This window comes from Indicator indicator, chromosome 34 (assembly GCF_027791375.1).
Source record: "Indicator indicator isolate 239-I01 chromosome 34, UM_Iind_1.1, whole genome shotgun sequence".
In the NCBI taxonomy this organism is placed as follows: Eukaryota; Metazoa; Chordata; class Aves; order Piciformes; family Indicatoridae; genus Indicator; species Indicator indicator.
In genome coordinates, this window is record NC_072043.1 from 1433293 (window position 1) to 1503722 (window position 70430).

The window sequence follows — 70430 nt, forward strand, 5'->3', positions numbered from 1 at the left end:
TCCCTTACTCTCACCCCCCACCCCTCAGATATTTACAGACATTGACCAGATCCCCTCTCAGCCTTCTGCTCTCCAGCCCCAGCAGGTCTCAGAGCAGGGACGTTCAGGTCCCTTCCCCATCCTTGCAGCTCAAGCAGGGCCAAGCAGCTCAAGAAGGGCAGACTGAGACATTTTTTGTGGATTTTATTGGAACACAGTATTCTGACAGAATGCAAAGTCAAAACCCTCAGTTAGTATCAGTATTTACACCAGTGAGAACGGGGACAGAGGTGGAACTGATGCTTCACTTGGTAAAAAGAAGGTTTTTTTGTTGATTTTTTTTCTGTTGGTTTTTTTTTTAATTTATTTAATTTTATTTTTTTTAACAAGATAGAAGCCCCTTCCCCCTCCCCCCCTCAAAAAAAAAAAAAAAAAAAAAGTAGGGAATGCTGGGGAAAGGATGTCAATGGAGGGTCTGAGAACATCTATCAAAACAGCCTGGTGTGAAAACCTGGGGTTTGAAGGCTTCCATAGGAAAAAAATAAAGTGTGAAAAAGAAAAACTCCACTCAAAGAGCTGAAGGAGAGGATGCACCACTAGCACCTGGCTGTCTGGCACGGATGGGGGAGCATGAAATGGAATCACTCCACGACTAGAAGCTGCTCAGCCTGCACTGCCAGAGGGATAGAGATGTATGGATGGACACACAGACAGCACAGACAGCAGGGTGGGCCCTCTGCAGAGGCTTCCAACAAAGCAAGGAAGCCCAAACTAGCTTGGGAATGAGGTAACCCCTAACTGAAATGGGCCTCAGGGAAGGGAAGAGTACAAAACCACTCTCCAGAGTTAATCTGCAAGTACTGGGAGGTGTCATGAGGACATAAAAAAGGGAGGTGGGGTGGCTTTGGAGTGCTGCTCACCCCACTGACCTCAACACAAAGCCACACACCTCCAGAAATTCACAGAATGGTTTGGAAGGGACCTGAAAGATCATCCAGTTCCAGCCCCTCTGCCATGGACCTTCACAGAATGGTTTGGATTGGAAGGAACCTGAAGGATCATTTAGTTCCAACCCCCCTGCCATGGACTCTCCTAGAATGGTTTGGGTTGGAAGGGAGCATCCAGTCCAACCCCCCCTTGCAGACAACAGGGACACCTCCCACCAGCCCAGGCTGCTCAAGGTCTCATCCAACCTGGCCTTGAACACCTCCAGGGAGGGGGCACCTCCCTGGGCAGCCTTGATTTGGGTTGGTTTGCTTAGGGACCATGAGCCAAACGTCCCCAGAGCTGCACCAGCACTGCTGTGGGGGTCACCCAAGAGCCACATTTCCTCCTCCTGCCCTAGCACAGAATCCCAGAATGGTTGGGTGCTGGAAGGGATCCCCTGGAACCACAAAGCTTATGAAGTGAGGACCCATCCTACCCTGCCATCCTGGCTCAGAATGGGTACTGCATGAGTGCCTCTGCTTCTGCAGCCACTCATCCTCCATTTGCATCCCAAGGAGCTAAAAAAAACCCCAAAAACCCCAAAACAACCAAAAAAGCAAAAAGAACCCCCCCAAACAAAACAAAAACCCAACAACAACAACAACAAAAAAATCCCCAAACCCCAACCCAAACCCCCACACTTAGCAAGTGACCAGACCATTAATTTCTCACACTTTGGAGATGATTTGATGCTGCCTTCAAAGACTCAACACAGACAGAAGTGGCTCAACACACCTGAGCCACACAGCAGCCTCCCTACCACCCCCAACCCTCCCACCCCAATCCCCCAATCCCCCTTCTGTTAGCACAAAGGAATGGATGCCACAATCAGCTGCCACAATCAGCTCCTTTCAAGGCTTCTGTTCCTTCTAAGAGTTGTTGCTTTGTGGTTTGTTTGCTTTTTGTCCTGAATTTTATATATATATATATCTCTCTATATATTCTTTTCCCCCCAGATCTGAACTATCCCTACACCTTCCACATCCAAACTAATGTTGAAGCTTTTATTTTTTTTTCCATTTTATTATTATTATTATTATTATTATTATTTCAATACTATGACAAAAAACACGTTTCACACTAAAATAGTCACTCACCCACAGTGCACAAGCTTGCAGATCTGAAGTAGAAGGAAAAAAAATAATAAACGAAAGGAAAGGAAATAAAAGGAAAAAAATAAAAGAAAAAAGAAATTTAAAAAAAAAAAGGTGGGGGGAAGGAAAAAAAAAAAGGCACCAAAAAAGGGGAAAAAAAAAAAAAGAGGAAAACAAAACCCAAACCCAAAACCCCAAGAGAAGGAACATCTCTCTACATAGGGCTGATCTTCCCCTACACACCTCTGCCTGCCTTCTGCTCAAACCTTTTTCACCCTAAATCTCCATGGGTTATTCCCTCTCCATGATTCCCAGAGCCCTGCCATGCTGCTGGTTCTGCAGAGCACAGCTGGATGCATTCCTGCCCTGCCATGGGGCTGGTTCTGCAGAGCACAGCTGGATGCATTCCTGCCCTGCTCTGCAGTCCACAGCCTTGATCCTGCTCTGGGTTCCCTGAACAAGGTAAGCTGAGCTCAGCCCCAGCAGGAAGTTTCTTTTCTAGTTAAGGGTCCCTGCAGGGGGAGGTTGGACAAGATGAGTTCTGAGGTCCCTTCCAACCTGATGCAATCTGTGGGAATGTCACAAGGAATCATGGAATCAGAGAATCACAGCATCCCTTTGAGCCCAGGGAGCCCACCCACAACCCTAAACCATGACCCTAAACCACAGCCTGAAGCACCTCATCTACAAGAGCCCCCTTGGAAGGGACCTCCAAGGATCCTGTAGCCCAAGTGGTGATGGAGCTGGCCTGGCAGGAGGGATCTTGCATGCTGCCAAGCACTGCTGTGCACAAAGCTCTGTCCCCAGGGAATGGAATTTACTGGCAGGGGGAGGAGGAACTGCTGCAAGTCAGACATCTGAGATGAGACCAAACCAGCCCTAACTGTACCAATCTCCCTTCTGCTTCTCCAAGCTCTGGGAGGGTTCCATGAAGGAAAAAGGGGGGAGGAGGAGGGAGAATGTCCTAAAAAAGCAGAGGTGATTATTTCTCTTATGCAGTCAGGCCCAGGTCCAGCAAGGGACTTAAAGAAAAAAACCTCTTTAGTAAACTGAAGTTACAAAAGGCTCTCACCAGCAGCTCCCTTCCAAGCTGAGCTTTGCTTTCAGGTAGCTTGCTGGCTAATAAAGACCTTGAGTGGTTTGAATACCTCCCACCCAACCACAACAAAAAGAAAACAAACCCCCAAAACCCCAACCCTCACCCCAGCCTTTGCTTTTTTTTTTTTCTTCTTACTCCAGTAAGAAATAATCATCATCATAACAATAATAATTAAAAGGGGGAAACCACTACTGTAAACATCCATGGTTTGAAATGATTTCCCTTGCATGCTGCTAACCTAGAAGGGGGGGGAAAAAAAAAAAATAATCAAACCCAAAAAGCAGCTATTTTACACCTTGAAAAGTGAATAATAATAATTAAAAAACAACATTTGTCGATTGTAAACACTTGGAAAGGACCAAAAATTGGCCAAAAAAATATTAAAATTAATAATAATAATAATGAAAAGTGAAACAGAGAGGCTGAATACTGCAAATTGAAATCCAATCCCCCAAAGCTGCAATTTTGGCATTCTTCCTATCATCAAAAGACTTAAAAAAAAAAAAACAAACAACAAACCCAAAAAACAAAATCCCAAACAATAAAAGGAATAAAAGGCAAAGAAATGCTTCAAGTGGAGAAGAGAAACCATGAGGTGAAGAAGGAAAAAAAAAAACCCATACCAACCCCCCCAACAAAATCAAAATAATCAAACTCATAACTTACTTCTGAGAGGCTTTTACATATTTCCAACTCGACTGAAAAGTACAAAAATAAATTGTGGACTTTGTTCAGGGAGGGCCCAGCTGTACCCAAGCAGCACAGCATTTGCTAGACTAAAAAGGGAAAAAAAACAAAACCAACCAACCCAGGGTCTTTGTCTCTCTTTTTTTTTTTTTTTTTTTTTTTGTCTTTTGTCTTTTTTAATCATTTTTATTGTCTAGGACTAGATTTGGAGCTTCCCCAACTGCTTTATTTGCAGTTCTGGAACTTCCCCCAACCTGCTTTTATCTGCAGGTTTGGAGCTTCCCCAACCACTTCCTTTGCAGTTTTGGAGCTTCCAAACCATTTTTCTATACAGTTTTGGAGCTTCCCCAACCACTTATTTACAGTTTTGGAGCTTCCCAACCCCTTGATCTGCAGGTTTGGAGCTTCCCTAACCACCTCCTTTGCAATTCTGGAGCCTCCCCAACTATTTTTGCTGCAGTCCTGGAGCTTCCCCAACCACTTCAGCTGCAGTCCTGGAGCTTCCCCAACCACTATTTACAGTTTTGGAACTTCTCAACCACTTTATTTGCAATTTTGGAGCTTCCCCAACCACTTCATCTGCAATTTTGGAGCTTTCCAACCACTTTATTTGCAGTTTTGGAGCTTCCCCAACCACTATTTACAGTTTTGGAACTTCCCAACCACTTCAATTTGCAATTTTGGAGCTCCCCAACCACTGCATTTGCAGATTAGGAGCTTCCCAACCACCTTTGTTGCAATTCTGGAGCTTCCCAACCACTATTTACAGTTTTGGAACTTCTCAACCACTTTATTTGCAATCCTGGAGCTCCCCAACCAATTTCTTTGCAGGTTTGGAGCTTCCCAACCAATTTCTTTGCAGGTTTGGAGCTCCCCAACCAATTTCTTTGCAGGTTTGGAGCTTCCCAACCACTTTCTTTGCAGGTTTGGAGCTCCCCAACCAATTTCTTTACAGTTTTGGAGCTTCCAAACCTTTTTTTTTTTCCTACAGAATTGGAGCTTCCAAACCAATTTTTTACAGTTTTGGAGCTTCCCCAATCACTTTACAGGTTTGGAGCTCCACAACCACTTCCTTTGCAGGTTTGGAGCTTCCAAACCACTTCCTTTGCAGGTTTGGAGCTTCCAAACCACTTCCTTTGCAGGTTTGGAGCTTCCAAACCACTTCCTTTGCAGGTTTGGAGCTCCCCAAACTGCTCTGCAAAACGTTTCTTTGCAGTTTTTCCTTATTTCAATACAGCCAGGATCAGCTTAAGCCCTGATTTGGTTCTGGGTTTAAACCCTGGTTTTAATTTAAAAGGTTATTAACTTGTTTGTTTTTGTGTTTTTTTTTTTTTTTTTTTTTCCTTAAAAGCAAGTGCACAACCAACAGAACCTTGGTAGAAATCTTCCAAAACAAGCAACCAACTGAAAAAATAATAATTAAAAAAAAAGAAAATGAAATAAAAAAGGAAAAAAGAAGAAGAAAAAAAAAAGAAAACAATAAAAGAGATTTTTTTTTCTCCCCCTCCCCCTCTCCCCCTCCCCATTTATGCATTCTTCTGTTTTTGTTGGTGTTTTCTTTGTTTAAAAAAAAAAGGCAACAGACACTAGAGGAATGAGATGTGTTGTGGTTCGTGGTTCAGATGCTTGGGTGAAGTTCTTCTGTCGTTGGCTCTTTCAGCTCTGGCTGATCATGCTTTGCTCTCACTCTCATTTGTTTGTGTGGCTTCATTGGGGACCGTCTTCACTTCTGCTGGAGGGCTCTTGGCTTCTGTTGCTTGCACTTCCAATTTGTCTTCTACTGGGGGCTTCCTGGACCAAAAAGAAAATGAAAAGAAAGGCACAGGTTAGAGGCAGAGAAAGAAGATACTGGCTCTGAAGTCATCATAATGGAAGAATCTACCCCAAGCTTCATTTAGCTCCAAGGGAGACCTTAGAGCAGCCTTCCAGTACCTGAAGAGGGCTACAGGAGAGCTGGGGAGGGACTTCTGACATGGGATGAGAGTGATAGGATGAGAGGGAATGGATTGAAGCTGGAGGAGGGCAGATTGAGACTGGAGATGAGGAGGAAATTCTTGGCAGTGAGGGTGGGGAGACACTGGAACAGGTTGCCCAGGGGGTTGTGGATGTCCCCTGCCTGGAGGTGTCCAAGGCCAGGCTGGATGAGGCCCTGAGCAAGCTGGGCTGGTGGGAGGTGTCCCTGCCCATGGCAGGGAGCTGGAACTGGATGAGCTTTGAGGTCCCTTCCAACCCAACCCATTCTGTAAACTACTTTTCCTCCTGCCCTGAGTCACCACACCAGGACCCCAGCATGGTGGGTTTGGAAAGGACCACTGGAGCTCAGCCAGTCCAAGCCCCCTGGCTAAACCAGGGTCACCCACAGCAGCTTGCCCAGGATCACAGTGCCCAGGTCTCAGGCTGCAGCAGGTTGTGGTGCACAGAAAGGAGCAGAAGGCAAAAGTCAGAGGGCTGCAGAGGAATTTGCTGGCACCAGCAGCACTCAGCTGTGTCACCCAAGTGTCCTGTTCAAGCAGGCTGCCACTTCAGCAGAAAATCTTTTTCCCTTCAGGAAGTCAGACCCACAATTTCCCAGCTGTTGTAGGAAGGGAAACAGAAAAGTGACTTCTGTCCAGCACAAGTGGTAAGGGAGGTCAACATCCTCACAGGGTAAGGCTCAGGGTCAGCAGCACAGAAGCCTTTGCCCAATGCTCTCCTCCCAGCCATGCAAAGCACCACACAAAGCACTTCTGGTGGCCTCTCTGAAGTGCCTGCTCCAGCCCATCAGCCACCAAGCCACTCTGGGTGGCTGCAAGCTTGATTCACCCTGACAGGCAGGAGAGAGGACTCTGAGCCTATGGTTACAGTGCCAGTTGTGCCAAGGAGAGTAGCCCAGCTAGGGGGAGGCTGGCCCAGCAGCAAGAAGCCAGCTCTGCATCCCACCACCCCAAGAAGTCCTTTACATGACACAGAGCTGGCTGCATTCAGCCACTGGAAGAGTTTCCTTACTATGGGCAAACCATTTCTGCTGCCTCCTTTCATCTGGGAACCAGATCACAGCTCTCTGTTTGCCTCTCAGCAGCCCAGGGCAGCAGCTTTAGGTGCAGCTTGGATTTCTCTGCTTGGGAGCAGCTCAGCTGCACCTATCAAAGCTGCCTGGTGCCACCCAATGCCTGGTCAGGCACTGGCACAGGCTGCCCAGGGAGGTGGTGGAGTCCCCATCCCTGGAAGTGTTCAAGAAACCTGTGGCCATGGCACTTGGGGCCAAGGTGGTGCTGGGTTGAGGCTTGGGCTGGATAATCTTAGAGGCCTCTTCCAGCCCAATCAACTGATTCTATTGCACTTGCTGTGCCCTCCAGGCTGTCCAGGAAGGACCAGGTGCTCCACAGCTGTGTGGGGCACAAGGCAGTGCCCCACAAGGCAGGATTGCCTCCTGAGGATGCCTGGGAGGGCAGGAGCACAGCAGAGGTAGGGAGAGCAGAGCCCAGGCAGCTGAACTAGCAAGTGGAACAGCAAGGGGCTGCCCTCAGTCCTACCACCAGCCTGGACTGGTGCTCTCTGAGTGCTCTTAGTGTCAGAGCCAACCCCCAGGGCCAGCCCTTTCTTTTGGGTTGAATACAAAGCTGCCACCATGAGCTCACTGTCCTGAGGTGTAAGGATGGAGAAAGCTCTAAGCCAAAGCCATGCCTGGGGGTATGTGGGCAGTGTGGGTGCCACACTACAGCCCAGATGGACCTGAGCTCTACAGCAGCTCCCTGGGCTCCTGGCAGTGCTCTAGTTGAGTGCAAAGCCCTCTGCAGAAGATCCTCTGCAAAAGCTGAAGCTGCACAGTGTGAATCAGCTCAGCCTTTTGGCTTTGGGAGCTGCTCCCACAACCACCACAAGCTGCCTGTGCAGGGCTCCCTCATGCAAAGCACAGAGCTTGCTCCTCCTGTTCCACCCTGCCTCTGCTCTGCCTTGTGTCCAAACAGGAAGCCAGACCCCACAGGGACCCTAGGGACCTGTCCCCTCCAAAGCTGCTCATCCATTTCCAATCAGCATTTTCCAGGCTTCTGTGCTTGTGGCTCTGTCAGCAGCTGCCCTCCAAACTGACACAGCCAGAGTGTTCCTGTCCAACATCTGCACAACAGCTGGGGACCTCGTGCTGCTTTCACTCTCCAGTTAGTGGCTGCTGCCAAACTCAGGTGCAGACTCCTCTCAGCTGAGGAAAAGCTGCTCCTGTCCAGATGGCACAAAGCTCCAAAGGACCCCCATGGGTGTCCCACCTGGGGCATGCTGATGCTCCTTGCTCAGCTGGGGAAAGAGCAGAGCCAGTACAGGGGATGGAGGCTCAGCTCCCAGACACCACCCTGCCAAATAACCCTGACCCAGCTGAGCTGTGTGGCTGCTGCCCCTCTCAGCTGGGATCTCACTGCCTCATCCTTTTGCCAGCTTAGGGACAAATCCAGAGGTCCTATGCACAGTCCTGGCTTCTGCCCCACCTTACACTGGGAGAAGTTCTGAAGGGCTCCACTGATCTGTTGAGAAGATGAAGTAGGGTGGCTGTGCTCACTGGGCTACAGCAGCTCAGTGCCTCTGAGGCCAGCACGTCCTGAGCACCAGACCGGAGCCCCCCTGAGCACCAGACTGGACCCCCCCTGAGCACCAGACTGGAGCCCTCCTGAGCACCAGACTGGAGCCCTCCTGAGCACCAAGCTGGACCCCCCCTGAGCACCAAGCTGGACCCCCCCCTGAGCACCAAGCTGGACCCCCCCCTGAGCACCAAGCTGGACTCCTCCTGAGCACCAGACTGGAGCCTCCCTGAGCACCAGACTGGACCCCCCCTGAGCACCAGACTGGAGCCTCCCTGAGCACCAAGCTGGACTCCTCCTGAGCACCAGACTGGAGCCCCCCTGAGCACCAGACTGGAGCCCTCCTGAGCACCAGATGGGAGCCCCCCTGAGCACCAAGCTGGACCCCCCCTGAGCACCAAGCTGGACTCCTCCTGAGCACCAGACTGGAGCCTCCCTGAGCACCAGACTGGAGCCCTCCTGAGCACCAGATGGGAGCCCCCCTGAGCACCAAGCTGGACCTGCCCTGAGCACCAGACTGGAGCCTTCCTGAGCACCAGACTGGAGCCTCCCTGAGCACCAAGCTGGACCTGCCCTGAGCACCAAGCTGGACCACCCTGAGCACCAAGCTGGACCCCTCCTGAGCACCAGACTGGAGCCTTCCTGAGCACCAGACTGGAGCCTCCCTGAGCACCAAGCTGGACTCCTCCTGAACACCAGACTGGACCCCACTGAGCACCAAGCTGGACCCCCCCCGAGCCCCAAGCTGGTCCCACTGAGCACCAATCATGGACCCCCCTGCCCTGAGCACCAGACTTGACCCTCCTGAGCTCTTCCCTAGCAGAATAAGCCATGCTGAAGCTGCAGAGAAGTCTGAACAACAACAGCTCTGATCAATCCTGGCTTTGCCTTCCCCCTTGCTTCCCCGGCCCAGCCTATTCCTGCTGCCCTCCCTGCCCTTTCCAGCCGAGCCCTATGTGTGTGGCTGGTTCAGAAGTGAGTTAGTTTGCTAGGGGAAGGATGGGGTTAGCTCAGAGGACACCCAACACCAACACACCACGAGCACAGACACAGCACACAGCACCAGAAGATTAAAGGCAGCCATACTCGGTTTTTGCAGGTGCAGCAGGCACAGAGCTGTCTGCAGGGGAAGCAGCAAGCTCAGCAGCTTGCCCACTCGCCACACTGGCAGGAGTAGGGGAGCCAAGAGCTGCAAAAACATCCTTTGCAAGATCAATGTCTGGGGTCTTGAAGGTCCCTTCGTCCATTTTAAAGTCCTCATTCTGTGAGGGGTTTGTGGCACTGCCTGGGGCAGCCTCACTCTTCACATTGCTTGGGTTCTTGGCTGTCTCTGTCGGGCTCTTCGCTGCCCCAGGCTGCACAGCTTCCTTCTCGGGGCTCTTGGTGCTTGAGGCCTCCTGCTTGGGCTCTGATGGAGCTGGAGGGGAGCTAGTGAGGTTTGCAGGGCTTGGGGCAGCTGCCTTGTTCCCAGCTGCTGCTTTGGAGGTCTCAGCCACGTTAGCAACAGCGCTGGGGCTGAGCACTGCCCCTTGGCCGGACAGGACACTCGAAGACAAATTAGTAGTGGCTGGAGCAGAGCTTGGAGTATCACTGAGGTCAACAAGGGGAGCCACTTTGGGGGTGGAGGAGGGTGGTGGTGAAGAGCCTGAGGTGGCTGCCCCTTTGGCTGGAGTAGCCTGGCCAGGAGACATGGAGTTAGAGTCAGGAATGGCCGCGGCTGGAGGGGCAATGCTGGAGGTCAGGGTGGTGGTCTCGCTGGTGGGGCTGTTCTGAGCAGTGGCAAAGGTCTCAGTGACAGTGTCAGAGTTAGTGGTGCCTGTAGTGACAGAAGGCAGCATGTCCTCAACAGTGGCTGCGGTGTCAGCAGGGTGCCTGTGAAGAGGACAGGAGCAGAAGAGAGAGAGAGAGACGATGAAGCCTGGAAAGTGAGAGCAGGGAGAAGGGAGAGCAGAGTGCAAGAGGGAGAAGGTGAGCTGGGGGTGCAGCAGCAGCATGGCACAGGGGTTACTACACACACAACATGCAGAGGTGCTCAGAGGAGCAGGAAGCTTTCAGAGGCTGCAAAGGGCAGCAAGGGATGGCTGAAGAGTTAACTGGGAAGAGGGGAAAAGGCAAAGAGGAGGAGAGGACCTTCAGCAATGGCTTCTTCAGAGATTTGGGTTCCAATCTTAGCCAACAACTTGCAGACACTCTTCTCTTTTAGCCCAGCTTTCCCTCTCAGCCTCTTCCACCTAACCTCACAAGAAGCTTTCCACCAATCCCCTGAGCTTGCAGCCCTGTGCCACCTGTCCCCACCCCACAGGGTCCCAGAACACAACACCTGAACCCAGGCCCTCCTCTTGGACTCCTTTTGCCTGCAACCCAAGGCTCTTACCAATGTGTGCCATCAGTCCCAAACATCACCCAAACATTAACAAGCACTTCACAGCTTCCCACAGTGAAATCCTCCCTATTGCAGAAGCCATGGAGAAGCTCTCAGAGGACACTAAACTGCAAGTCTAGGAAAGAATTTAATGAAGACAGAGGGCAATACTCCAACCTTGCCAATCCCAGCTGAGAGGGCTTCCCAGGCTTGGGCTCCAAGCAGGCTCTCTGCCACAAACAAAGCTCCCAGGTAGCTCCCAACCCTCTCCCTGACCCATCAGACCTGCCATGTCTCCTCCAACATCCAGAACATAGCTGCCCTGCTGCTACCAGCAGAGGACTGCATTCCCCACAGGATGTTCCAGCACTAACCCAGCACTGCCAGGGCAGAGCTGAAGCAGGGGGCAGTGGTAGCTTGGGCACTGCTTTTGCTCTGGCTCCTTTGCAGTCAACTTGGAGAGGTGCCTGGGACAGGACTGGCAGGAACAGCTCTTCCAAGGAACATTGCTGTCCTCCCCTTCCCAGGGCTGGAAAAAGGGAGTGCCTGAAGGCTGAGGAAGAGGAGAGGCAAATTCTCAGCTGGGACGCCGCAGAGGGAACGCTGAGATTTTACCTTTCATTCTCTCTTCCTGCCCTAAGTTATGAGCATGAGGGATGAGGCATGAATGCAGCTGAGGACAATGCACTGCCCCTGAGGCTAGGGCTGGCTAATGGCCACATACTCTGGCTCTGTCAGGGGGGTGGTCTCGTTGGGCTCTGTGTGCTTGCCCCCGGCGTGGTTGGGGGTCCGCTCCTCTTCCGTCCGCACCTCCACGATGGGCTCCTTGGATTCATCTTTCCTGTAACAGAGGGAACTGCATGGAGCATGGCTCACACTGGGCACCCCCTGCAAAGACAAGCTGCAAACATCCACAGAGTGGCAGGAACAGGCTGGCCCAAACAGGGCTTCTTGCCACTACCCCTTACAGTTGTTACCTACCCACCACAGCTGGCTAGGGGCCAGCTACTGATGGCTACTAACAGGAGTAGGACAACAACAGAGAAAGGGCTGAAGAAAGCCCTTCCTGGAAACACAAAGCAGAACCAGTGTGGCTCCAGAGCTCTTTAGTACTCTCCTGTCAGAGATAAGGAACTCAAAACACTGAACTCTGGTGCCCCCAGCATAAAAGGGATATGGAGCTGATGGAAAGGGTCCAGAGAAGGCCACAGAAATGATGAGAGGTTGGAGAACCTCCCCTGTGGGGACAGGCTGGGAGAGCTGGGGCAGTTCAGCCTGGAAAAGGCTCCAGGGAGACCTCAGAGCAGCCTTCCAGTACCTGAAGGGGCTCCAGGAGAGCTGGGGAGGGACTTTTGACAAGGGCTGGGAGTGATAGGATGAGAGGGAGTGGATTCAAGCTTGTGGAGGGGAGATTTGGACTGGAGATTGGAAAGAAATTCTTTGCAGTGAGGGTGAGGAGACACTGGCACAGGCTGCCCAGGTGGGCTGTGGCTGCCCCCTCCCTGGAGGTGTTCAAGGCCAGGCTGGATGAGACCTTGAGCAACCTGGGCTGGTGGGAGGTGTCCCTGCCCATGGCAGGGGGTTGGAACTGAATGTTCTTGAAGGTCCCTTCCAACCCAACCCATTCCATGGAATACTTTTCCTCCTGCCCTTGGTCACCACAGCAGTCCAGAACCCCAGCCCGGTGGGGTTGGAAGGGACCTCTGGACCCCACGGCAGGGGGTTGGAACTGGATGACCTTTGAGATCCCTTCCAACCCAACCCCACCCCACCCCCTGCATGCCTCCCAAGCAGCTCCTGCTCTGGAGCCCCCCAGAGGTGCCATACTCACGAGAAGGCAGCTTTGCCCTCCTCCATGTCCTTGCCCTTGGCTCCGGGGCCGGCCTTGCCGCAGAGGTTGACGGCGATGCACATCAGCAGCCCACACTTGTTGAGGAAGTAGCAGGTGACATCCACAGCCACCAGCAGCAGCACAAAGATGACAATCAGGATGCCTATGATGGCAGCAGTCCCCAGGCCTGACGTAGGGCTGGTGCTGGCTTCAGAGACCGAGAAGAGAAGAGCAGGAGGCAGCGTGGTTAGGAGCAGGGCTGAGGCTGGCTGTGGCTCTCAGCTGCGCTCACACAATGGCTCTGGTTGGAAAAGACCTTCAAAGATCAGAGCCCAACCATTTGGCCATGCTTGGGCTGCAGCATGGGGAAGCCACAGAGGCCACTCTGTCTCTAGAGCCCTTGCATGGTGACCTGTGCAGCACAACCTACCTGAGATGCCAGCTGCACAGGCACCCCGTGGGGCTCTTCCCATCTCTGCTGGGCTGAGGTCTGCTAAGCAGCCTGCAGAAACCTCTTCTGCTGTAGCACAAACCCAGCTGGGACTCTGAGGGGCTCCTGATTCCCCCCACCGCTCCCTCAAGGTGAAGGCTGCACCTAGGGTGCAGAGTGGCACTGCCAGCCCAGGCTCTGAGCCATCACTTGCCCTAGCAGGTGACAGAGCCCTGGGTGGTAGCTGTGGGGCCTCAGCACTGATCAGCCCCTTGGGTGGTGGAAAAGGAAGGAGGAATTGAAGCCCTTCCTGTTGCTCAGCTAGCAGAGCTGCCAAGGCCTTTCAGGTCTTACCCTGAAGGGAGAGCTGAGCTCACCAGGGAATGCTCCTGGAGTGCTTTGGCTGAGCCAGACAACAACCCAAGTGGCCTTCTGAGGAAGAGGATGGTAAAGACAAGCAGGCTGTGGCTGTGGGCATTGTCCTGGTCACAGCAGCTGCTCATTCCACCACACCTCCCTCTCCACCACCTTCCCCCAGCCACAGAGCAGAAAGGAATACCTTCTCTTTGCCAGCAGGTGAGAGGTGGGGATGGAGACCTAGAAAAGGCATGGGGCTGCCCCTACCTGCTGAGCTCTTTCTGGGAAACACATCAGAGGATCCTGCCAAAGCCTCTGAGCATCACTAAACCAACAGGCACAGCCCTGGCTGTGGCCAGCTGCACCTTCCCAGCCTGTCACACCCTCAGCACAAACTACTTTTTCTTCCCTTTTCATCCAGGATAATTCTTCCCAGGTTGCAGCTCTGCAGGCAGGGGCATTTCCCTGGGTGCTTCACACAGTTTAGCACCTGCCTGGCTACCAAACTACTCAAGACCTGCCTGCTGGTCCCAGCTGATTATCTGCACTCAAAGGCCTCTGCCAGAGCTGCTTGCTGAGGCAGCTGGACACCAGCAGGACTGCTTTGGGTGATTTTCTTTCAATTAAGATGCAAACCTGCTTTCCCCTAATGACCTTTTTGGTTACTGCTGGATGTCACAGCCCCCAAACACACCCACAGTCTTTGTACAGAAGCCCAGCAAAGCACCTCCTTCCCCTCAGCCCAACCTGTGGTGACTTGGACAGGTGGAATGATCATTTCCAGGGCTCACAGAGAGCCTTACCCTCTGCCACAGATTTGATTGCTTCAAAAGAGGAGAGACAGAGCATCGTCAGCATGAGACAGGTCAGTGCTGGGCCACTGTGTGCCCCTGGCAGGCACTAAGGCAGGCAGACTCCAACAGGGAGGCTTCTTTCTGCAGCTGGCTGCATCTGAAAGTCACTCTGACATCCCAAGTCCATTACATGCTCAGCAGCACATCTGTGCCCCAGCCCAGACCCCTGCCAGCACCTTGCAATGAATGAATCCCCATCCCTTGCATGCAGGGAGGGAGGTTTGGCCTCTTGTAGGGTGTTCAAGATTCCTGCATGGATGATTCCACAGCTACCAAAGTCCCTGTTCAGGTGGAGAAAGAGCCAAGGAGGTGGCAAACCTTTCCCCTTAGCTGCATCACCTTTCTGGGCATGAGCTGCACTAAGGTAAAGGTGCACTGAGAAAAGCATCCCAGGGAGGGTTACAAGATATTAACTCCTTGCTGTGCCTCCAAAATATTCCTCACCTCACTCACCAGAGCTGGAAGGAGACAACAGATTTTATCCTGGGCCAGATGGGAGCTTTGCTGTGTGCCAAAAGACATCTTCTGGAAAATTCCACTCACACCAGAGTCCTCCCTCTCTGCTTCCTCTCCCCACTAGGCTTTCACAAGACTTCAGCACCACTATCAGCTGTGAGTCCCTGAAAGCCAGGAGTTACCTGTGCCACAAACCACACCAAGAGCCTCAGGCACTGCCTGCACCTTCTCTGTCACCCCACAGGAGCTGCAAGCACAGCTGCAAAGCTGCTGGGACAACCACAGCCTCTGGGGCACAGCCAAAGCCTCTGGGTCCTCAGCAGGCTGTTTCCAAGCACCTTAAGAGTTCAGACATGGAATGGGACTTGGGCAAAGCTTTCAGGTGACCAGGATGGAAGGAACTCATTTCTTCTCTGTGCAGGAGTCAGTTTGCTGTGCCATTGGAGATCAAAAGGTTCAGGCATTCCCATGGGATCCTGGGCCATCCTGGTAGCATTTCCCTTCTGGCAACACCAAGGCACAGGTACCAACAGGGAGACAAGGAGCTGGAAAGGAGAGGAGCCCTCTGCCTTTGGCATGGGGGTGACCAAAGGGGGAAAGCTGCCCAGAAAACATGCTGAGAGAAAAAGACAACTCAGGGAGCCAGGGGGGGCTGAAGGGTGAAGCCCTCCCTGGGACTCCCTTCCAGCAGACTATGGGATTCACTGCAAGTAACTTCAGCCATGGAAATCATCTCTCATTTATTTGCCAGGGCACCACAGAGAGGAGAGCCTCCCCTGAGCATCATGCAGAACTCTGCAGTGCCTGAGGAGACCTCTCCTTGAACAGGAAAAGTGGCCCCTGAGGTGCTGCTCTCTCCACACAGCACTGTGTGAAGATAGAGTTTGGGTGAGATGAATTCAATAACCTCTATGCTGGGTGAGATGGAGCTGAGCCCCAGCTAGGAACCTCCAGCTGTGGGGAAGGAGAAACTCACAATCCAAGCTGCTATCAGATCTTCACAGTAATCAGGGCTCAGATAAGCTGACAGTGAGGGTGGGGAGACACTGGAACAGGCTGCCCAGGGAGAGGGCATCCATGACCTCTCTGGAGGTGTTCAACGCCAGGCTGGATGAGGCCCTGAGCAAGCTGGGCTGGTGGGAGTGTCCCTGCCCATGGCAGGGGGTTGGAACTGGATGATCTTGAGGATCCCTTCCAATCCAACCCACTCTATGACTCTCCAGCTGAGCTTCCATTCAGCCACAGCAGGTGGTCAGACAACTCCTTAGTGCCAAGCTCACTTCAGCAACACAAGGGTGCAGTAACTCCAAAGCTGCAAGCAATTTTCTGACCCCCTGGGGGTGAAGGGGTTTTTAAGAACAAGGAATCCAGATGCTTGTTGTGTGCAACAGCTGCACAAGGCTTTGCCTTTATAATTTAGGTAGAAAAGCAGCTGACAAACCATCATGGACAAAGGTCTGAATAAAGACAGCAGAGACTTCTTTATGTGCAGAGCATAAAACAGATCAGTAGACAAGGCTGGTGATGGCAGGGAGGGCTTTGCTCATCCCCATTAGAACCTGGTTAGAAAGGTTAATCCCATTCCAAACAACTGAGAGCACTGGAGAGAGGCTGGGAGGACAGTTCAACAGCTACAGCAACAGCTTCATCCTGGGCAAGCTCAGGCCCACTGATGGAAAGAGAGACCTGGAGGGAAGACACCAGCCCTGGCTGCAAAGAGGTCAGAGCCAAGTGGATTCCCCATCACAAAGGCAGTTCCTGGAGGGAGAGACACCTCCATTTCCAAAGAGATCAGAGCCAGAGGACTCCAATCACAAAAACATGGAAGGAGAAACCCCCCACACACATAGATACCCCCTCCATTTCCAAAGAGCAGAGCCAAATGGATTCCCATCACAAAAACATGGAAGGAGAGACCCCTCCCTCATTTCCAAAGCACATCAGAGCCAAGTGGATTCCCCATCACAAAGGCAATCCCTGGAGGGACAGACACCTCCATTTCCAAAGAGATCAGAGCCAAATGGATTCCAACCACAAAAACATGGAAGGAGAGACCCTCTCCCCATTTCCAAAGAGCATCAGAGCCAAATGGATTCCTCATCACAAAAACATGGAAGGAGAGACCCCCTTCCCATTTCCACAGAACATCAGAGCCAAATGGATTCCCCATCACAAAAACAGAGGGAGAAACCTCCCCCACCCCCCTTCATTTCCCAGGAGCAGAGCCAAATGGATTCCCCATCACAAGAACAATGCATGGAGGGTACAGGTTGTTGGCCTGGGTTTGGTTTTGGGTTTTTTTTTGTTGCTGTTGGGTTGCTTTTTGTTTTGCTGTTTGGTCTTTCAAAGTGAGAACAAGAGAGGAGGAGGAGGAAGAGGAGGAGGAAACAGCTGACATTCCTTCAGGGAAATGCAATCCAGAGAACTTGCTACTAAAAACCTGCATTCTACTGCCACCAGTTTCCATCCTGGCTGGTAGTGTCGGAGGTGGAGCTCTCCATCACCAGGATGAAGGATCAGTGACTCTCAGTCATTCAGCTGCTCAGTAAAACTTGATCCAAGCTGCTATTTATTTTTTTTTTCTTTCTTTCCTGTTAAAATGGCAAAAAAAAGGAACCTCTCTGTGCAGCTGAGAGCAGAGGAGTGGAAAAACCAGCAAGTGTTAGCCAAGCATCCAGTGCAGAGTTGTATGCTCATGGGCTGGGTTAGGTCCCAGCTCTACTATGGCTGATGAGATACTTGAGTGCACACAAGGGGCCAGTGGAGTCACAAGGATTCAACTACATAAAGAAAGGAAAGAGAGAAAGAAAGACCAAAGGAAAAAAAAAAAAAGCTCTTCAGTGTAACTGCCACAAGATGCTTCTCTCCAGACCACCACAGCAGGAAAACCTTCTCCTGGCCAGCAATTTGTATCCACATCCAAAAGCCCACAGAGAGCTCTGGGGGCAAGCACAGCAGGAACAGCTCTGGACCATCTTCTTTGCTCTTTTTAGAAGCCTGTGGGTTTAGATTTGTGGCTGAGGCTTCAGAAAAAAAAAAAAAAAACAACCAAAAAACAACCTGGTGATCAGCACCAGATGTGCAGAGAAAGCAGGGGTGGGGGGGAGAAAAAAAAAAACCCTTTGGGTGTTGTACCTTCCATGGATGAAAAAACAGCAAGCAAACCACCACCCAATCTTTCTTGACATCCAGTAAAAAAGGGCAAATTCATTACAAGCATCAACAAAAGACAAAAAAAGGCAATGAGGAAAAAAAAACCCACCACCAAAAACTTGGCTTAAACCTTTTTCTTTTTTCCTTGCTACAAAACACTCCTTCAAATTAAACAATTTTTTTATTTTTTAATGTTCTGTGGCGGTTTTTTTCCCCTTTTTGTGTGGGTTTGGGGTTGTGGTTATTTGTATTTTTTGTTTTCCTTTCTCCTTTCTGTTTTGTATTTTTTTTTATGATCCTCTGAAGCAAAACTTAAGCTTCTTTCACACCTTGGTGGTAACCCCCCGCCAGGGGCCTTTTCCAAGCAAACATTGCTTTGTTTCTCTGTGTATGTGTGGGGGGTAGTTTATTTATTTATTTATCTTTGCTTGGTTTATTTTGTTTGTTTCACTTTATTTTGAGTTTCTAACAGAGCAAGAGCAGAGTCACTGCAGAGAGAAGCAATGAAACAAAGGAGGAGGACGACGTTGATGGACTTCCCAAGGTCGCTGCAGGTGCCAGACAATGGTTCCCAGGAGGGGGTGGGGAGGTAGGTGGGGGGGAGATGGTGGTTTAAAAAAAAAAAGAAACATAAAACCCAACAAAATTTGGTGCATGTGGCAAGCGTGGATGTTCCCCCGTGGGATCCAAGGTGACATGGATGAAGACAGACACAGGAGAAAGAGGCAGGGGAAGGAAAGGAGGGAGAGGGGAGGGAAAGAAGGACAAGGAAGGACAGAAAAAAAAAAGGAGAGGAAAAAAAAAGGAGAGGAAAAAAAAAGGAGAGAAAAAAAAAGGAGAGAAAAAAAAAGGAGAGGAAAAAAAAAAGGAGAGGAAAAAAAAAGGAGAGGAAAAAAAAAAGGAGAGGAAAAAAAAAGGAGAGGAAAAAAAAAGGAGAGGAAAAAAAAGGAGAGGAAAAAAAAGGAGAGGAAAAAAAAAGGAGAGGAAAAAAAAAGGAGAGGAAAAAAAAAGGAGAGGAAAAAAAAAGGAGAGGAAAAAAAAGGAGAGGAAAAAAAAAGGAGAGGAAAAAAAAAGGAGAGGAAAAAAAAAAGGAGAGGAAAAAAAAAGGAGAGGAAAAAAAAAGGAGAGGAAAAAAAAAGGAGAGGAAAAAAAAAGGAGAGGAAAAAAAAAGGAGAGGAAAAAAAAGGAGAGAAAAAAAAGGAGAGGAAAAAAAAAGGAGAGAGAAAAAAAAAGGAGAGAAAAAAAAAGGAGAGAAAAAAAAAGGAGAGAAAAAAAAAGGAGAGGAAAAAAAAAGGAGAGGAAAAAAAAAAGGAGAGGAAAAAAAAAGGAGAGGAAAAAAAAAGGAGAGAAAAAAAAAGGAGAGAAAAAAAAAAGGAGAGAAAATAAGGAGAGGAAAAAAAAAGGAGAGGAAAAAAAAAGGAGAGGAAAAAAAAGGAGAGGAAAAAAAAGGAGAGGAAAAAAAAAAGGAGAGGAAAAAAAAAGGAGAGGAAAAAAAAAAGGAGAGAAAATAAGGAGAGGAAAAAAAAAGGAGAGGAAAAAAAAAAGGAGAGGAAAAAAAAGGAGAGAAAAAAAAGGAGAGAAAAAAAGGAGAGAAAAAAAAGGAGAGAAAAAAAGGAGAGAAAAAAGGAGAGAAAAAAGGAGAGAAAAAAGGAGAGAAAAAAGGAGAGAAAAAAGGAGAGAAAAAAGGAGAGAAAAAAGGAGAGAAAAAAGGAGAGAAAAAAGGAGAGAAAAAAAGGAGAGAAAAAAAGGAGAGAAAAAAAGGAGAGAAAAAAAGGAAGGGAAAAAAAGGAACGGAAAAAAAGGAAGGGAAAAAAAGAAAAAAGGAGGGGAAAACAGGAGAAAAAAATGAAAAAAAAAAGGAGAAAAAAGAAAAAGAGAGAAAAAATAGATAAAAAAATTAGAATATAAATATAGAAATCATAAGAATCCAAAGGTTTTCTTTAATTTTTTTTTTTTTTGGTAAATTAAAATGGCTTAAAGGTTAAAGAAGAGCATTGAGCACATTCACACTGACAAAAGGGGCTGGGGGGGGCAGGGAGGCAGAAGCTCAGCAATGTCCAAAGCTGCAGAGCAGGGTCCAAGTCAAGGGTCTGTAGGGTTTGCAAGCAAATGAGATTAAAGGTGATGGAACAGAGGGCTCAGGGGAGAGACAGGAAGGTGGTTATCTGGTATTTGAAAGGACAACACTGCCTTGGACATGGAACAACAGCAATCAAAGAAAACAAAAGAGGAAAGCTCCTGTGCAGCAGACAAACTGTCTGCCTGGCCAAGTTCTTCCCCCACAGGGCTTGAATCCAGGTAACTAAAGCACTGGAGAAGCAAGGAGGGCTCAAGAGCACAGGGCTGAGTCTTCCACTCGGCCTTCCAGCTGTCTGTGAACTCCTCTAATGCCATGAGGATCACCCTAAGCCTTCCAGGCACTCCGCAGGGCTCTACAGAAAAAAAAAATGCAACACTTGGGGCTGCAGGGAACTCCTGGCTGCTCCTTGTCCAGCAGAGCAATGCCACGGTAGAGGTGTTTAACCTCTCCTCATTTTGCACCCAAACTGGAAAAAGCTAAATGCCAGGAAAACAACAAAAATGCTGAAGGACAGAAGCACAGAGAGCTGCTTCCAGAGAGCTGCTCCCAGAGAGCTGCTCCATCCCCACTGCAGTTTGCCATCATTTCAACAGAGGCTTGGGGACTGCCTGCCAGAAAAATCTACCTTGCCCTCTGGCAATCTTTTCCCCACCATCAGCTAAGGAAACCAAAGGGTCTGTAAACACCCTAGAAGGCCTCCGAGAAACTAAAAACCCTAACAAAACAAAGGAAAACCCAACAAAGCCTGAAAGAGAGTCACAAATCCAGGGTCAGCAGTAACCATCCCACTGCAGAGTGCTCTCCTTGCCCCTGAACCACAGCACAGGCTGAGAACCAACTCCATCCACCTGCTGGGGCAGTCCTGCAGCACATCTGCACTCCCAGCCACTGCTTTCCAAAGTGCTTCTGGCACTTCCAAGGGCACCATTTGAGTGGCAGCCTCAAATCCTCATCCCTCCACCAGGCCACAGCAAGGAATCATTTCAGAGAGGCCAAAGAAGTCACAGCTGTGACAACAAACTGGGCTTTCCCCACCCCAACCAGCCCACTCTTCAGAGGGTCCCTGCCCTGTTTTGTTGGATTTCAAGGGCTCAGTGGCATCAGGGCTCCCCCTGCTCCTCCCATGGCCTCAAGGCTACAGCATGAACACCAAGCACCCCCCAGGCAGCAGAGCTCTCAACACTTGCTGATGCACCTGGTGCAAACCATCCCAACTGTCCCAGGCAGCTCTGCTGTGCCACTGTGGGGGGGAACAAAGTCTAAGAGAGCAAACATCAGCAAAGGGAGGCAGCAGTGACTGCACCCAAAGGGCTGTGGAGGAACCAAAGGACTGCTCAGTGCTTGCAGCTTTCCCTGAGCAGACAGCACAGTGCCCAGGAACCATTTTTCTGCTCTTGCCCACCTGCCCCATGGGAGTGCTCAGCTCTGAACTGACCTAGGGCACCCCCTGCCAGACTCTCCTCACTGCTTCCTGCCACACCAGTCACAGTTGTCCTTCAAATAGGTGAGGGCAGCAAGTATTAGAGCTGTTGACAATGAGAATCAGAGAGTGAGTTGCTCAATGAGTTACTGAGGATCCTTCCACCCAAAACTGCAGCCTGGTTCAGACACATCCCAGTCTCTCTTTTGCCCCATTTCCTTCCTCATCCTCCCTGCCACACACACTCTCCAAGTCCCAGCCAGCTCATTTGTGTGCCTGACAGCACCATCTGCCTTCACCAGTGTGCAAACTGCAGCAGGGCTCAGCTGTTTGCTTCAGACAGCAAGAGGGTGGGAGTAGAGGGGGCTGACCACAGCCTGGATTCTGAGTGTGAGGGAAGGACTGAAGAAAACTCTCCAGTTGTGCTGCAGGAGAAGGGGAGGCTGAGGGAACAGCACAGACAGAATGGAATCAAACCACTGCCTTCAATAGGGGCTGACAGCAGTTCTGTAACTGAAGGGGACCTACAGGAAGGCTGGGGAGGGACTGTTCAGAAGGGCTTGGAGTGACAGCACAAGGGGCAGTGGTTTGAAACTGGAGCAGGGCAGAGTCAGGTTGGCCATCAGGAGGAAGTTCTGCACAGTGAGGGTGGGGAGACACTGGAACAGGCTGCCCAGGGCTGTGCTTGAGGCCCCATGCTTGCAGACATTCAGGATCAGCCTGGATGTGTCCCTGTGCAGCCTGCTCTGGCTGGAGCTGTCCCTGCTGCCTGCAGGGGGTTGGCCAAGACGCCCTTGGAGGGTCCCTGCCAACCCAATGCACTCTGTGAGTTCTCCTGACTGACTCTCAAAGTTTGTCCATCTGCCTTTAACCCACCAAAACTCTCACTGACAGGTGGGCAGCAATTTCATCCTTTTTTTCTTGTGTTTGGGGTTGTTTTTTCATGGGCACTGCTAGGACCCATGCAGAAAGGACCTCATCTAGTTGAAGATGTCCCTGGTCAGTGGAGGGGCTGGGGCTGGACTAGATGACCTTTAAAGGTCCCTTCCAAGCCAAACCAGGCTCTGATTCTGTGGAACACTAACTGTCCTTTCAACACCTTCCAGCACACTGCTCAATTCCTAGCAGCTACCAGAGCCCTGCCTGCTTTGTACCAAGCCTGCCTCACTCCTGAAGCATGCTAATGACTACAGCCTGCCTGAAATGAGGTTTTCCAGCAGCATTCTAATGGTGTTTAGCTCTTTCTAATACCCTTCCCACCATTAAAGCAATGCTGCTTTAAAAGGGGATCTCCAGTTCATGGCTGATGAGCAGTTAGCAAGACTTGGAAATCTGCATGTTGAAAGGCATCCCCCCCCTGCAGCCTGAATGCTCTCTTCTGCTGCTTTCCAAACAGGAATGCTACTTTCTGCTTTCAGGAAGCATTTCCCCTCCCTCTGGCAATGCTGTTAACCCTGCTGGCCAAGCCAGCACTCCCTGTGAGCAGCCCAGACAAGGCTCTGTCCAGCAGCATTGCCAGGGGTGCAGTGCTGATGCTGTACATACTGCAGACTGGGTATGTACGCAGCGAGAACTCAGCTTTGGATGGGGAACCAACTGTGATCATGGCTTGAAGCAAGCAAGTTGTCAGGGGTTACTCAGGCACATTAAAGGATGCAGAGCACTGTTGCATTAATTAGCAGCAGAAACCAATGGTCAAGCTTGTGGAGGGCTGTACCTGGGATGAGAGTAGGCTGGGCAGAGGTTCGGAAAGCGTAGTGAGCTGGTTTGGACTTCCCTTGCTGGTTTTCAGCTATCACATACACCTCATACTCTGCATTCCAGTCCAGGGACTTGAGCATGACGTGGTCACTGCCAGATGGGAGTCTGATCTCTGGTTTCCATTCTGAGGAATGCTTCTGCAGAGCAAGTGAGAGAAGAAGGCAGGGATGCAAAACGCACAGCGCGAAGTCAGAAAGCAGCTGGGAGGACACCTCTGGGGCTGACTGACAAAGGGCAGAGTGTGGAGGTCTCTACACCAGCACAGGCTGGGGCTGACTGACAAAGAGCAGAGTGTGGAGGTCTCTACACAAGCAGAGGCTGCTCAGCTAAGCCAGGGGTGCAAAACATCAGGAGTGTGGGCAGCAGGGCAAGAGAGGGGATTCTGCCCCTTGGCTCTGCTCTGTTCAGACCTCACCTCCAATCCTGCCTCCAGTTCTGCTGTCCCCAGCATGAGGAGGACACAGAGCTGCTGGAGTGAGGCCAGAGGAGGCCACAAAGATGATCCAAGGGCTGGAGCTATGAGGATAGACTGAGGGAGCTGGGGTTGTTCAGCCTGGGGAGGAGAAGCCTTCCAGTACCTGAAGGGATCTTACAGGAAGGCTGCAGAGGGACTTTTGCTGAGGGTGTCTGGAGATAGGCCAAGGGGGAATGGTTTGAAGCTGAGGCAGAGCAGGGTTAGAGTGGAGCTGAGGAAGAAGTTCAGGATGAGGGTGGTGAGACTCTGGAACAGGCTGCCCAGGGAGGCTGTGGCTGCCTCCTCCCTGCAGGTGTTCAAGGCCAGGTTGGATGAGGTCCTGAGCAAGCTGGGCTGGTGGGAGGTGTCCCTGCCCACAGCAGAGAGGTTGGAGTAGATCTCTGAGCTCCCTTCCAACCTCAGCCATTCTGTGATTCTAACCAGAGAGGCCAAGCAGTCTCTTTCCTGGTCAGATTGCCGATCTCTGCAGTGAAGAACATCCCTCAGTTCCTCCTCTCACCTTGGCCACATCACCAAGCTGCTTCCATTGCAGAGGGGAAAAGCTGCCACTTGTGCATTTCTCTGCCATGTAGAACCCCCTGGGAGTGCTGTGTCATGTCCCAGCACATCAGACTGAAGCTGGTGCTGGCCATACCTGCATGTAGCCACCACATGCTCCACAAGACAGCACAGAGAGAGAATCTTTCAGAGTGACAGGAGAGAAAATGAGGTGGATTCAGCATGAGTGCCCTGTGAGGAGAGGCTGAGAGCCCTGGGGCTGGTTAGTCTGGAGAAAAGACTGAGAGGGGATTTAATAAATGTCTATAAACATCTGAGGGCTGGGGGTCAGGAGGGAGGGGACAGGGACAGGCTCTGCTCAGCTGCACCCTGGGATAGGACAAGGGGCAATGGATAGAAACTCCAGCACAGGAGCTTCCATTTCAACATGAGGAGGAACTTCTTGACTGTGAGGCTCACAGAGCCCTGGAGCAGGCTGCCCAGAGAGGTTGTGGAGTCTCCTTCTCTGCAGACTTTCCAGCCCCATCTGGATGTGTTCCTGTGTGACCTGTGATGGATTCTCTGGTCCTGCTCTGGCAGGGGGGTTGGACTGGAACCACTTCAGAGGTCCCTTCCAACCCCTAACATCCTCTGATCCTGTCTCTCATGCTCTAAACACTTCCACCACACCTCTTGGCCTGCTTACAAGCTCTTAGCTTCAGGCTAGTGAGGCCTGAGTATTGAACAGGCTACAAAGAAAAGAGGTTTGAGTGTCAGTCATACTTACAGCCTTGTATTTGATCAGGTAATGTCTAATTGGGGAGCCACCATCATCCTGCTTGATAACGTTGACTTTAATGGAGTTCCCATCTTCTCCCATCTGCCCTTCCAGCTTGGGTGCGCTGGGTTCTCCTGAAACAAGGGTGGATTGGTGTTTGTAACCCAAAAAACACTCACCAGGGACAAAACAGTCATCAAAACCCAGGGAAACCCTTCATTGCACTCAGCTGCCAGGGCATCAGCCTCTCCCTGAGCCAGGCAGAGGCCACAGTGTGCAAGAGCCAAGGACTTCTTGCATGTGGTAATTTGTTTGCACTGACATAAGTCACCATTTGTGTGTGTGCTGGAGTCAAGGGCCAAGTGGAAAAGACCCCAGGAATATCCCAGAGCAAGGATGAGCTCCTCCCTGGTTCTGTGGTGAGACCCTGATGTGAAACACCAGCGAGGTGAAAGCGTCAGGATGGGGCAGGGGGCAAACAGGCTCCTGGGAAACGTAAAGAGCAGGGTGGGAAAGGGACATTGGGAGCTGTGGTTGCACTTTGAACATTGAGATTTTCAAATGCCTGGGCCAGAGGCAGTGCCCCTGGGCCAGTGAGTCCATGCTCACTTCAATGAGTGTGGATGAAAAGGGACTGAATCCCCACAGCACATCGTCTCCTTCAGCTTGCACTGCTGTAACCAGCTGCAGCAGCACAGGCTGGCCAGAATTGGACTTTTTTCCACTCTCATGAGTGCTTTAAAAAGCAAATTCAATCATTTCCCAGTTTGCATCCCAGCAGCAAACCAAGACAAAACCCCAAACCAAGTCCCCACAGCTCTGCTTAACCACAGCTATGCATGTTCTATCCATTCCTCTGCAGTCATCTGAGTGCTGAATAACTTACTTCAGAGAATCAGAGAACTGTTTGGGTTGGAAAAGCCTTCTAAGATCAAGTCCAACCTTCAACCCAATGCCACCCTGGCCACCAAACCATGTCCCAAGGTGCCATGGCCACACCATTCTACCAATCTCCTCTATAGAGCCAAGATTCTTCTCTTTGCAGCCAACCAACTGAGGCTGCACATTTGGGGAGGCCTTCCCAGCCCACATTTCCCCCAGATCATGCATGCTGAAAGCATTCAGCACCTGAAGATTGAAAAAACATCAGAGAGGAACAAAGGAGTTCTGTCTGAGGCACCCTGCTCAGATCACATTAACCAAGCAACTAAGATTCTTTTTCTTTCCTCAACCCTAAATCACTGCAGAGCTCCCTGGCTTTGACTAATCAGTTGATTTAGCACTGCAATAACTGTGTCACAACTACTAACCACTAACTAAGTGACACCAGGAGCTCATGTCTCATCCTGCCGTATTTTTTTTTCCCCCCACAGAAGAAACCAGCTCCCAGTAACACCTGGAGCAGGGCATTCATGGCTGCTTTCTTTTGCTGGACACTGCTGAAACATCCAGGAGGAGCAATGCTGCCAGATGTGTGGCAGACCTGGTGAAGGGCTGTGCTGGTAACCAGACAGTTGAAGACCAACAGCTCCTTGGTCCTCCTTCCCATCCTCACCTCAGAGAGAGAATTAAGTAAAGGTATCTTGAAGTGCAAATGGGACCTTGTCCCTGTAGAATGTGAGGCCAGATTTGTTTTTCACTGACTGCTCACCAAGGCTAACCCAGGGAGGAACATCCTTTGGCAAGATCCTTTTTGCCACTTCCCTTCCACACAGTTCTGCCATCTGCAGCTTCTCCCTGAGAAAAGCAGCCTGGAAACACAGAGAAAGGTGCACATTCCCAGCCTGGAACAGCTCCTGGGAGTCTTCTCTTGATAGATTGGAAGTGTGTCAGAGATGCTGCTGTACCTCACCCACAGCCACTGCAATGATTCATTACCCTCCCTGCTCAAAGTTCCCTTCACTTGGAATTATCTAGTGGCTAGCTCCTGATTCCTTCCTTCTCCAGCAGTGCAAACACAATTCTGCTCTGAGAAACCCTCTGAAGAGGAGAACCACTCCTGATGGCTGCAGCACAACAGGCAAGAGCAGTGCCAAGTCCTGCTGAGGAACACTTTGGCTTTCTCTCCATAAACACCTGGCCCTTACTTTGCCAGATGCAATCCAGACACAGGGCTGTAAAATTCAAAAGGAGTTAGTGTGAGGAAGAAGTTTAGTGGGGAAAAGTTTAGTCCAGCAGAATCAGCATCCCTATAATGTGAGTCAAAAATGTCAGTAGCTGAAGAGAAAAGGTTTGGCAGCAGCAGGTTAGAGAAGCAACTCATGCTCACACAACATGCATCCTCCCTACAGCATGGGGGCTGCAAAGCAAAAATGCATTACAAAGGGATGCTGCATGCCTGGGCATCTCCCATTCACACTGAGCTGATTGGAGGTGTTGCAGAAATCTGCCTGTTCCACCCAGAGAAATGTGGGATCCTTAAAGAACTCCCCCTTGAGAGGCTGAGAGCAGGCAGCCTCTGTGCCCTCATTCCCAGACACCTATCTGCTCAGAGCTCCCTCTGCTGCAGCAGGGGTGCAGGACCTGCTGCCCCCACTCTGGGTTGTGCCTCTTAGCCAGGGATGTGCAACAGCAGCACAAACCTTTCCCTCCAGTCAGAAGGCACTGAATGAGTGCTGGAAGCCAGAAGTGATACCAGAGCCCTTCTCTTCCCTGCCCCTATCAAATGTGTTCCTCCTGCACACCTCTGAGAAGCAGCAGCTCAAACTGGTTACTAGACAGCTGCAGCACTTCAAACTCTCAGCTTAAAGCCTTGCCCAGGGTGAAGAAAAGTCCTGCACCCTGTGCTCAGAGGGCACAACTGCAACCCCTGCTGGCTTCTGCAACACAGGAAGGAGGAAGCAGCTGATTTCTGCAACCCTGACCTTGAGCTAAGGAGGACAAGACTGCCACAACCTGGCATGGACATCAGCTATGGGAAAGCTTCCATGAGTGGTAAATAGACACAGGTGAGAAGAGAACAGGTAGGGAGGCTCCAGAATGCACACAGGAGAAGCAAACAGCAACAGTCAAAACTAAAGGCACAAGAACAGAACATGCAAAACTAAGGCAAAGTCTTCAGCCCTCCTGGATTGTGAGCCTGGGGGAGGAGAGGAGCTGCTTCCAAACATGCACTCATGTGGGGAGGTTACTGCTGTTAGTTGTGTTTTCCTGGCAAACCCCCTCCTGGTGGTGGTCCAGAACCATAAAGTGAATTCAGAGTTCAGCCTGAATAAAAGCCAATTCACCTCCTGGTGTTCAGAAGGATTTGTTTAGCTGGGGAAGCAGAAAAGCAGGAGTTGCCCTCCCTCCACCCCTTTAATTGTGCACAGGGTACAAAGTGAAGTTGTAAAAAATCTCCATGCTCAAGGAACTGCTTTCACTAGCAGGCACCTGGGGACTGACTTCATCTCCACGAGCTGCAAGGGTCAATCATTTGCTGCTTCAGTTCAGGGAGGTCACCAACTACTGTGACTGCTGCTGGGAAACGAGTTCAGAATAAATCCCCTGGCCAGGCTCTGAGCTATGGTGTGGGGGAAATGAGGAGCTCTGGCAAGAAAGGTCCTTGTGATGCAAACTGTGCAAAGCCCCAGCTCCCAGCCTCCACTCTGTGTGCCTGGAGATACAACTCCATCAAAACCCCCAGCTCCCACCTCAGCTGGGTTGAAGTTTTACTCATAATTAAAACCTTTCTTTCTTAAGCCACCCTGAGAGCTGCTTACAGGCACTAAATACAGGGAGGGTGAGGAGACACTGGAGCAGGCTGCTCAGAGAGGCTGTGGCTGCCCCCTCCCTGGAGGTGTCCCTCAAGGCTGGGTGAGGCCTTGAGCAATCAGGGCTGGTGGGAGGTGTCCCTGTGCATGGCAGGAGGTTGGAACTGAATAATCTTTAAGGTCATTTCCAACCCAACCCATTCTGTGAATCAATGACAAAGAGAGGGAGATTTGGATCCTTTTGTTAGGCTGCTGAATAGCTACAGTGGGACACTGGGAGTCCAGAGCTACAGAAGCAACTACTGCATAGGGGCAGAATGTTGCTAAAGCCCCAGGGGATCAGGAGTCCCCAGGGGATCAGGAGTCCACATCATCTGAGCACCTGACCCACAACCTTCCACCAACTGGCAGCCTGTAGCTGGCACACTGGTACTCAAGAAAGGCAAAAGAGGTTTGCCCCTGGTGGTAATTTTTTGGGGGTTGGAAAAGACCTCTGAGATCATCCCAGTCCAACCAGCCACCCAACCCCACCATGGCCCCAAATGCCATGGCCCCAGGTTTCTGGAACACCCCCAGGGATGGGGACTCCACCACCTCCCTGGGCAGCCTGTGCCAATCCCTGACCACTCTTGCAGCAAAGAAATTTTTCCTCCTCTCCAACCTATCCTGGCTCAGTTTCAGGCCATTTCCTCTCATTCTATCACTTGACACTGGGCAGAAGAGACCAATCCCAACTCACTCCAACCTCAGAGAGAGTTCTAGATCCTAACTAAGATGCTGCCTGCTGGATTCCAACAGGCAAAGAAGCAAATGACTGAGCCTTGGGATTTTTTGTTTGTTTGTTTTGCCCTGTTTGCCTTTTATCCTCCAAGGGTTTTCCAAGCTCACTTTTCACATGCAGGGAGTGGTGACTTCTCCATCAGGCTTTGTAGATGGATTTGGGGCTGGGGAGAGGGGGTGATGGAATTTGGAGCTCCCTGGTCAGCGACCAGAGGGGAATCCTCACCCCAAATGTAGGCAACCAATCAGAACAAAGTAGTTGTTGTTTTTTGGGGGGGTTTTTACCTTCTGTTCACCAGCGTGGACGACATCAGCAGCACCATGCAAGCCACATGACAAAGGCACATGATAGGGCACGCACATGATTTGGTTGAAAGGAAAGTGGAGGAGGTCACACATGGAAAATACAAAAAAACAAACAAAAGAACAAAAAAAAAATTAAAAAACTGATGTAAACAATGGGCAAGGGCAACAACAACAACCACAAAATTAAATTAAGGGGGAGGGGGGGAAAAATCAACAACACAGTTACAGACTCAACCCAACAGCAACCAAATCGAATTAGCCAGCAGCTATCAGAAACACTGAGAAGAGAGAGCAAAAACAAAACTAAAACCAACCCTGGGGAGAGAAGAAAACATCAAAACCACACAAAGCACAGAGTTATGGCCTCATGGGGAAGGGGTTAGGCACAGCTGTACCACTGCTTGGTTAAAATTGAGTCAAGGAGGAAACAAAAAAATTGTGAGGGGTGCGCCAGGGCCTGGAGAGCTGAAGGGATCCACAGGACTGTTGGAAGAGAAAAGGGAATAGTATCTGGTTATTGAGCAGCAGTGCAAAGGGGAATGGTCAAACCACAGCTCCTGGGGCAGGGAAGGCAAACCTTGGCATGGCAGAGTGATCTGTGCTCTCTGCAGAGACAAACATCCTCCTAGATATCAACAACAGCAAAAGAGAGAAACCTGCTCTGGGGCTGCCTGCACCTCCTGGCCCCTGGGGCTGCTTGCACCTCTCCAGTCAAAAAGCTGAAACCAGAACCTGGTCAAGCTGCCAGGTAACAGCTCCAGTCCAGCCTGAAAATTGCAGGAGTGGCACAGAGAGTGACACTGATGGCTTTGTGTGTGCAAGGTGGCTTCCTGTCAACAAGGAGAGGAACAAAGTGCCCTGCACTGGGAATTGAATACAAAGATGGCAGGAGGCAGACAGCTGCTGGTGAAAGAGATGGGAGAGTGCACAGACTGGACTGAAGCTAGAGGAGGACAGATTGAGACTAGAGATGAGAAAGAAATTCTTGCCAGTGAGGGTGAGGAGACACTGGAACAGGTTGCCCAGGGGGTTGTGGATCTCCCCTCCCTGGAGGTGTTCAAGGCCAGGTTGGATGAGGCCTGGAGCTACCTGGGCTGGTGGGAGGGGTCCCTGCCCATGGCAGGGCGGTTGGCACTGGATGATTTTGAAGGTCCCTTCCAACCCAACCCATTCCATGAATCTATGAATGCTCCTTCTTCCCCACAGTCCTCTCTTCTGCAAGATATTCCACCTCCTCATTGGCATCTCCTTCCAGCACCCAACAGCTGTAACATCAGCTGTGCCTCCCTCAATCCACAGCAAACAGAGCAAGGCAGAGCTGCAGGAGGATTATTTAGTCCACATCCCTTTTGCCAAGGCAGCTTTAACACTAAAATCACTAATGGGAAGTGTGAAAACAAAAACATTCCTTTAGGAAATGATCATTTAACTGCTGGGTTGGTTTTTCTTTCCCCCCTATTTCTCTCCCTTCATGTTTCTTCTCAGCCTTGTATTTCCATTTGTCACCCCAAGCTTAGAAGGCTGGCAGGAAATGGAGTTAAGAGTGGCCCCATGCTGGGTTCTTCACATGCTCACACAACACATTCATGGCAGGCTGTTGGTTAAGAGACACCAAGAAAATGAGGTGGCAGTGCTTTAGTTCCCTGGAGAAAAAGGCTGCAGCAGAACAAACAGCACTCTGGAGCAAAGGGAGGCAGCTCCCAACTACTCACTTGGTGGCTCTGAGCTTTCAGGGTCAGCAAGAGGCTGAGTTGCTATGGAAAGAGAGAGAGGAGATGTAAAGGGGAAGCAGCATAGCATGGCCAGGAGTTAGAAGAGGCAGGGGTGACAGAAAGGAGAGAGAGAGAGAACGATGCTGAATCCTTCTGGAAGATCCTGGAACCACAGAATTACCTGAGGAGGCTGCACAAAGTCTGCTCTGCTGCTGCTCTTTCCCAATCCCTCTCCACAGGGAGAGTTCCTGTGTGGTTCCTGCAGCAAGCTCTGGCTCCAGGGCTCACTGCTGATGCTTTCACCCCTAAGAGTTTTCAAGCTCTGAATTCAGTTTCAGAGACAGCTCCAGAACTCTGCCTACTATAGCCCAAGCAGCAACCCAGGTTGCCATGTTGTTAGCCCATGAAGTTTCTGGGAGGCCCTCTAGAGCTGCCTCCCCTCCCCCCCTATTCCCTGCTTTTGCCCAGCTGTAGAAGACAAAAGGAGCAGGGACCAATGAGAATGAGCATGGTCAGCTTTGGGCAGATGAAGCTGCTCTGGACAAATCAAAATTACAGTTTAAAAACAATTAAATCAAAATTACAGCTTAAAAAAAAAGAAAATCAAATCAAATCAAAACTACAGCTTTAAAAAAATAATAAATCAGAATTACAGCTTTAAAAAAAATAAATCAAAATTACAGCTTAAAAAAAAAAATCAAAATTACAGCTTAAAAAAATAAATCAAAATTGCAGCTTAAAAAAAAATAAATCAAAATTGCAGCTTAAAAAAAATAAATCAAAATTGCAGCTTAAAAAAAATAAATCAAAATTGCAGCTTAAAAAAAATAAATCAAAATTGCAGCTTAAAAAAAAAAAATCAAAATTGCAGCTTTAAAAAATAAAATTATAGCTTTAAAGAAAAGAATAAATGAAAATTGCATCTTAAGAAATTCAGATAAAGGTCAAAATGAAAAAGAGAAGTAAGAGAAGTAAGATAAAATATTTTCTTTTTTTTTTTTTTTTCAGCTTCAGAAATGTCAAAGAACGTGCCAGCAGCTTCCTAAAGCCTGCCCAGGACACCCTGGGGGATGAGAAGGAGCTCACCACAAAGCCACTTTATAAATGGTCACTTCAAGAGGTTCCTTTTAGCTGCCATGGATCAGCTCCAAGCTGAAATGCACAGAGCTGTGGAGCAGCAAGTGCTTGGCTGGACCCAGCTGACAATCCAACACCTGCAGCACATCTCTTGGAAGATATTTTGTGGTGAGAAGGGGGAAGGATGCAGTTCTTCATTGAGTAAGAGGTTTGAGTACCCAATCTACACAAGTGCTGGAAGACTGTCCAAGGACTATTTAAAAAGAGAGGCAAAAATTGTGACTCATTTTTTTTTCCCCCTTGAACTTTTTGCTACTGAAATTCTCAAAGCATTAAAAATTTCTGGCTCCTAATTGGTCTAAAACTTCCTCCTTCCCTTTTTTTTTCCCTGAATTATCTGCATTTCATTTTTTTTTTCCTTGAACTTTTTGCTATCAAAATGCTCAAAGCATTAAAAATTTCTGGCTCCTGATAGGTCTAAAATTTCCTCCTTCCTTTTTCTTTTCCTGAATTATCTGCATTTCATTTTTTTCCCCTTGAACTTTTTGCTATCAAAATTCTCAAAGCATTAAAAACTTCAGGCTCCTAATTGGTCTAAAATTTCCTCCTTCCTTCTTTTTTTCCTCAATTATCTGCATTTCATTATTGTTTTTTTTTTTCTTGAACTTTTTGCTATCAAAATTCTCAAAGCATTAAAAATTTCTGGCTCCTGATTGGTCTAAAACTTCCTCCTTCCTTTTTTTTCCTTCCCCTGAATTACCTTCTTTTATTTTTTTTAATTGATTCATAAAGATGAAGCCTTCCACTACTCCACCAAGCTATTACTGTTAGACAACCACTAATTGCATGCTGGACAACAAAGGTGTTAACCTTTTATTCTCTGCTACAAAGGATGACTACTCTAGAGTCAGTCTTGTTAGGAAACAGACAGAACCAGTTACTTCTAAAGACTCAGAGGAAGGGTGGAAAAAAAACCCAACAACCCCAGGATTAGATTAAAAGCTAATCTGATGTTAGAGGAACAACACCAGGAGCAGAAGAAGAGAGTGAAAGAAATGCAGAGGCACTTACGTGAGTGAGGGATGCCTGCAGTTTTTCCATGGATGGAACACAAAAAAAAAAAAAAACAGAGACAGACAAATAAAAATAAAATGTAGAAGTGGTGAGAAGAGGAGACAGAGACCATGGAACTGGCAAAAAAAAAAAAAATCAAAATACCACCAGCTGACTCCAGTCTGACCTCAGGGAGTGGGGTTAGGTTCCAGGGATTATCACAACAGCTTTGGATGTGGACTCTTGAGGGCTGGATTTTACTGCACAGGGCCTGGGGTTTGCAAGCAGCAGGACACCTGGGCTGGCCCAAGCTGCTCAGCTCAGCAGCTCTGCTGAGGCAGAAGTTGGCAGACAAAAAAAAAAGAAAGTCAAGCCCCATGCACACTGACAGGCCCTCAGAGCATGCAGACAGGTGGGCTTAGGAATCTTGCTAGCTCTGCATTCAGGAGAAGGTCCTGCAGAGAGATTTCAGAAGAGCTGTGGAGTAGGTCCACAAGTACAGGTGCAGTGGTGGGAAGAAGAACAGGCTGCAGATCTAAAGGCCAAAGGAATGAGAAAGAAGAACTGCAGGGGTTGTGGGCAGCTGAACACAGATCCTAACACTAGGATGAGATTGTGTACAAGGGTAAGAGAGCATCTTTCCTCTGCCTGCTTTTGACACCTCCCCTACCCACTCTGCACTTCTTTTCTTCCTCTTTCTCTCCTTCCTGTCCTGAATAACTTCCTGATTTTTACTTCTTGCCTCTTTTGCTCCTGGTTGAAGCAGGAGGAGAAAGTGTTAGGGTGAGACCCTGGCAAAGGCTGCCCAAGGAGGCTGTGGCTGCCTCCTCCTTGGAGGTGTTCGAGGCCAGGCTGGATGAGGCCTTGAGCAGCTGATTCTAGTTGAGAGGTGTCCCTGCCCATGGCAGGGAGGTTGGAGTAGATGATCTCTGAGATCCCTTCCAACCTGAGCCACTCTAGAATTCTATGATCCTGCCATTGGAGTGGAAGATTTCCCAAGCAAAGCAGACAAGAGGCTGTGGCAATCACCTTAGGTGCTGTGTAGCCACGTTACAGAAGTGATTTGCAGAGAACAGCAAATCCCCCCCTCCCTCCCCACTTCATGGCCAGTCCTATGCTGAACCTCTTCATTTTGATTTGCAAAGCCTCTGCCATTTCCACCAGCAAAGCCCTGCTCAGCTCAATACTTTTTCTCACCAGAGCTCTCCATTGCATAGCCTCTTGTTGATTATTTACCCTGGCAAGCCAGGGCACAAACCAGTGCAAACCAAAACAGTTCCTCTGCCTCCTCCTAGCTTCAAAGCCTGTTTTGAATTAGTCATGAAAAATTCACTGAGACTCAAAAGCACAACAGAAACAAAGGGTGCAGCAAGGTCTGCAAGAGGAGGAGCTGTCATCCATGCATGGCAGAGATTCCCTGGAAAGGTGCAAGGCAAGAGAAGCAGAGAAGCAGGAGGAGGTCTGGGGTTTACTTACGAACTGGTTGTGTCTTGAAGTCTGAGGTCAGGCTGAGCTCACCCACACCCTTGCCGTTGACTGCAGACAGCCTCACAGAGTAGGTGGTCTCAGGTTTCAGGCCAGTGATGGTGATCATGCCCTCCACGTTTGCTGTTGCAGAAACAAGGGAAGAAAAGCAAAGGCTCAGGCTTGAAGTCACCAGCAAATGCCAGGTTTCTGTTGTGGACTTGGGCCATGCCCAGAGCCTCCCCTGAGCCCAGCCTCACAGAAGCAGTGCAGAAAAAGGTCAGAGCTACCACCAGCCTGTGCCCACCAGCTGCCTAGAGAGCTGCACTGCCACAGCTTCTCTGGAGGGAATCATAGAACTGTCAGGGTTGGAAGGGACCTCAAGGCTCAGCCAGTTCCAACTCCCCTGCCATGGGCAGGGACACCTCACACCACAGCAGGATGCTCACAGCCACATCCAGCCTGGCTGCAAAAACCTCCAGGGATGAGGCTTCCACCATCTCCCTGGGCAACCTGTGCCAGTGTCTCACCACCCTTATGGGGAAGAATTTTTTCCTAAACATCCAATCTGAATCTCCCCATTTCTAGTTTTGCTCCATTCCCCCCAGTCCTATCACTCCCTGACACCCTAAAAAGTCCCTCCCCAGCTTTCTTGCAGCCCCCTTCAGACACTGGAAGGCCACAGTAAGGGGTGGTACAGAGCTGGCAGCACATGGGGGCCCTCATTTCCAGCTGGAAATTCCAGGTGCCACTGCAAAGCCAACCCTTGGGGACCTGTCTGAGCCTCCACATAGGAGCTGAAACTGCGCAGCTATGGAAACCTTTCCCTGGAGGAAAGCAAGTCAGGGAGGCAGCAGATTGTGTTCTCATCCTACCTTCTTTTGCATCATACAACCTGGAATGCCATTCCCCCTCGCCCAGTGCCCTCCACTCTGCCTTGTACTTGAGGATGGGCACTCCGCCCGTGGCCTCGGGCTCGTCGAACTCCACCTGGGCAGTGCTGGAGTAGGGCTCCACTCTGTCAATGGAAGGAGAGGACGGAGTATCTGGGGAGGAAGGAACAACCAGTGACACAGGGGACAGTGGGAAGCCTGCTCCAGGGGCAAAGCAAGCAGAGAACAGAGCACCCAGCATAGCTTGGTCACAGTTTCATGAGGAAGAGAGAGTAATGCCTGGGGGTGCCCTCAGGAGGGGATGCTGCTAAGAGGGCTTCTAAGAATCCTCATTAGGCAGGGCAGAGACCTTCACCTTGCACCCTCTGAGAGGCTAGAGACTCTCAGTCCAGGACAACCAGAATGAGAGCATCCTGGGTGCTGTTCTGCCCCTACAATCTCTTCTCTCCCACAGGGCATTCCCTGGGTGCTGTTCTGCCCCTACAATAGCTTCCCTTCCACAGGGCACTCCCTGGGTGCTGTTCTGCCCCTACAATCTCTTCTCTCCCACAGGGCACTCCCTGGGTGCTGTTCTGCCCCTACAATAGCTTCCCTTCCACAGGGCACTCCCTGGGTGCTGTTCTGCCCCTACAATAGCTTCCCTTCCACAGGGCACTCCCTGGGTGCTGTTCTGCCCCTACAATCTCTTCTCTCCCACAGGGCACTCCCTGGGTGCTGTTCTGCTCCTACAATCTCTTCTCTTCCACAGAGCATTCCCTGGGTGCTGTTCTGTCCCTACAATCTCTTCTCTCCCACAGGGCACTCCCTGGGTGCTGTTCTGCCCCTACAATCTCTTCTCTTCCACAGAGCATTCCCTGGGTGCTGTTCTGTCCCAGTCCTGCCCATTCCTAAATCTGTGTCTATGGCAGCCCCAAGAGTACTCAGAGGCCCTTCCAGTCTGTCCTGCAGTCAGACCCTGAGCCTCTTTGGTTGGTAGGTGAAGCTCTGAGCCTTCTGACTTGCACCACCTGTACTGTCAGGGATATTTTGCTGGTTTTGAGAATGAGACCCTTCAGAAAGAGGGGAATGGATACTGAGGATCTTGTCAGCTACAACCCACCTGAATGCACAAAGCTCTGAGCAGCCTGAGAGCAGAAGCTGGCTTCTCCTGCTACCCCACCACCACAACCCAGAAGAGAACAGTCACTGCCAGCTCAGCCCAAGGGCTGCAGTTCCTTATCTCCCTGCCTGGGCTGCTCACCTGCCTGCACAAGGATGAACTCAGAGGACTCCTGGCCAATGCGGTTCACAGCAGTGCAGTTGTAGTTCCCAAAGTCATTTTCGGAGTCTGGTGTCACCTGTGGAAGGAAGGAAGGCTCATGCTTGGACCACAAAACCCTCTTCACAGTGAAGTTCAGGTGCAGAGGGGAGAACAGCAGTGGCAGGAGGTGGTGTCCTCTGTTATCCCTGCCAGGAACACCACACACCACCAGGTGCCCTCACAAAAGACTTCAACAGCAGGACCAGAAGTTATTTGATGGCACTGAGACCTCCTGGCTGCACTTAACTTCTCCCCTCCCTGCTTTTCCTCACCTCCAGGTAGCTTGCAGATGGAGTGTTGTAGATCTTGATGTTGCTGTAGTTGGAGCTGGGAAGCAGCTGCCCATCCCGGAACCAGGAGATGACAGCACTGGGGTAAGCAAACACCTCACAGGTGATGTTCACTTGGTTCCCTTCCCAGGTGTAAACAGCCACAGGGCCCTGAAGCTTGGGAGCATCTGAAAGGCAGACACACTCTGAGCCAGAAGAATCTCCTCCAGCAGCACAGGCAGGATCCCTTGGCAGGGGTCCAGTTAAATGTGGGAAAGGAAATCTAATACAGGAGGTGGGAACTGACTTCTAATCTGGGGGGGGAACAAGCAAAGTCTGAGGGATGTGAGGAGGAAACCTACTCAGTCTGACAGGCTGCTCCTCATGCAGTGTGGGAGGAGGAGCAGACATCTTGCTATGCATCTAGGGGAGGGCACACAAGGACCTGCTTCTAGGGAAGAACTCTGGTGCACCCAACAGATGGGACTGCAGCAGATTTATGGCCCATAATCATCCCAAGGTGCAAAGAGTGTCCCATCTGCAGACAGCTCCAGCACACATTAACATGCAGCAACTCATCTCCAACAAACCCAGCTCAGGCTGAGCTGCTACTCCTTCCCTCTGCCTAAACCACTCACATTTCCCTTGCTGTAGGTGCCTCTGTCTCAGCAGGAGAAAGAGAAGTCCCTGCCCTAAATCATAGAATGGCTTAGGCTGGAAGGGACCTCAGAGATCATCTACTCCAACCTCCCTGCCATGAGCAGGGACACCTCTCAACTAGACTCACCCAGCCTGGCCTTGAACACCCCCAGGGAGGAGGCAGCCACAACCTCCCTGGGCAGCCTGTGCCTGATTCTCACCACCCTCCTACTGAGGAACTTCTTCCTCAGCTCCAGTCTAACAGTGCTCTGCCTCAGCTTCAAACCCTTCCCCCTTGGCCTGTCTCTAGACACCCTCATGAAAAGCCTTTCTGCAGCCTTCCTGCAAGTTGCCTTCAGCTATTGGAAGGCAGCTCTAAGGTCGCCCCTGGAGCCTTCTCTTTTGCAGGCTGAACACCCCCAGCTCCCTCAGCCTGGCCTCACAGCAGAGGTTCTCCAGCCCTCTGATCACCTTTGTAGCCTCCTCTGGACCACCTCCAGCAAGTATCTACTGCCCATCAACTTTGAAAGATCCAATACTGCTACTTTCTATTTTCCATACAGGAACAGTTTTTCTATCCCTTTAAAAGCTGCTCCAACTCTTACTCCTCTCCTTTCAGGAAAGCAGCTCTAAGGTTCCCCCTGGAGCCTGAACTCCCCCACGCAGCAGAGCTGCTCCCACCCTCGGATCACCTTCACCACCTCCTCTAGACTCTCCCCAGCAGTCTTGCAACCACATCAGCAGCCTCTGCCCAGCCCAGGCTGGTTCCTTACACTGCACTTCCAGGTACATGGCCTGGGAGTCCTGGCCGATGGTGTTGCTGGCGGTGCAGACGTACTCCCCGGCGTCGGTGTATTGGATCTCCTTCAGCGTCAGGGAGGACACCCGGGCATGGCTGCGCACCACGATGCGCCCGTCCAGGGTCTGCCACCAAGGGAGAGCACAGTTACACAGCCTGGCCTCCCCAGCCTGGCCTCCCCAGCCTTCAAGGCGTGGGGAATGACTGCCAGCTCTACCTCAGGCCACCCCTCCAGCAAAAGGGCTCACTCCGGGCCAGGGGATCTCCGGGGCACGGAGAGGTGTCCCCACAAAGCAGCCAGGTGGTTCCTTGGGGAATGGCAAATCTGAGCTGCCATCTGCTCCCAGACTGCAGCCACTCACTCAGCCCATCCCAAATAATAACCTTTTTTCCCCCTACCCTCACAGGATCAGAGGGTGTCAGGGGTTGGAAGGGACCTCCAGAGGTCATCGAGTCCAACCCTTCTTCACTGTGTGAGCAAAGACCAAGTGTTCTCCTGAGGCAATGGACTCCCCCCCTCCACCCTGGTGCTTCTGCAGGCTCCTGGTGCTTCAGCACCAGCACACAAATTGGGTACCCTCTCAGGGCTGTGCCTGCTGCTGCAGCCTGCAACACTTGATTCAATTCATGCTCCAAAAACATTTCCTTGGGAGGTAGAGGACAAGCACAGACCATGAGGACACTAACACCCAGATGCACTGAGCTGCAGCACGAAGTTCACCTCTGCTGCCCCAAGCAGTCAGACCCTCAGGGCCTGAAGTCTCTTCCTGCTCTGAGCTGCTGGTCTCCAGCTCTGAGCCTGATCAAGTTTCTACCTGTAAATGTGGTTACCTGGTCAGGTTCCACATGCACAAGCCCAGCTGGTGACACAACAACAGTTCCATCTGGTTTTATTCCCCCTCTCCCCTGCAAGCAGGTCTGCTGCAATCCCTAATGGCACAGCCTACAAACTCCATTGCTTCTCCTGTGCTGATGGGAAGAGATCTGTGTGTCCACCACATGGTGCTGTGTGCATGATCTCCTACAGCCAGGGAAGGACCCCTGAAGGTGGCATTAATCCACTGTGATCTCTCAGCCACCTAAATTCTGCTTTTATCTTCCTTTCATCTTTTGTCTGACTTGGGATTTAACTCCAAAACCCAGCTCCCTTCTGCAGCAGGATCCAGAAACATCAAGACTCCTGACCTGCAGAGGCTCCAAACTTCATTTAGCTCTTGAGGGAATCTTCTCAATACTTCTCTCTATGACCCCATCAAGAGTAAAACCATAGCAAAACAGCAGCCTGGGATCGCTACAGCAAAAATCATTTCACATCCAGTGCCACCTGCCTTTCCCCTTCTTTGTCAAGGCCTGATACAAACAGAAGAGTGCTGGGCAGCCCTGGCAGAAGAGTAACCTTACAGGTAATGAACACAGCTGAAGAAGAAGCTCCAACAGAGTGAATTCAGGCTGAGCTCCTACTCATTCCCTCCACCTAAACCACTCACATTTCCCTAGCTGGAGCTGCCTCAGACTCAGCACAAGAAAGGAAATCAAAGCAGCCCCCCCCTCTGAACACAGGAACAGTCTCTGCCCACCCCATCCTCCACTTAATGCAGAAGCCACAAGTTAAGAAAAAGAAAGATCAGGGAAAATACCCCAAGGAAGAAGAAAAAGTTTGGCTCCTAGTTTGATTAATTCCTATTTTGACCATCAGATGCCAACAGTTCCAGGCTAGGCAGAAACTTGTGAGCCAGATGTAGACACTTGTACTGATTGACCTAGGCTGTGATTGTGAGGATTTGGGGTAACAAAAAGCTTGGTAGGATTGGGGAGACAACCTAAGGCAGTAAGTCATGTCCCAGTAACTGCCCCTGCACCTGGAGAGCCATGGCAGCTCTGCAGTGCCAGTCACACAGGCAGGGGTTCTCCATGGCAGTGCCACCTGGCACCTTGTCCCCAGGTACAAAACTAGCCCAGATTTCAATGTTTCAGTGCCAAATGGGAAGAGGAGAGAGGAGTAGGAAATGCATTGACCTCCCTTCCCTCCACCTTTGAGGACATCCAGTTCCAACCCCCTGCCATGGGCAGGGACACCTCCCACCAGCCCAGGTTGCTCAAGACCTCATCCAGCCTGGTCTTGAACATCCCCAGGGAGGGGACATCCACAGCCTCCCTGGGCAACCTGTGCCAGTGTCTCACCACCCTCACTGGCAAGAATTTCTTCCCCATCTCCAGTCTCAATCTGCCCTCCTCCAGCTTCAATCCATTCCCTCTCACCCTAGCACTCCCAGCCCTTGTCCAAAGTCCCTCCCCAGCTCTCCTGTACCCCTTCAGGTGCTGTAAGACTGCTCTAAGGTTTCCCTGGAGCCTTCTCTTCTCCAGACTGAACATTCCCAAGTCTCCCAGCCTGTCCCTGCAGGGGAGGTGCCTCCAGAGCACTCTGCTGAAGTCCCCATGCCAGCTGTCTACACAAGCTGCAACAAGATGTTTCCACAGCATTCTCAGAGAGCCCCCTGGACATCTTTGTAAGCCAGAGACTGAGATGTTTAGAGGCAGCAAGCTTAATAGTATTAGTGCTCAGTTAATGAAAAGCTTTAAGGCAGAGAGCACAATGAAAACATTGGGGCATGGGGGAGTGGGAGGAAGGGAGAGAGGGGAAACAGAGACAACTAACAGGCAATGATTCAAATTCCAAATCCTTCAATGCAAACTGCTCTGAGTATCTGATGATGCCCCTGCTTGCCACAATGAATCTATTCACAGAATGGCTCAGATTGGAAGGGACCTCAGAGATCATCTACTCCAACTTCCTGCCATGGCAGGGACAACTCAGCTGCTCAAGACCTCATCCAGCCTGGCTTTCAGCACCCCCAGGCAGGAGGCAGCCACAGCCTCCCTGGGCAGCCTGTGCCAGAGTCTCACCACCCTCCTACTGAGGAACTTCTCCCTCAGCTCCACTCTAACCCTGCTCTGCCTCAGCTTCAAACCCTTCCCCCTTGGCCTGTCTCTAGACACCCTCCTAAGTCCCTCTGCAGCCTTCCTGCAGGATCCCTTCAGGCACTGGAAGGCAGCTCTGAGGTCCCCCTGGAGTCTTCTCTTCTCCAGGCTGACCACCCCCAGCTCCCTCAGCCTGTGCTCACAGCAGAAGTGCTGCAATCCTAGGATCATCCTTGTGGCCTCCTCTGGACTCACTCCAACACTTCTGTGTCCAACAGATTCTTCTGAAGTAAGCCTGGGCAGAGTTTTCTCAGCCCCATGTCAAACAAAGGCAGATGGTTCCTATGTTAGAGGATCACTTTGAGGCCACACCAGTCCCTGGGGTTTAAAATGGCTTCAAAAATCAAAAAAGAACTCAAGATAGCCAAAACCTCCATGAAGTTGAGCCTAAAAATACAAGTTGCTGAGTTCTGACAGCTGCTTTTGTTCTGATCCCTTCTGTTTGCTTGCAAACTTATTTTCTTGTCTATTTTGAAGCAAGAATGGTACCAACCAGCTGCATGCAAGGGGAGATTATTCTTCTTGTTTTTAATGTACAGCACTGAAGGTGACATAAAATAGCAACAAAGCAGCTTGGCAGCAAAGCTGAGTTGCTGCACTGCCCCCCAGCCCCATTTGCCCCTTGCAAATCACAGATCAGCAATCATGGAGCAACTTAAGAGCATTTTCTGCAGCAATGCAAGTTGTGAAAGCCAGATCTGCATTGACTTTGGAATGGAACATGAAGCAGTTGTTGATTAAGAGAAGGAGAAGCTTAAGGAGTACCATGAGCAAACGGAGGAGATGCTGGAGCAGAACAGGTGAGCTTTGGGGAAAAAAAACCAAAACAAAACACAACCCCAAATCAAAATACATAAATAAAAACAACCCACAACCAAAAATCCAAAACAGACCAACCAAAGCAACAAAAAAACCCCCCACCCAACCCAAGCAAAAAACCACACAAACCCCAAAACCTCAAAAAACCACAATCCCAAACGCAACCAAAAAAAAAAAAATCCCAACCAAACTTCTCCAACAATAAAACCCCCAAAAAATCCAAACAAGCCAAATCAAAACCCAACTCAAAAAAAGTCCCCAAAACCCAAAAAATCCCAAATGAAACCAAATAAAACCAACCCAATGAAGAGCAAACAAACCACCCCCCAAATTAACCCCAAATAAAAAACCCAACCCGATAAAAAATGACCAAAAAACTCCAAACCGTAAGAAGTAAAAAACAAAGCCACACCCCAGGCCCCACCCAAAACCAAACCTAGCCCCCAAGCCACACCCAAAACCAAAAGCAAGCCTGCAAGCCCTGCCCAAAACCAAAACCACACCCCCAAACCCCACCCAAAGCAACAACCACACCCCAAAGCCCCACCCAAACAAAAAACCACATCCCCATGCCCTACTCAATGCAAAACCCACACCCCTGTGCTCCACCCACAGCAAAAACCACACCCCCAAGCCCCACCCACAGCAAAAAACAGCCCCCAAGCCCCACCTAAACCCCAGATCCAAACCAAACCCCCAGACCCAAGCCCAAAACCCTACCAAACCCAAGCCCCAAACTCAACCCAACCAAAATCCCAAACCCAACTCCCAAACCCAACCCAAGCCCCAAATCCAAACACCAAACCCCAAACCACCCAAACCAACCCCAAACCAAACCCAAACCACCCAAACCAACCCCAAACCACCCAAACCAACCCCAAACCCACAAACCAAACCCCAAACCACCCAACCAACCCCAAACCCACAAGCCAAACCCAAACACCCAAACCAACCCCAACCAAACCCCAAACCACCCAAACCAAACCCCAAACCCAAGCAAACCAAACCCAACCACCCAAACCAAACCCCCAAACCCAACCAAGCCAAACCCCCAAACCCAACCAAACCAAAACCCCAACCCCAACCCAACTCATCTCATAGCTAATTCTTAAAACTCCCCAAGGCAAAGGTGCTCCATGCTGGCAGCCCAGCAGCAATTGGTGCAAGCCACTCTGTCAGATGTGACATTTGCTGTCAGTTATTTCCTCACTGCCAGCCCAGCTCTCGTTTGCTCATTGCTACAATGCCAAAGCAAGTTCTAACTCTAGCAGCTGTTTGTCTGAAGGGTTGGTATTTCATTGGCTCAAGTTATTGGTGCTGGTTTAGTTGGCGTGGTTACTGGACTAGAGATGTGTTAATCTGTAACGCTAAAAAAGGAGCAGGGAAAAAAAAAAAGGAAAGAAAGAAAGAAAGAAAAGAAAAAAAAGCAAAAACCAACCAAGAAACCAAACTAAAGAAGTTTGCTAAAGGTCTGGCAAATCTTATACCTCTTGTTTCTCGGGCCGGGTCCACGAAGCCTGGAGAGGACAGATATAGAACACAACAACAGAAAAAAAAAACAAAAAAAGCAGTAAGAGGTCATCAAAGGTTGCTTTCAGGTATCACAGCCTAGGCACCACGCTGGGGGCTGTGCACATGCAGGCTCCAAGGAGTTGAACATCTCACACCTGTGTGTGTGGGGGGTGAGCACAGCTTCCACTGCCCAACCTAACCTCCAGTTCAGACTTGGGAAGCCTGGAAATTGGGCTGCAAGTGATGAAACAAAGCCTGATGGTACCTACAGGCTGCTTCTGGGTGGACATAGAATGGCTGAGGTGGGAAGGGACCTTTGAGATCATCTAATCCAACCTCCTGCCATGGGCAGAGAGACCTCTCAGCTAGACTTGGCCTTGAACACCCCCAGGGAGGAAGCAGCCACAGCCTCCCTGGGCAGCCTGTTCCAGAGTCCCAGCACCCTCCTGCAGAGTGACTATTTCCCTTTTCATATCTCACCATTGCTAGAAACCTTTCCCCAGTGTCCTGAGGAGGGCATTCTGCTGGCCTAGGTCACTGAACTGCAGAGCCAGTGCAGCTGACACTGCTCTGGAGGCCACCCACACACTGCTGGCCATGAACACCCAGCTCAGGCAGCTCATGCATCTGTACCCCTTTGACATGCAGAGCACTGGACCAGGCTGACCCTCCTGGGCAGGAGACAGCAGGGCAGAACCTCCCTCCTCCAGCTGATCACATCCAGCTCATGATGCTCAGGGGTGTGGAGACCAAATCCTTACTGAGCTCAGGACAGCCAACCAACAGGCATCAGTGAAGCATGCATCAACCTCCCCCAGAACCACACATTTCCCAGGCAGAGAAAGCCCCCACCAGTGGGGACCATTTTGACTGCAAACTCCAAGCTGCTGGTTTCCATTTTTTTTCCCCACCCTACAATTTATCTTTACAAAAATATATATATATTTTTTCCCTTCTGGTCTCTATTTCAATTGCAACTCGATCCAGTTCAGTTGAGGAGGCAAAAATCACCTGCTAATTACCATCACAGCTGTGATGGCACTGCTGAAGGTGAGGCACAAGCACTGCTTGAGGTGTGGATGTAACAGAGCACACAAGAGTGACACTACAGAAATGGAGATGGAAGCTTAGGAGATGAGAATCAAAACCACACTCTTGCTTCCATGGTGCTTGTGGTGACCACTGTGAGCCCCAAGTACCAACAGATGGTACAGACAGTCTCATCTTAGTGTCCTGAGTAAGGGCAAGGGATTTGCTTGTAAGCAGAAGCTGAGGAGAAGCTCACAGGGACCTGCATGGGTTAGGACACTGCCATCACCTGCTCATCTCTGTGTCTGCTTCTCCTCCTGTGCCCAAGATCCTGCAGTGCTGAGCAGCCAGCTATGATAATTCAGCAGGGTCCCTTTTTGAGGCACCACTCATTCCTCACACCTTGCCTTGCTTACAGTCCCTCCAAGTTCCCTTTCAGCCCTTAGCACTGACTCTCTGGGCTGTCAGAACAGAAGAAAATTAAAAGACATCTTTTTTCCCCTTGGCTATTCAGCACCTGCCAGCTAAAAGGAAGATAGAGGAGAAGAAAAAGGTTTTTCTCACACTCCCTGAGGCTGCTGTTTCTTTGCAATGGCACTCACATGTGTGGGGAAAACAGGCAGGAGTCCATTCTCCAGCCTGGAGAGTGTGATACCAACCCTCCCACACCAAGCCAAGGAGATACACAACCTCTGAGCAGCATCATGCAGGGGAGAGATGGGAACCAAGAGCTTCCTGCATTCCCTTCCCTGTGGAAGTTGTTCAATGGGAGCATCTCAATTACAACAGGGAGTTCCTGGGAACTGCCAGGGTGGTTGAATCCCTGGATTATTAAATCCAAAGATATTCCTAAATCCATCTCATGAGATACAAAGCAGAACATGGATTTAAGGCAGGGAATTCTCTTCAAGGTCTATTGCCCACTTAACAAGTGGGGGGGGGGGAAATCAGGAAATTAAAGAAGTGAAATTTTGAAATCTTTGATCTGCACATCACATCCAGAAGCACTTTGCTGAAGGTATTCATAGAATCAGAGAATTGGTTGGGTTGGAAAAGGGCCTCTGAGATCATCCAATCCAGCCAGCAACCCAGCACCACCATGGCCCCAAGTGCCATGGCCACAGGGTTCTGGAACACCTCCAGGCATGGGGACTCCACCACCTCCCTGGGCAGCCTGTGCCAGTCCCTGACCACTCTTGCAGCAAAGAAATTTTTCCTCCTCTCCAACCTAACCCTCCCCTGGCACAATTTCAGGCCATTTCCTCTCCTTCTATCACCTGAGACTGGGGAGAATTGGGGGTTTGGGAACATTTTGCTCAAGTACCAAACATTCCTGAGAGTTAAGGAATCTCTAGACCCTTAAAAACCTGAGGTGTGACTACAACAGCAAGAAAACATGACAAGAGAGATGCATTCAGTACCTAAAGTAGGGTAGAAAAGTAGTAGAAAAGACAGAATCAGGGAATGCCAGGTTGGAAGGGACCCCAAGCATCATCTGGTCCAATCCTTCTAGGGGATAAAGGAGTTGAAATGAGCTGGCCCAGCACCCTAACAAGCTGAGTCTTCAAGCTGTCCAGTGGAGTCCAAGCTACCATCTACCTCCAGAAACAGTCAGTGGATAGCAAACTGAATGCATGCCTTTGGCTGTAGCAGTAAGAGAAGGTTTAATCAGAGCTGCTCTGAAGTGAGCATCCTCTGGCCACCTGCACCCTTCACCTGAACACACAGCACGAGATAGAGAGTGAGATACACACAGACAAATCCTGCCTGGGAAGAGCACAGTGTAGGACACGACAAAAATCAACTGAACCAATCTTTGCCCCGAAGGTTTGAACATGAGACACATGGCAGTAACCTCAAACCTTTGATTTGCCCCCAAACTATGGATGAAACTCAGCAGAGCAATAATATTTCCCTTCATGTTGATCAGCAGCTTAACGGCATTGAGATGGGAGTCTCAAAAATGGTTAGCAGTTTTGCCACTGGCATCTTCTTGGCTTCCTTGGGCTGGACAGATGGACCTCTGCACACTGCTTCTCCTGCTGACTTCTACTTGACTCAGGGTTTTTGCAGCTTACCTGTTCTCCTCCCTCTCAAAGCTCTTTTCTGTGCTGTGATTCAAACTCTAGGGCTAGAAGGACTGAGGGGTTTGGGCTCCTCACACTGTTCTCCTAGACAAAGACCAGGAGAAAAACCTTCTCCTGTCAAAGCAGGACCCCAGCCATGCTGTAAGGAGAGCCCAAGCCAGCAGCTGCTGAAGGCAATGGAAATGTCTCACTGAACCTTGCAGGGATTGCCACTAGCCCTCAGATCCAAGGGGTGGTGAGACAGGGTTAAGGCTGCAAAGCTCTGGCAGCCTGGTTAGTAATTAGCAGCATGGTGATGAGCTGGCACCATGGAGGCAAACTGAAGAGCTCATTCAGGGCTGCCACAGGGTGGTTTAGGCTGGGAGGGACCTCAGAGATCATCTACTCCAACCTCCCTGCCATGAGCAGGGACACCTCTCAACCAGACTTGGCTGCTCAAGGCCTCATCCAGCCTGGCTTTGAACACCCCCAGGGAGGGATCATCCACAACCTCCCCAGGCAGCCTGTCTCACCACCCTTGTACTGAAGAACTTCTTCCTCAGCTCCACTCTAACCCTGCTCTGCCTCAGCTTTAAACCATTCCCCCTTGGCCTGTCTCTAGACACCCTCAGAAAGTCTCTCTGCAGCCTTCCTGCAGGATCCCTTCAGCTATTGCAAGGCAGCTCTAAGGTCCCCCTGGAGCCTTCTCCTCTCCAGGCTGAACACCCCCAGCTCCCTCAGCCTGGCCTCACAGCAGAGCTGCCCCAGCCCTTGGCTCATCTTTGTGGCCTCCTCTGGACTCACTGCAACAGCTCTCTGCAGGATGGCAGCTGTGTGGATGAGCAAGAGTGGACACCTCTGCTGCTTTAGGGTTCCATCATCTACCACCTGCTGCCTTCACACGGAGTGAGGAGCACTACAACATCCAGGTTAGCTGAGCCTTCAGATCCTCTGTTATTAGATGATTAATAGTCAACAACTCCTCACCCCAGCTTTTCTCTGGCTTCTCTTTGGCTCTAAACTAACCTCCTGAGCACTTTGTGCCACTCTTATGGGATACCTACAGCAGCAGAGCACATCCTCATCTCCTCTAGTTAATGGGAACCGTGCCCAAGAAACAAAACCAACCCAGCACTCCCTTAAAAAAAAAAAACTAAAAAAAGAAAAACTGCTAATTATTTTTGCCTTTGAAGAACAAAAATGGTGTTGATGTGATCTACAAGAGGTGAGCACAAAGGCAGCCAGGCTTTTGTGCTTCTGAAACATGCAGTACTTGAATACAATACAGCAGGGCAAGGAGGAACTGAATTAACAGGCTCATTTTGGTCCACTGCACCTCTGAGAGGCAACAGCCCACACCTCTCCACCTGCCCCCACTCCCAGGTTATGCCATCACCATGATGACAGCATCAGGGTGCTGACTCCCACCACTCAGCTTGGGAACAGAAGGGGAAAAAGCCTCTCCCAAGCTTCCTGCAATTGCAGGTCCCTTTGGAAACTCCTCTGCAAAGGCTCCAGGGCTTGCTGCTGCTTTTCCAGGTCGTTCCACTCAGTGCTAGCAGCCAGGACTCTAAAGCACAGCCTCAGCTGTCCTGAACTGAGTTGGTTCTTCAAACAACAGCACAGCCAGGGCCTGACTGCAGCTGTGGAGCTGCCCCTGGCAGCAGCCAGTCCATGCAGGACCACACAGCTGCTCTTTCAGGAGGGGAAGTGCCACAGTGCCCACGTGCAGCTCTCATGCATCCTGCATCAGCAAAGGCAGGCAGAGGCAAGCTGCAGTGCTGCCAGCAGGGCAGGCTGTGCCTCAGGGAAGGGCTATACCTTCTCTTCATTGCTGATGTTCCGGGTGGAAGTCCTCCAAGTGATGGAAGGGATTGGGTCCCCAGATGCCTCACAGGTCAGGGTGATCTGCTCCTCCAGCTCCATGGCTGTTTTATTCTCCACATAAGTGATTTTGGGTTTTGCTGCAAGGAAAGCACAGCTTGCATTCAGCTGGGGCTCAGAATGGAGCTTGCCTGGCAACAGCAATGTCTGAAACAAGCAACACTTGGGAGGGAAAAAAAGGCTTCTGAACTGACACAAGTTGACTGCTCTGTGAGGAAGGGAGCACAGTGACCTCTGGGAACAGGCTGCCTCCTTCCAGAACTGGAAGACCTTTTCTGCACATGCTTACAGCTGAGGTTTGCAAGAGGCCTAGAGGAGGCTGTGTCTGAAGTAGAACCCATGCAGCAGTGTATGAATGAGTAGATAATCCCAGGGCCTGATAAACCTTCCAACTGTCTACTTTCTCTGCCTCAAATTAGCCTTTATATAAGCTGCTTTGTCAAGTGCCTTCAGAGGAATGGGCCAGGGACAATGACGTTCCTTAGCTCTCCTAGACTGATGGAAGGCAAGAAGGCTGCTGATTCATTCCTGCAAGCCTGAGGTCATTCAACAGCAGTGGGGTGGAGTTCCCCTCCCTTTCCAGTGTACAGCAAGTCTCACTGAAGAGCTGAAGCCCTTTTACTAGCAGCCTTGGTGGGATCAGGGGACTCAGCCCTCTGTAGCATGTGAATCCCTTAGCAGCCTCTGCACAGGGCTGAGTTGCTTTAACCAGAAAGGAAGCAGGATGGGGCTGGCCCCTGGTTCAGACATAGAATCTGCCTTGCCTGTCATGGTGGCAGAGAGAAAGCAGCAGCTCTGGATGAGCCACATCAGGCATTAACTGGGAGAAGGAGGTTAGTTCCAGCTTGCAGGAGTGAGCTACCAACAGTCAGCTGGACTGGGAAGAGGGCAGAGCAAGGGCATGGTTACCAAAGACTTTGAGGTGAATGGTAGCATCCTGCTCGCCAGCCTTGTTCTCAGCAATGCAGATGTACTCTGCTTCATCACTCTTATCCACCTTCTTGATGAGGAGCTCAGAGCCATCATAGTTGAAACTGTATTTCTCTTCATCATCAGCCTCTTCTATGGGCTCTCCATCCCTGCAGGGCACAAAGCACACAGGCTGTGTTGGGGAGGAGAAGCAATCAAAAACTGTTCCCTTTAGGCTTCTTAATGCTACAACAGCACTGCTGCACTCAAAGTCCTCAGGGTGAGAGGGCCACCACCTTCTCCTTCCTCCATGGCCTACAGAGCTAACATTTTTGATCTGTTCCTATCTCTCCCGCTGCACCTTGCACCTTCTGACACACATCAGACCCTAGATAAAAGAGCTACAAACACCACTGAAGGTGGCTTCTGTCCTTGCACATCAAGGCAGCATTCCAAGTTGTCATCTGTGTGTTCAACACAGCAACTTGTCCTCAATCTCCCACCACAGGGCTACAAGCTGCCCAACAGTGAAATGTAGCCCTGATCAACTAAAGAGAAAGACTTTAGATGTGGATCTAAATCAATGCAAGTTACAGCCCCCACTTTTGACCAAGTTCCCCCACCAGCTGGTAATAAACTAACCCATGGGACAAGTGTGGTCAGCATCAATCACAGAATGGCTTAGGTTAGAAGGGACCTTGAAGATCATCTACTCCAACCTCCCTGCTATAATCATACAATCATAAAATCATAGAATTGTTAGGGTTGGAAGGGACCCAAAGGATCATCCAGTTCCAACCTTCCTGCCATGGGCAGGGACACCTTCCACTAGAGACCAGGTTGCTTAAGGTCTCATCCAACCTGGCCTTGAGCCTTCATCCCTGGAGGTTTTTAAGGCCAGGCTGGATGTGGCTCTGAGCAACTGCTCCAGTGTGAGGTGTCCCTGCCCAAGGCAGGGGGGTTGGAACTGGATGAGCCTTTGGGTCCCTTCCAACCCTGACAATTCTATGATTTTATGATTGTATGATTATGAGACCACCCTTGAACATTCTGAGGCCATTCTTTCTCTTGTGAGGAAAAGGAATGGATCTCATTCCAGTTAAAATGCTGCTTTCCCAGGCCCTGGGGATCACATCCACGCTCACACACAATCAGGACGTCGCACACAGCATCTTACTTTGTCCACGTCATGGTTGGCTCAGGAAAGCCATCAGCATCACATGCTAAGGTGACAGACTGGCTGAGGTTGGCAGTGGCATTCATAGTGCTCTGCCTGGCGCGCACAGAAGGAGGTACTAGAAGAGAAGGAATCCATATTCAAGTTAGAGAGGAGAGAGGATGTGAGCAGGGGTGAGCCCCGGCAGGCTCACTGTCGATCTCTGCCACCAGTAAGTCAACCCCCCCACCCCTGGACCACCACCTGCAGGCTACAGGTCTGATGCATGACCTCTCCAAAGCAATCAGCACAGGGAAGAAAGGACAGAAAAATCAGTATACTGTGGACAAAACCACTGCTCACTAAGTCAGGAGATACTTAAAGGTCTTTAAAGGTCTCTTTTGCCATAATCATTTCCTGCAATCACCTCCAACTCTCCGTTTCCATTTGAGGCGGCAGAGAGAGATCAGCAAGCTGATGGCAAACTGGCAGTGCAGATCTACAGCGACCTTTGCAGCAGCCCAGAGTGCAGGTGTGTGCTGGGGCACACCCATCCTGGATGGGGCTAAGAAGAACCCAGCCCCAGCTGGACAAAAGAAACTTGATCTGGGGGAGGGCTTGGCCCCTGCCCTGCTGGGAGAAGGTGGTCCCCTGACTCAGAGGTGGTCTATTCCACTCCCCCTTCCTGTCCAGCAAGCCTATCAAAGGGCGGACATCTTGCTGCTCCTCTCTCCTTCCTGCCTCGTCCGCTCAAGAGGACTTCCTGCTGCTGTTGCTGTCTCCTGCACCGGACCACGTGGCTGGGGCCCTTTCTCTCTCTCAACTGAATCCTCCAACATCCAGGGGAACACAAGGCCATAGGCTTGGTTTTGTATATTTTTCCCACTTACCCTCATCCCTCACCTCTGTGAACCCCCCCCTGTTACTGCTATATATATATATAAAAAAATATTTTTCCTTTCCCTTTTGTAAAAAAAGAAAAAAATTTACTCCTCCTACTTCCAAACTGACTTCAGACTATTTCTTTCACGATTTTTTTTTTTCTTTCTTCTACCCCTTTTTTTTTCCTTTCTTCTCTCCCTCCACCCTGCCGAGAGAAAAGGGAGAGGGGCAGGGGCAGGAATTTCAATCTATTATCATTTGAGCTCCTAAACTCAGAGCTCAAACTACCGCAAGGTGTCAGACTCCCCTGCCCCTGCCCTAGCCCTGCCCAGGGCTGCTCACCGTTTACAATGACCTGGATGTCTTTGAAGTTGATCTCCCCGCGGGCCAGGATGCGTCCCTCGCAGCGGTACGTCCCCTCGTCCGTCTTCTTGATGCCCCTGATCTGCAGGTAGTTGTTGGACAGCACTATGAATCGGACTGGAGGAGACAAAAGGAAGCTTCTCTGAATCGTTAAGGTAGGGAAAGACCTCTAAGAGCACCCAGTCCAACCGTAACCCAACTGCCACGGCTGCTAAGCTCTACCCTGAAGTGCCACACCGACAGCTTCTCGAACACCTCCAGAGATGGGGACTCCACCACCTCCCTGGGCAGCCTGTGCCAATCCCTGACCACTCTTGCAGTCAGGAAGTTGTTCCTCATCTCCTACCTAACCCTCCCCTGGCACAATTTCCTCTCATCCTATCACTGGTTAGGTGGGAGAAGAGACCAACACCAGCCTCACTCCAACCTCCTTGCAGGTAGCTGTAGAGAGCAGTGAGGTCTCCCCTCAGCCAGGGGTCCTCAGGAAAGCTCACTGCAGGTAACAGCTTCTCCTCTCTCTGCCCTTTCTGGGTTGAGACAAGGCTCAGTGCAATACAATTTCCCTTCCCACCATTTAATGGAGATTCTGCTCTGACACTGCCAAGAAAGAAACCAGATGTGGGCAGCAGGCAAAGCGTTCTGGTGCTTTTCAGCATGAATAAACACAGCCAGTGACACACAGACAGACACACAGACACATTTACACTTCATTAGAGCAGACAACAAAGCCATCTGAAGCCTGCCCCTCTTGCCCAAGGTTGGCAGAGTTCAAGTCTTGCCAGGAGCAGATGTGGGACTACAGCTGAGGCAGGAATGGCTCCACTGGAGTCAGGGCTCTGCAGTCCCTCTGCCAGGGAAATGCCCCTCTGGGCATGACAGTCTGCATCACTTGAAAGAAAGAGGAAAGCTTCTCACTTGCAAGGAGCTCTAAGCCCTTTCCCCTTAGGACAGCTGGTGAGTGTCTCAGAATGCAGCCCTTCTGCCTGTTGGTGTTTTCTTTTAGCTGATTTTTTTTCCCCTCTGGTGTTCTCTGGCCTATTCCAGTGCCAAAGCCCAGTGGCCATTTCTGGGGCAACATCACTGCCCTGCCACTGCCAAACCACAGCACCCTGAATAGCTCAATTCACATCCTAAGACCTAGTGTTAGACACAAATTCCTTTTCTCCTCCCTCCTGACCACTACAATTTTGTCCTCCTGAACTCCCTGAGGGCAAATGGATGTTTGACCAACACATCTCTTGTGCCTTACCATCTTTTTTCAGGATAACATCCCTGCCTTTGTGCTTCCAGATGATGGTAGGAGGCAGTGAGCTGACCACATCACACACAATGACAGCATCATCCCCTTCCTTGAACTCCTGAGGAGTGGGAGCATTCTTGAACATCAGCTTTTCTGGAAACAGTGGGAGAAGAAAGTCACTGCAGGTTTCTCAGCACACCTCAAGCTTTGCTCCTGACTCAAGCCTGAAGAAAGCAAAGCAAGCCCAGAGGACAGCGTTGTCTAGAAACCTTGTTCCTGAGGGCAGGATCAAGGTATGCCTGATGCAATGCACTGCAACACAGGAAGGTCATTTCCCAGCCCTACCAAATCCACTCTCTCCCCAGCTCACCCATTTGCCCATGCTCCAAGTTCACATTTTTCTCCTTGCAAGTGCTCAGCTTCCTGACAGGAATGGGAGGAGCTGCTGGGCAGCAGGCTGCTGGCTTCTTACAGCCCTTCTGGATGTGTGATCCTCCTCACTCAACACTGCTCTTATCTCACAGCATGCCTGTCACCCACAAAAGCTGCTCTCTCTGCTCACTCCCCCCAGACATTTAGGATGTGCTAGAATCTTCTCCTCCTACCCCTGTAGGCAGGCTGGGTTGGGAGGGACCTCCAAAGGTCATGGCCAAGGTCTTAGTTCCCTACTTACCCCTCCAAACCATGAAAGAAGGTGGGAGCTGAATCTTCTTCCCCTCCCCTTTCTCTTCACCCTCCTCCTTCCCCTTTAGAAGCAGCCTCTCCTAGGGAGGGGTAAAGTGGCTGCCTGCCTAATCTTGCCTCACACACATGCAAGGGAGACCAGAAAGCAGCCCTGGGAGCTGCTGCCTTACGGAAAATCTTCACATTGACAGTGGCCTCCGAGTCCCCCTCCTCTGTGCTGCTGACAACACACTTGTAGATGCCAGCATCATCGATGTTGGCATTGTAGATGGTGAGGGTGGAGGAGAAGTCATCGTTTCGCACCACTGAGATGCGCTGCTGGTTGGGTGTCAGCTTCTCTCCATTGGGAGAAAACCAGGAGATGTCTTTGTATTTGGCCTCCCCTGCCACTGGGGATGAGAGAAAAAAAGAAAGCAGAGCAGATTTGAGAATTCCACAGACAACCAGGAGTGTTCTGCAGAAGACTGACCCAAGGGAAGGACTTCTGGTGCCTGAGAAGCAAGCGGAGAAAATTGTCTCTCTCGGCATGGGAGTGGTCAGCTGCTGAGTTGCAAGGAGGGCATTGGGTTGAGGTTAGAACCTAAAGGGGTGCACTCATTTCAGGCACCTAAAGGGGTGCACTCATTCAGGAGCCTAAAGGGGTGCACTCATTTCAGATACCTAAAGGGGTGCACTCATTTCAGGTACTTAAAGGGGTGCACTCATTTCAGATACCTAAAGGGGTGCACTCATTTCAGGCACCTAAAGGGGTGCACTCATTTCAGGCACCTAAAGGGGTGCACTCATTTCAGGTACCTAAAGGGGTGCACTCATTTCAGGCACCTAAAGGGGTGCACTCATTTCAGGCACCTAAAGGGGTGCACTCATTTCAGGCACCTAAAGGGGTGCACTCATTTCAGATACCTAAAGGGGTGCACTCATTCAGGAGCCTAAAGGGGTGCACTCATTTCAGATACCTAAAGGAGTGCACTCATTTCAGGCACCTAAAGGGGTGCACTCATTTCAGGTACCTAAAGGGGTTCACTCATTTCAGGTACTTAAAGGGGTTCACTCATTTCAGGTACTTAAAGGGGTTCACTCATTTCAGGTACCTAAAGGGGTGCACTCATTTCAGGCTCCTAAAGGGGTGCACTCATTTCAGATACCTAAAGGGGTGCACTCATTTCAGGCACCTAAAGGGGTGCACTCATTTCAGGCACCTAAAGGGGTGCACTCATTCAGGAGCCTAAAGGGGTGCACTCATTTCAGGCTCCTAAAGGGGTGCACTCATTTCAGATACCTAAAGGGGTGCACTCATTTCAGGCACCTAAAGGGGTGCACTCATTTCAGGTACCTAAAGGGGTGCACTCATTTCAGGCACCTAAAGGGGTGCACTCATTTCAGCACCTAAAGGGGTGCACTCATTTCAGGCACCTAAAGGAGTGCACTCATTTCAGGCACCTAAAGGGGTGCACTCATTTCAGGTACCTAAAGGGGTTCACTCATTTCAGGTACTTAAAGGGGTGCACTCATTTCAGGTACTTAAAGGGGTGCACTCATTTCAGGCTCCTAAAGGGGTGCACTCATTTCAGGCTCCTAAAGGGGTGCACTCATTTCAGATACCTAAAGGGGTGCACTCATTTCAGGCTCCTAAAGGGGTGCACTCATTTCAGATACCTAAAGGGGTGCACTCATTTCAGGCACCTAAAGGGGTGCACTCATTTCAGATACCTAAAGGGGTACACTCATTTCAGCCCAGAATGGCCTTCCTGGGGCCCCATGTCCTACACTTTCCACTCTGCACATCAGCCTGAGCAGTAGAATCTCTTCCTCCTTCATCCCCACCATGCCTGCCATCAACACCAACATTTGCAGGCTGGGCTCTGCCTACCAGAATGGTGCAGCAGCAGCTCTGGCACTGATCAGCTCCAGCCTCCTGCTGCATCCATTGTAAACCACGATTGTCATGAAGTGGTTCCAGGCTGTCTTTTCCTTGCAGCTCACATCTCTGCATTCCTCACTGTGCCTTTGTTATTTGGGACAAACTCCCTATTATTGGAAGGGCCTGAATTGAATTCCAGAGTTTTTCTGCATGCAAATAAGATCACAACAGCGGTTGCTCAGAGCATGCCTTAATTTTGAAAGCATTGGCATTAATCAATTACTCTGCAATTAAGCACTCTTGGATCAGATGAGCTCATTACTGGCTCCTGAGGAAGCGTGGTCCATCTGATGGCATTTTGCTCCCAGAGCCCACCCCAGCACCTCTCTGCTTCATGCCACTGCTCCAACACATTAATTCCTCCCATCAGCCACCAGCCCAGCTGCTTTCAGGAGCACATCTGAGGAGGGCACGTGGATGCTGATCTGGAAAACACCACGCCATGGCAGGAGCTGCTTTGGGACACATGGATTGCACCAGCACTGCAGCACCCCGTGCTGGAGGACAGCCTGGGGCTGCTGGTGGCCTGGGCAAAGAGTGAATTGTGTCACCAGGAACACAGGTTGGCAGCAGCATTAAGGCCCTGGGTGGCAGAGGTAACACTCCCAAGCCACTTGGCACTCCCACTGCTGCCCTTAGCAGCCGATGAGAAAAACCATTTGGAAAACAAAAGGCTTCCTTCTAAATTCAGAGGATCTAAGAGCAGTGGAATGATGCAAGGTGCCACTGTGCCCAAGCTTAGGGACCTGGTTTGCCATTTTTCCTTTCAGCAGCTGTTCTTTCCATTTTCAAAGCTGTTTGCTGGAGCTGCTTTCTGTTGCTAGCTCTCAAGGGAGGATGCATTTACTGTTTCCAGTAAACAACACGAGTTGCTTTGCTACTGACTCTCATAAACCATAAGGGCACAGAAGAAAGAAAAAAAAACTAAGAGATTTTCCAGCTAGACCTAGCACTGGAGCTTTTATCTCAGAGCTAAAACATTGGTTGACCTTCCCAGCAAACCTAGAGAGAGCCATGAATCATAGAATCATAAAATTGTCAGGGCTGGAAGGGACCTCAAGGCTCATCCAGTTCCAAGCTCCTCACACCACAGCAGGTTGCTCACAGCCACATCCAGCCTGGCCTTAAAAACCTCCAGGGATGAAACTTCTACCACCTCCCTGGGCAACCTGTGCCAGTGTCTCACCACCCTCATGGTGAAAAACTTCTTCCTAACATCCAATCTGAATCTCCCCATTTCTATTTTTGCTCCATTCCCCTGAGTCCTATCATGACCTAGCACCCTAAAAAGTCCCTCCCCAGCTTTCCTGTGGGACCCCTTCAGGAAGGCCACACTAAGCCATCACTCACCTTGACATAAGAAGAACTTGGATTCTCCAACGCTGATCTCCCCCTGGCTTGGAACAATGTCCACTTGTAGAGAGGCTGGAAAAGAAAAGAGCAGACAGGAGATGGTTAGCCAACAGGAATGGCCTTCAGCAAAATGGATTTGCCAGCCTTCCAATCCCTGTGGAAGGGCACAGGGTGGAGGATCTTTGTCTTCATCAGCATTGCTCTCTCTCTCTCAGTGTTTAGCTGAATGTTTATGGCCATGGAGCCCTGAGGAGCTAAACCAAGTTGCTAACACTCAGAGCTGCTTCCAGCCTTCTCACTTGCACAGAATCAACCAGGTTGGAAAAGTCCAACCTAATACCTAACACCTCCTGACAACTAAACCCTGGCTCCAAGTACCACATCCAATCTCTTTTTGAACACCTCCAGGGATGGGGACTCCACCACCTCCCTGGGCAGCACATTCCATGGCCAATTACTCTTTCTGGGAAGAACTTTCTCTTCACCTCCAGCCTCAGAAAGCAACCAAGAACAGCCAAGACTGACAACAGAAATAAAAAGCAGTGCCTTGGAAAACCAACCCAGCCCAAGGATGGGCATCAGACTGCTCAGCAGCTTCAGACTGATCATCAGCTTTCCACTCAGCCAAGCACCACCAGGCAGCAGAAGGGTGCTGGAGCTAATTGAGATCTAACATAAATCCAGACCACTTCTCTCTCTTTCATTTTTGTTGGCCACACTACACTACATAAATACACCAATGGACCTCTTGGACACTTGTGGGGGTTTGCTGCATGCTGGGAAGGCAGTGGCCAAGGCTGCTGTTATTAATGCTTTTCATTCCATTCTCAGGTGCTTTTTGTTACAGCTAGGAATGAGGAGGGGGCAGGGAAAAGGCTCTGCAAAGAGCTGAACTTTTCATCACCCCAGAATTCTGCATCTGTGCTCCACCTTACACCTTTTTATGTGTGTCTGTGGCACAGCAGATGCAAAGAACAAGAAAAATCAGGCACCCAGGAGATGCCTCGCTGCAAATAGAGCTGGAAGGGCCAGGCAAGAGATCTGAGTCCAGGCAACAACATCCAGCTCTCAGGATTTTTCTTTGTTTTTCCTGAAGGCTCAGCTCTTCTGCATGTCAGTGCTGGGCAGCTTTTCATCAGAGTGAAACCTAGAAACCACCCCAAGGACAAAGGAAAGCAACACTTGTGGGGGTCTTAGACACGAGAGAAAGGACGACACCCTTGGTTAGTCCTCAGTCAGTGCTCCCTCTGCTCCAGCAGCTGCAAAGTAATCATTAAATCCCTTAACTCCTGCCTTAAGTAACAGAATTCCTGGACAGGTTGTGCAGAGGGGCAGGGATTCCCTCACCAACAGTCCCTCTGCAGGTCTGCACAGTGCCTCCTACCATGACCCACAGGATGGAACACCCTGAAGGTGTTCAGGGCCAGACTGGATGAGAGGGAATGGATTGAAGCTTGAGGAGGGGAGCTGTACACTGGAGACTAGGGAGAAATTCTTGCCAGTGAGGGTGGGGAGACACTGGCACAGGTTGTCCAGGGAGGCTGTGGATGCTCCCTCCCTGGAGGTGTTCAGGGCCAGGCTGGATGAGGGATTGAGCAACCTGGGCTGGTGGAGGTGTCCCCCATGGCAGGGGGGTTGGCACTGGATGCTCTTGAAGGTTCCTTCCAACCCAACCCATTCCATCAACCTCTGAATGATCTGCTGGCATCACAACCTGCACAAAGAGGTTCATCACCACACTGAACCATGCCTTCAATCACACCAATTAGTCCTGCCTTGCCAAACCTCCTTGCTTGGTAGGTGATCAATCCACCAAACCCAGCACTGCCACTGTGGATTTTAACCACTGCTTCATCCTGAGTTTTGCTTTGCAGTGGAGGGACACAAGACTATTTCTTTTCCCCCACTCTTCATTTAATAGACACTGTGAGCCCATTTGTATGCTGCTTCCAACTCAAAGCAATAAAGGCCTCTTTAGCATCACATAATAACTGCATTAAAAGGCCTCTTTATAATCCCACAATAACACTTTTTATAGCTCTGCCCTCCCTCATATCTTTTATCTGGTTACAAAGTTCCCCCAGCCCCCAAATAATGCTGAATAACTGCCCATTGATTTGATAAAAAGAAAAGAAAAACCACCACCAAAACCTCTGCTAATGCAACTTCCTGGTCATCTGGACTCCAAGATAATTAAGTTTTGCATTTCAACCACAGAAATTAGCCCAACTGAAGCCATGGCTTTGGGCACAGGCAGGGAGGATGCCTGTGGGGCTGGCACTGAGGCTACCACAGCCAAGCTCTACCTGGTAAGTCAGTAAGATGCTACTTTATAGAATTATTGAATTGGTTGGGTTGGAAAAGGCCTCCAAGATCATCCAATTCAACCTTCAACCCAACCCCACCATGGCCACCAAACCCTGGCCCCAAGTGCCATGGCCACAGGTTTCTTGAACCCCTCCAGGGATGGGGACTCCACCACCTCTCTGGGCAGCCTCTTCTAATCCCTGACCACTCTTGCAGCAAAGCAATTTTTCCTTATCTCCAACCTAACCCTCCATGCTTATTCCTCAGTCAGTGCTCCCTCTGCTCCAGCAGCTGCAAAGTTGCCATTAAATCCCCTAATTCCTGCCTTAAGTAATAGAATTCCTGGACAGGTCATGCAGAGGGGCAGCAACTCCTTCACCAGCAGTCCCTCTGTTGGTCTGCACAGTGCCTTCTGCCATGACCCACAGGATGGAACACCCTGGAGGTGTTCAAGGCCAGGCTGGATGAGGCCTTGAGCAACCTGGGCTGATGGGAGGTGTCCCTGCCCATGGCAGGGGGTTGGAACTGGATGAGCTTGAAGGTCCCTTCAACCCAACCCATTCCATGGAGCAGGACACATCTGCAAGGCAGCCTGCCCCTGCCTCTGCATTTCTGCAGAGGGCTCTTGCCAGCACAGTTTCCTATCTCTGTAGTGGGTTCTAGAAAAGAGGCAGACTGACACCACCTTTGACATTTGGAATTAACTGGAATTTCTGGCAGTTAGCAGAAGGAAATGGCAGCTGAAAGTCAAAGCCTTTAAAGCTGCAGCTTTATGTCCCCACTGCCTCTCCTTGGGGTTACACATCCCTCTGTGACAGGCAAGGGAAGCTAAGAGAAGATTCCCCACCTCTGGGCAAATGAATTATGGCTCAAATGAGCTCTAGGAGCAGAACCTGAGGGTCTCTTCTTAAAGACTCTGCCTTTAATTTTGTCCATTTCTAGCAACTGATCAGGGGGGGGGAAAAAAAAAAAAAAGCAAAGCAAAGCAAAATCTGCTGGGTCTGATGCCCCCCAGCTCTGTGACCAAGGGTAGGATTTGTAAAGCTTGTGAGTTCAGCAGATTATGGTGAAAGCCCCCAGGACCTAATCCCCAACAAAGGCTTAAGACAAAGCCCTGCCTCCTGTACACCACACTTTATTAGAAATACACTGACTGCTCAGGAGGAGGAGGAGGCAGGCAGCTGGGACTGATCTCAGCTGCTCTGCAGATCCAATTCCTCCCCCATCACCATGGCAACCCCTCAGCAATTCTGCCATGAATTGGAGGAGGGGATTGTTGATACCTTTGGGGAATATCAGATCATAAAGATTCAGAGAGGAAGCAAACAGCAGCTTGCCACAGTGCCACAACACAAAGAGAAAGAGAGGACCAAAGCAACATCTGAGAGAGAGAACCTGCTGAGAAAAATAAAAGCCAACAACCCCCAGGGCAGTGGCCCAGGGGTGTCCTGCAGAGGATGCTCTTTGCCCTGGTGCTAACACACACCTCTGTGATCAACACAAACAGCCTGCACAGAGGACACAGACCCTGCCCACTGTCCCACTGCCAGCTGAGCACAGTGCTCCCAAGCACAGCTTTTGGAAAACACAGAATAGATCTGGTTGGAAGAGACCCCAAAGCTCATCCAAGCACTCACCCTGGACCCAGCAGTGGCACACACAAAAAGGAGGAGCAGCTCTGACCCTGGGCAGTGCCCCAGGCTGGCCGCAGAGCCCCTGCCTGCTCAGCCAGCTCCAGTGCCAGCCACACTCTTCCATCCACCTCACCCTGTCCTCAGCTGGACAAAAGGTACCCCCCACCCCCATAGTAGGGCTGAGGTGGGTTTAGGGGGATGAAAAATGGCCCTTCCAAAATGGCTGGGTGGCTGCTGGGGGTGGGAGAAGCTTGACTCAAGTTGCTGCTGTAAGAAGAGCAGACACTGTCCTCTTTCAAGGCAAACAGCCTGCAAATTGTAATTTCAAACAGCACAACCCTGCCTGCCTGAGGTCCTGACTCCCCCTGCACCCCCTTTCCAAGGCACAAAGCTGGCCCTCCAAACCAAAAGCCTTCTCCACCAGTCCACCTCCCAATGAATGGCTTGGATCACTCAAGCTGCACCCTGCCTGCCTCAGCAGCTGAAAGCAGAGAGCCAGCCAGCCCCTGTGGAACCAGGGAGACACAAAGAGGGAACCCTCAGGGATTCCTCCTGTGCTTAAGGCAAAAAGATTTTGATTCTGGACAAAGCAAAATGCTCAAGTTGATAGAGCAGGAACGTGGATTGAAGCTGGAGAAGGGCAGATTGGGACTGGAGATTAGGAAGAAATTCTTTCTAGTGAGGGTGGAGAGATACTGGCAGAGGTTGCCCAGGGAGGCTGTGGATGCTTCCTCCCTGGAGGTGTTCAAGGCCAGGTTGGATGAGGCCTTGAGCAACCTGGGCTGGTGGGAGGTGTCCCTGCCCATGGCAGGGGGTTTGGAACTGGATGATCTTGCAGGTCCCTTCCAACCATTCAACGGATCTATGAACAGAGAATCACAGAATTGTTGCAGCTGGAGGAGACCTCTAAGCTCACCAAGTCCAACCTGCCACCCAACACCACCATGGCCATCAAACCAACCTCCATTCACCCTCAAGTCAGGGGGAGGGGGGCAATTTTCAACCCACCACAGTAGATACAAGAAGCTAAGGAGACACCTGAGCTGCTCTTTCTATTATTTTAGTTGCCAAACACAACAGGAAGGGTTCATTAACCTTCTCTCCCCCCTGCACTTCCTCCCTGGCTCCTCACTTGTTTTGCTGCTTACAAGACAGAGAAGAATGCAACCTGTGAAGTGCCCTGCTCTGCCCTGCTGACAACAGAAATGCAGTTTTCAAGTGTTTCATTCTTTGCAGAGCAGCCTTTTCACCCCAGCAGCACCTCAGACTGAGGCTTCCCCCTTCTGTTTCCTCACTACACTTGCCTTTGAGCCCTAATTAGTTGTGTAAATTAAGGCCATCTCCAAGCTGGAGTGTTTCATTAAAAGCTTTCTGAGGCACAGCAATGCTGAATTGCCAACTCCACCACTGTTTCAGTGTTGATTGCAGTGCTAAATGAAGGGTTTCTGTAGCAGCCTTTGTCACCACTCTCCCCTCTCACGCTGAGGAGGTGTCAGAGTTCTGCACTTAATGGCAATAAAGCATCAAGCTAATTGCCAGGGGCTGCAAGCTGCAATGTCTCCTCCTTTCACCAGAGGACAGGAAAAGTGATGTTTAAGGCCACCTCCTCCAGACAAGCTGCCGTTGAAATGCAGCTTACAGTCAGGGATGCTCCTTCCCTGGAGGTGTTTGAGGCCAAGAGGCTCAAGAGCCAGGCTCTGCTCAGTGATGTCCAAGGATAGGACAAGGGATGCAAGCCAGAGCAGAGGATGTTCAATGTGAGGCTGCTGGAGCCCTGGAGCAGGCTGCCCAGAGAGGTTTTGGAGTCTCCTTCTCTGGAGACATCCAAAACCCACCCAGATGTGTTCCTGTGTGACCTGCCCTGAGTGATCCTGCTCTGGCAGGAAGGTTGGACTGGATCTCTAGAGGTCCCTTCCAACTCCTCCCTTTCTCTGATGTCTGTGCCAGCAGAGCCACACCACCACTGTCCATCCCATCCTCACACTCCTAGCTCTTGGGAGATGCCTCCAGTAAGGGTGCACCAAGCCAGCCTAGCCCCTTGTACCCCAAGGATAAAGCACAGGGTGGACTGTTCACTGCTCCTGGGAATTTGGTGGCTTGCTGCACACACTGACACCTCTGGCAACACCCCTGGGATTTGTCAGCAGGATGTGAGAACCCTTCAAGCAGAGTGTGAGCTGGAAGGCCTCTTGCAGCTCCCACATTGAGGGAACCTCCCGGAAGGACTGCAGCAGGTCATTAGGACCCTCAGCATCATTAGGACCCTCAGCATCATTAGGACCCTCAGCATCATTAGGGCATCTTTCCCTTGAACACAACCCCAAAACATTCCAATAATGAAAAGAGGAGGCAGAAGCCTAGGGAGAGTAACATGCTAGGACAGTGACCTATTTGCTCAGCAAGCACAGGGATGGGAAATGCCTTCAGGCAGGGCTGCAATCAGTTTGTTTACTGCCTCTCCCCTCTGCTGCTCCTCTACTATTTTACTCTGTAGCTGTCAGGCCAATGTCAAGTTTCAAGCAACAATAAATTAGCAGCCCTCCTCAATCAGGCACCAGGACATACAGAAGAGGAATAGTTTACACAGCTCCAATGTAGACATCATTTACAGCTAATCATGGAATGGCTCAGGTTGGAAGGGACCTCAGAGATCATCTCCTCCAACCTGGTAAGGATGTAGATGGGGGTGGAGATTAAGAGAGCAGAGTCTTCCTCTTATTCATAGATTGGGTTGGAAGGAACCTTAAAGTTCATCCAGTTCCAGCCCCCTGCCATGGGCAGGGACACCTCTCAACTAGATTCAGCTGCTCAAAACCTCATCCAACCTGGCTTTGAACACCCCCAAGGAGGAGGCAAAAGAAGCTCAAAAAGTAGCTCAGGGAACAAAGGAAAAGAAGATAGAATCAATCACATCTGCCCCCTGCCCTGTACCTGAATGTCTTACAGCACCAGCTGGGCCCCACAGGATGAACAGTCACCAAACTGGCAGGAGGCAAGACTTCATCCTCTGGGAAGTCTCCTGGCAACCCAGGAAGAATTCACCACAGCAAATATAAGAAACTGAAGTCGTGTTTAATGACAGGGCACAGCTCTGGGCAGCTTGGAGGCTTTTCCTAAGTGTCCTCACGCTCTCCAAAGTTCTCTCACAGCTCCAAAAAACATCCACCACCTAGCTGGGCTTTACTGGGACAATTACATCTGACCTCATCAGTTAATTTGAGTGCTCTCCTCCTTGGGTAGCTACAGTCCTTGCCTCCAGTCTTCTTGTATTTCTCATCTACATCTCTGCAAGTCAGGCAGAGGACAATTTAGATGAACATTTGTGCTTCAGAAATGAAGAGAACTGGCAGAGCTCAGGACTGAGCCTCTCAGCCAGCAGAAGCAGGGCACTCCTTGCAGCAAAATCAGCTTTGGGAATGAAACAGTGGTGAGAAACTAGAACAGGCTGCCCAGGGAGGCTGTGGTTGACCCCTCACTGGAGATGCTCAAGGCCAGGCTGGATGAGCACCCTGGGCTGGTGGGAGGTGTCCCTGCCCATGGCAGGGGCTTAGAACTGGATGATTTTTAAGGTCCCTTCCAACCCAACCCATTCTGTGAATCTAGGAACAAAAGAGAGTCTGGATGCTCTTTTTTTGTGTCTAGTCATTACCTGGCCAAATAGGGCCTGCAACTTTTAATGCTCTGTGTTGTAAGCACCAAGTCAGGGAGCACACACCTCTGGATTCATCTTCTGACCCTCCTGGGCAGCTCCTCTGCACAGATCCTAACACAGCAGGCACAAGCCCAGAGAAGAAGTCAGTCCCTTAGTGCTGCACTCTGGTTCACATCTCCTCAGCACATTAGTCCCTTTGGGTGGAGCCAGGCTGACATCAGTCAGAGCAGTGGCTTCAGGCCCCAAGTGTTCAGCATCCATGACTTACATTGCACACACAAACTAACCCATGCAACATGAACTTCCTGCTGCAGCAGCTTGGCTGGCAGGGAAAACAGTAAGTGAAGGTTGTAAATGACAGGATCTCAGCCTAAGCCACAGCTAATACCAAGATTACAAAGAGGCATCCTTGTACCAAAGCCATCAAGGCTTGATGAAACACAACCACCTGATCTGTGCTGCAGCCACTGCCACCCTGCCAAAGTTAGCAGCAAAATGCAAGCACAAATCTGTAATCCTAGGGAAGCAAAACCAGCCTGGGCAAGCTACACACAGGAATCCACCACCTCCACTTGCCTGGAGCTTCACACCTCAGCTCCACTCATGCTGCTTGTGCTTCCTCAGCCTGTCTCCTGGAGAGCCTCTCTTCACAGGAGGGTCAGATCTGAACACTTTAGCCTCTGAAGTTCAGTGCCTGTCCTTCTGTCTTCACTCCTGCACACCAGTCCACTTCTCTGCGCATTCTCCTCTCTGAAGCAGGCTATTGCTGTTCCCTGCAATACTCCTAGTCTTTCCTAGGATGCAGAATTTGTTTCCATTGTGGCACATGGACCTGATGGAGCAGGTCCATAGGGCCAGGAAGGTGATCAGGGGGTTGGAGCACCTCTGCTACAAGGACAGGCTGAGAGAGCTGGAAGTGTTCAGCCTGGAGAAGAGAAGGCTCCAGGAAGACCTTAAAGCAGCCTTGCAGTACCTGAAGGGGGCTACAAGAAGGCTGCAAGGGGACTGTGTCCAAAGGCCTGCAGGGACAGGACAAGGGGCAAAGGTTTGGAATGAGAGCAGAGCAGATTGAGATTGGATGTGGGGAACAAATTCTGCACCAGGAGGCTGCTGGAACACTGCAACAGGTTGCCCAGGGAGGTGGTTGAGTTCCCATCCCTGGAGATATTCAGGGTGAGGCTGGACAGGGCTGTGAGCAACCTGATCCAGTGGAGGATGTCCCTGCTGACTGCAGGGGCTTGGTCTGGCTGACCTTTGGAGGTCCCTTCCAAGCCAACCCATTCTATGACTCTATGTCAGTTGCTTACCCTCTCTCTTCACTGACTCTGACCCAGGCATGGCTCTGCCTTGCCACAGCTTCAGCTCCTCAGTGCAATAAAATCAGGAGGAGCAAGTCTGGAAGTGTCTTAATGACTGCAAGAAGGAGAGGCCTCTGGTGTGCTTTCTGATGCTGGCTTCTAAGGGCCCTCTACTCCAGCTGAATAAAGACAGTGAGAATCCAGCCTCAGGCTTTTATAAAATACAACATTTGATTTAGAAAAAAGAAAAGGGAGAAGAAGGGAGGGGAAGGGAGGGGAAGGGAGGGGAAGGGAGGGGAAGGGAGGGGAAGGGAGGGGAAGGGAGGGGAAGGGAGGGGAAGGGAGGAGAAGGGAGGGGAAGGGAGGAGAAGGGAGGGGAAGGGAGGGGAAGGGAGGGGAAGGGAGGAGAAGGGAGGAGAAGGGAGGAGAAGGGAGGAGAAGGGAGGAGAAGGGAGGAGAAGGGAGGAGAAGGGAGGAGAAGGAGAAAGCTATGCCTTGCATTCAGGAAAAAACAAGAGCAGTTATCAGATACCTTTGGTGAGCACTCAGCTGCCTCTCAGCTATAAATTCTGTGCCATCTGACAGCAAAAAAGCTTGAAAGTAGTGGTGATATAATTAAGCATAAAAAAAGGCTAATAGAGTAGAGTGGAGGCCATGATTTGCAAACTCTTGGGGTTTAAATTGAGGGTTGTGGGCAGGATTTCTCTACAAGCAGCTTTTATCCTTCACTCCATGAAGAAAAACACCTCAAAGCCTGACCCCTGCCTGAGATTTACAAAGTGGCTCAACACATCATGGCAAGAGATGGTTGATGCCTGCTCTGCACTCAACAGAAAAATTAAAATCAGATCTTTTTTTTAGTGAGATGTCTTCCCTAAACAGGAATATAGGAACTGCCACAAGGGTTTACCCAGCCTAGAACTGCAGCTGAGCTCTTCAGGTTGTGTTTGTGATTTAAGGAGCCCCAGGTCTGTAATTGCAGCCCCTGGGTGCTCTGCCATGGGATGGATGAGGCAGGTGCAATAGCTGGTCCTGAAGGACAGGCAGCACCAGAAGCAGGCAAGGTTAATCCCTAGGATAAAGGAAAGCCAGAAACAGACTCCACCTGACCCCTCCTTGCTAATGGCTGCAGCATACTCTGGAGCAGGAGGCTTTATCTGCCTCCTAAAGCTCCCTTGGATATATTCCTTTCCTTCCTTCTAGCCTGCACTCTCCAGCACAACTCTTGCCAAGAGATGCACAAGTTCCAGAATCTAGAGGTGACTGCTGAACACAGAGAGACCTTTTTTTCTTGTTTAAATAAATCAAGATGGTTTTATCATTCAACTTCAGACCACTGCAAGAACTCCTCCAGTTCAATTCCCCTGTGAAACCTGAGGAGCTCACTAAGCCTCAAAGCCAGGCGAGTAAATTAAAATGCTTCTCTTCACATAAGAGTCCTGCTTTAACTCTCTTTCCCTGCCTCTGTTAGACTCATGCTTTTTATCACTAAAGAATGAGAATATTCATGCAGCCAGTCCTGGAATGCAGAGGACAAGCAAGATGCTGTTAGACTCTTACACTTCAAGGCTGGCACTAAACAAACTGCTGCTCCTCACTGATGTGTTAAAATTGTGCTTTAGGAGGTTTTCTGTAGGGCAGTGAGAGAGGACACCCTGCACCCTATGATATTTATTTAGCTAGAAGAATTCCTACCAGAACCTATGGCTTGTGTGCTCAGCCAACTCAAGGAAGAAAATACCCAACCCAAGGAATTCCAAGTGCAGAATTAATTTCTCTTTATCAGATAGTTAATATTGCTTCTACCAAGGTCAACTCCTGTGTTACAGAGTGGTAGGGGAGGGTAGAAGAGGAATGCTCAGCTGGAGTGATCTGTGAGGGTCAAGACCTTTGGGCCACCTGAGGATTCCTGCTGAATACTTTTCTTTCCACACTCCCCTTCTACTTTCCAGGGCATGAAATAACAGCAGAAGAAAACCACCACTATTCTATACTACATAATAGAAAATGCAGAAGGAATAAAACAAATGTGACCTGAGGGGCAGAAGAACAGCTGAAGACAGACAGGCACAAAGCAACCCAGGCAGAGGCTGGCTGAAAGAATAAACCTGAGTATCACTGCAGTGCCATGATTAAAAATAGCAAAAGATAATACCCAAGCAAAACCCTGCTGGAATTATTGCTGCCATTATTAATTGCTCTTTACTGTAAAGAGTCTCCAGGGAGCAGTGAGATGTGTGAGTGGCTGAACCTCCCAGATATAATATCCTGCCTTTTATCTCCATCATCAAGAGCCAATATTTGTTTTTACAGAGTCCCAGGGCTCCATTTCTTCACCTCACCCAGCTCCACAGCTATGCAAATAACCCCCAGAGTCCCAGCAGGTCAGTCTCTACCCATCCCATGCTTGCATTCATTGCTGACTAAGCAGCAGCTGAGCAGGGAGGTGCAAAAAGAGCCTTCCAGAGGCTCTAGAGATGAAGGATACAACAGCCTGTCCCAAAGCTGTGAGGATGATGTACTACAGAAAGCCTCCATGGATACAATAAAGCTGTCAGAGGTGATCAATAATTCCCATTACCAACCAACAGCCACAACAGCAGCACTCAGCACATCCACAGAGCCAACTAACCCTCCCTGCACTAAGGCCACGTCTTAGGGCTTCTGCTTCTCACCCAGAAACGACATCCTCTGACCTACAGAGCTCCACGGATGGTTCCAGTGAGGTACAACGGGAGAAGGAACCTGTCTCATGAAGGAGTTGTCAGGATAGAGTAACTGCTTCCAGATGAGGAAGGAATTCTTGGCAGTGAGGGTGGGGAGACACTGGCACAGGTTGCCCAGGGAGGCTGTGGATGTGCCCTCCCTGGAGGTGTTCAAGGGCAGGCTGGATGAGGCCCTGAGCAACCTGGGCTGGTGGGAGGTGTCTCTGCCCAGGGCAGGGGGTTGGCACTAGATGATGTTTAAGGTCCCTTCCAACCCAAACCATGCTACTCATTTGTGAATCTCTTTACCACCAAAGCCATGTGAGATAAGCAACTACCACAAGGGTGGGAGATGACTGCCCAGCAGCTATCACTTCCCCACAGCCTCCATCTCACACTAGCAGGCCTTTTTATCCACCACACAAACCACCCTGCTGGATCTCACTTGCAAAGGATGGACACAAAGCTTACCCAAAGGACTGCCCTGCACCACTGTAAGCCCAGAAGAAGCCATGCTGGGGCTCTTTGCCAAGGGCCCTTCACTAATTCCTGGAAGTTAAGGCCAGGCTGGATGTGGCTGTGAGCAACCTGGATTAGGTTGAGGTGTCCCTGCCCATGGCAGGGGGGTTGGAACTGGATAATCCTTGAGGTTCCTTCCAACCCTGACAACTCTGTGATTCTGTGATTCCTATACTCCATACCTACATCTTTTGTGCTAAGTGTTGGAGGTGAAATGAGGAAACATGAAAAAAAACTCAACTCTGCTCTCCACAAGGGCTTTAAACCAAGTTTAGACCAAGTCAGGCAAGTTAAACCAACCAAGAGGAAACTTCTCCCATGGTTAAGAGTCAAAGTCTTTGCTTCTAGTACAAATTAAAGCAGACATTTGCCAGAGACCCAGACAAGTTCCTCAGGGTGTGCAGCCCTCTGCTTACTTGCAAGGTCCTTTTCCACACCCCTCCCAGAAATGCAGCCCATAATTACACCTAGTAAAGCCCACCCACTGCTGGAAAGCACAAAAGCTGTGTGCTCCCCCTCTCCTTCAGCACTGCTCTGGAGCAGCAAAGCCTCCTTGTGTCTCAGAGCTCCACACTGAACAAGCCACGAGAGGGAGCATGGCACCTTGGCACCACACAGCCTGCTGCCAGGACTGCTGCCACGCACCTGGGCAGGATCACACAACTTGTTTGGGGTGGGAAAGACCTCTAAGGTCATAGAGCCCAACC

The 70430-nt window shown here is 50.3% G+C and overlaps 1 protein-coding gene across 1 annotated transcript; it reads right to left on the minus strand.

Moving 5' to 3' along the window:
- Nucleotides 1-5516: 5516 nt before the first annotated feature.
- Nucleotides 5517-58995, minus strand: NCAM1 (neural cell adhesion molecule 1). Its single transcript, XM_054395560.1, has 22 exons — nt 58956-58995; nt 57606-57680; nt 54505-54723; nt 53660-53803; nt 52390-52527; nt 51187-51304; nt 50010-50179; nt 49038-49180; nt 44097-44126; nt 38786-38936; nt 37377-37561; nt 37045-37141; nt 35787-35957; nt 34924-35055; nt 33466-33480; nt 33155-33157; nt 24837-24961; nt 23054-23234; nt 12587-12794; nt 11480-11596; nt 9480-10265; nt 5517-5637 (listed from the first exon to the last, which is right to left on the minus strand). Exons 1-22 carry the CDS (start codon nt 58993-58995, stop codon nt 5517-5519), a joined length of 3369 nt encoding a protein of 1122 aa, XP_054251535.1.
- Nucleotides 58996-70430: the final 11435 nt, after the last annotated feature.

Bases quoted from the DNA above. Each gene is read 5' to 3' on its own strand.
- NCAM1 (XM_054395560.1), bottom strand. From the start codon at position 58,995: ATGGTAGGAGGCACTGTGCAGACCTGCAGAGGGACTGTTG. The intron at 50,180-51,186 runs GTAAGATGCTGT...TGTGCCCTGCAG, and splicing joins CCAACCATGACGTGGACAAA to GGATGGAGAGCCCATAGAAG. The intron at 11,597-12,586 runs GTGAGTATGGCA...CCTCTGTTACAG, and splicing joins GAGGGCAAAGCTGCCTTCTC to GAAAGATGAATCCAAGGAGC.